Source organism: Rhizophagus irregularis, chromosome 18 (genome assembly GCF_026210795.1).
Source record: "Rhizophagus irregularis chromosome 18, complete sequence".
NCBI lineage: Eukaryota > Fungi > Glomeromycota > Glomeromycetes > Glomerales > Glomeraceae > Rhizophagus > Rhizophagus irregularis.
Genome location: NC_089446.1, coordinates 1 through 68,564, shown reverse-complemented (window position 1 = coordinate 68,564; position 68,564 = coordinate 1). Strand labels below are relative to the sequence as shown.

Genomic DNA, 68,564 nt, shown 5'->3' with positions numbered 1-68,564 from the left:
TATAGGGACATCTTTACTTTATCACAATTTTTTGATCATTTGTTGATCATTTATTCAATTTTATCACTTTGCTAAAAGTACTTTGGTTTAAAATCCTACATAATAATAATTTTACAAACAGCTTAACATTCATTTAAATTTACTGCATATTAAATTTTATCAAAAAAAATCCCTTTAAATAGTTCATAAAATTTTGCCAAATTTTGTCTATATGTGTATTTTAATAATATTCATAAACATTTGCTCAATGATAACTTTTTGATTACCTAAAATTCTACATGATTATTTTGGCTATTGATTCTTGAATACCTAAATAATATATTTTGAAAATTTTAAGTTTTGCCCGTAAATCTGTGGCTTTGCCTGAAGCTTCAAAGTCAAATTAGCAGATGATCGGCAAATATCAGCAAATATCTAATTATTGAAAATTTTAGTTTAATAACTTTGACAATATAATTTTTTTTGCCATAAAACTTTTGTAATATGTTTTTCATAAATTATACTGCTAAAAACAAGCATTTTATGGTTTTAACCGTAGCTTCAAAAATTAATGTGACATGATATATTATATGATCAACAAAATGATTGGCAAAGTGATAAAAGTAGAGCTCTGCACAGGTTGGGTCAAGTCAGATTACCTGGTTAACCTGAACCAAAATTTTTTTTCAGGTCAGGTCGGGTCGGGTAAACTGTTCTGATCCGATCCGATCCATTTGACCCGAAAGTATTTGGGTCACTTTGGGTAACTTGGGTTACCTGAAGTTTTATTATTAAATATTGTAAAAAACGTTTTATAACATTTTTTACTTTTTGTTTTTATATATAAAATGCTAAAACTATTTGTTTCGGCATTTTTCCTTTTGATTTTACATGTAAAAACGCCAGAATCATTAGTTCTGGCATTTTTCTTTTTAATTTTACATGTAAAAATGCTGAAACTGATAGTTTTGGCACTTTTTTTTCGATTTTACATGTAAAAATGCTGAAACTGATAGTTTTGGCATTTTTTTTTAATTTTACATGTAAAACCACTAGAATCATTAGTTCTAGCGTTTTTCTTTTTGATTTTACATGTAAAAACACCAAAATTGATAGTTTTGGCATTTTTTTTCGATTTTACATGTAAAAACGCTAGAATCATTAGTTCTGGCATTTTTCTTTTTGATTTTACATGTAAAAATGCCAGAATTATTAGTTTTGGCATTTTTCTTTTTGATTTTACATGTAAAAATGCCAAAACTGATAGTTTCAGCATTTTTTTCAATTTTACATGTAAAAATGCCAGAATCATTAGTTCCGACATTTTTCATTTGATTTTACATATAAAAACGCTGAAACTAATAGTTCTGGCATTTTTCTTTTGATTTTACATGTAAAAATGCTGAAACAGATAGTTTTGGCAGTTTTTTTTTTTATTTTACATGTAAAAATACCAGAATAATTTGTTCTGGCGTTCTTCCTTTTGATTTTACATGTAAAAATGCTAAAACTGATAGTTTCAGCATTTTTTTTTATTTTACATGTAAAAGTACTGGAATTATTAGTTCTGGCATTTTTCTTTTGATTTTACATGTAAAAATGCTAGAATAATTAGTTTTGGCATTTTTCTTTTTGATTTTACATGTAAAAATGCTGAAACAGATAGTTTTGTCATTTTTTTTTCAATTTTACATGTAAAAATGCCAGAATAATTAGTTCCAGCATTTTCTTTTTATTTTTACATGTAAAAATGCTGAAACTGATAGTTTCGGCATTTTTTTCAATTGTACATGTAAAAACGCTAGAATCATTATAAGTTTCGGCATTATTAAGGTTGCCTGCTTAAACCTCTCCAAAATTTTACGATTAGTTTCTCCAAGATTTTACTATAGTTTTCATATAGTTTCGGCAAAGTTTCACCATTTTGGCATTTCGACAACTTGCTAAAACCCTCTAGTTTCTCCAGCAACCTTAAGCGTTATTTAATTTATTTGACCCATCCAAATATATATTGGGTCAACAGGTCAGGTCGGCACCTTGTTCAGCACGATCCTGACCGTGTCAGGTCAAAGAATTTGATGACCTGACCTGAATATTTTGGGTTAACCTGTCAGGTCATCTGATCTGTCGGGTCAGATTGCAAAGCTCTAGATAAAAGCATGTCCGCTATACTGTTCTGCGTAAGGTTGCTTGTCTAAATCTCTTCAAAATCCTATAATTAGTTTCGTCAAAATTTTACTATAGATTTATTATAGTTTCGGCAGAGTTTTGACAGTTTCGGCATTTATAATAAGTTTTGGCAGTTTCGCCTTTCTCCAAAGTTTTGCCAGTTTTTTAATATAACTTTAATATAGTTTCAGCAGAATTTCGCTTTTCGGCGAAATGCCATCTTACCTAAATCTTTAGGTTTCGACAAGCAACCTTAATTCTGCGGCATATGCTTAAGATGATTGTGTATTTATTATATATTAATTTATTTATTTTTTTTTTAATTTATTTAATGAATTTTTATTTTATTTAGATGACAGCTTCATCTCAAATACCCTCAATATGTATTTTTGCCATGCTTTACACATCAATGCAATTTAGCTGTTAGAGAGATTTTTAAAGAATCTAGTATTTTGAAAAATGCATTTACTAATGCTGTAAAATTGTTTAATTATTTTAATCATCCTAATAATGTATATTTTATTGGAAAATTATGAAATATTCAATGAGAACTTTACTCAAAATATTATGCAATAATAAGACCCAGCGATACAAGATGGAATTCTTATTATGAATGTTATTTAAGTTTAATTCGAACTAAACAGACATTTAATTACAACACAATATTATGATCATTATATAGTATTATAATTACTACTAGTATTATAATTATTATATAGTGTTGTAATTATTTCTAATTATACAAATATGTATTATAATATATTAATTATTTCTTTTTATAATGAGGGTAAGTGAAATTTATTAATTTTAAATATTAAAAAATTAAATACTAATTTATTATTCTTTAATAGAATTTAGTTACTTGTTATGACTTATGAGCTTCCTAAAGAAACTTCATCAAGATCTACTGAATTATACCAGGACCCCGGACATTACATATACAACTCAGTGGCACCTTTTTCGCAGATTGACCTAAATTTTACAAAAAAAAAAATCAGTTTTTTGCGATTATCTCAGCATCCAGTGGTTTAATTTGTACGAACTTTTTTTTGTTTTGTAGCTCTCATTGAGCTCTATAAAATAAAAAAAATCTGTATAAATCAGATTACTGAATACTGAGATAATCGCAAAAAATGGAAAATAAAAAAAGAGCAAATTGGGTTTTTTTTGGCAAAAAGTCAGTTGTGAATTCTATAAAAGATGTCTGGAATCCTATTATACCTTCCAACTGATATCTGCCAAATAATTATGGGTGATTTATTTTGGTCCTATATTTTACAACTTGCAACATTGATGAAACCTTACTGTAGAGCACTTGATAAATTGCAAATAAATAAGGCTCGATTATATGATGTTGCTTTATCTTTTGAATATTTTATTAAATTTTGGGAGCAAAATACAGATCGATTCTTATCTGAAGGCATAATTTCACGTCTTAAAAAACGTTGGAATGACTGGAAACAATTTATACTACTACTTTCTCTTGTACTTCATCCCAAATATCGCCTTGACAAATTTAAGCCTGACTTAGAAACAATCAATTTTGTAACAATAGGAACTTGGCTTGATTATTATTATAAAGCTTAGACATCTGAAAAGCCAACAAAACTACTTGCACAATTTGAATTTTATCAAGTTAAAAAACCACTTTTTAATAATGAAACATATGAGCAATTTGGTGATGATGTTTTAGCATATTGGTATTATTGTTCTACAATGTGCAAGAAATTAGGATTTATAGCAACAAAAATTTTCAGTATTTGTGTAAACTCAGCCTCTGTAAAACGATTATTCTCATCTATGGAATTTTTGCACGCTTCTTGAAGAAACAAATTAAAAGCAATATTATTTTATTTTTTATATATTATTGATATTTACTAATTATTTTTTTTATTTATTTAGCATGAAAGAGTTGTAGCTATGGCTTAACTTCGAGCAGATATTCATCAGACTGAAAATGAAAAAAAAAGGAAATGTGAATCTGAAAAAATAAAGGTAAATATTGCGTTACCAATTATTGAATTAGGTGAACAAGAAACTGGTAATACAGAACAAAATGAAACTGAAAGAATACTTGAGGACTTACAAGAAACATCCAATTACATAATAAGTAACAACTGAACAAGATTGGACTGAACATCTGAATGAATGGAATGAGTTATTAATGGAAGAAGAAAGAGCACAAAATCTGAATGTTACAGAGGAATCATTAAATTGTAGTGATAATGATCTATTAAATTCATATATCCATCCTGCTATTAATACTGATGCAAAGTGAAACTTACGAGATCTTTTTATTAGAGAATTGAAAAGGCCAAAATTTATATCTGTATCTTCAAAATTTAATTAATTAAATATGTAATTAGTTTATTATAATTTTTTTTCATTCAATAATATAATATTATTAATAAATAATTATTAAATAATGGCTTAAAATTTAGTAATGCTAATATAAATTTGTAATTAACATTTATTTTATATAATATTTACCAGAATTAGTTATAATTTTAGCCTGAATTAATTTAATAATCACGTGATCTGTCTAAAACTTGTCCAATGAAAAAAGGTTTTAGTTTTGGACAGGTTTTGGATAGGATTTTGGCAGATATCCAAAACATCAAATTGTCCAATTGCCCAACACTGCATAAGGCACTTCACAAGAACCCTGGACATTACATATACAACTCAGTGGTAACTTTTTCACAGATTAACCTAAATTTCACAAAAAAATAAATCAGTTTTTTGCGATTATCTCAGCATCCAGTGGTCCAATTTGTACAAACTTTTTTTGTTTTGTAGGCTACCTCGGGTGAAATTTCTGCAAAATAAAAAAAATCTGCATGAATCGAATTACTGGATACTGAGATAATCGCAAAAAATGGAAAATAAAAAAAGAGCAAATTGGATTTTTTTTGGCAAAAAGTCAGTTGTAAGTTCTATAAGAGATATCCAGAGTTCTGCTTCACATGTATAATAGCATAAAAATTCATTGTGTATCATGGACTAGTCCCAAGCTTTGTATTTATTTTCATATGTATTAATAAATTTTTTTTCTTAGCAAATTTTAGTAAATTTGGTTTGCCTAAAATCATGTGTTTTATTTTATTTGAATGTTTGCATATAGTGTGTGAAAGGTCTTTTCAAAATGGGTATGACAAAAATATGTTATGTATAGAGACCTATGTATATCTGTATAGCGATCAATGTTTGATATATATGGTCATTTTTATCATACTGTAGAGTGGAGTGATGTATACTATAGGGTGATGTATAGGGGATAACGAAAACAAGTATGGTATGGATTATGGGATCCCATGTATATATATATGGTAGGTTATGTATGGTACTATATAGTATACTTTTCATACTTTTTTATTAAATTATAATATAGAAAAAATGTGCAGTCACATCAGAAAATATCGCCCTATTTACTATAGTAAATTACATATAAAAAATGAATATTGAGTTTTAAGATTAAAACAGCTCTTGCATTTTAACCTTCCCAAAATTCAAATATTGTTATTTTAAAGAATATTATATTGGCTTTATGGTGATATAAAATTTAGAAATAATTAATAAAAGAAATATAAATATATATGCAGCTCATTTTATATATAAATTTTATTTTTTGGATCTAAAATATATAAAAAAAAACTTTTTTACTTTATAAATAAAATAGCTCTTGCATTTTAACTTTTCCAAAATTCAAACATCAATATTTCAAAGAATATGGTATTGGCTTTAAAATGATATAAAATTTAGAAATGACTATTAAAAGAAAGTTGAATATGTATATAGCTTGAATTTTTCAATTTTTTATATGTTTTACTATAAAATTTGAATCAGGCGATACTTTCTGATACGACTGTATGTATATATAAAAAATAAAGCTTCATGTGACCATACATTATTAATTTATTATTGAATATCTTAGCCAATAGAAAATTTTTATTAAAAAATTGACGATTTTGAATTTTTTTTTGTGATTATATAAATGCAATTTATATTTCTTTATTATGAATGTATTATTATAAGTTTAACAAAAAACAATAATACTTTTTAACAATTTTTTTGATTTTCTAATTCTAATTCAGCTTTAGTTTCTATTAATCATGCTTTAGCCTCAGTTACTCATACTTTAACTTCACGTTTTCTTAACATAATTTCCTTTTTCTTTAAGTTCTAATTCAAGATTTTTTCTATGAAACTCTTTAAGTAATATATCTTCTCCATCGCCTAATAAAATATCTTCCCTTTTACAATTTTCATTTGAATTAATAGGTATAGGTGCTGTCAGAATTTTCTAATTATGACAATTCAGCATTTTGACATATGTTATAAATTATTCCGTAAATCATAATAAAATGCCGTAAATCATAAATGCTGTAATGCCATAATTTATTTTGATACTGTAATATCATTTTTTAATTTAACGCTATAATGCTGCAAATTTATATGCCATAAATGGGATGACTTTTTTTTTTCTTTTAGAAAAAAAAATTTTAGTAAAGTCTAATTTTCTTGTATTTCCCAAATTTTCTAGATCTTCTGCTAGTAAGTGTTAAAGTGTTTTTTGACATTTACTTTTAAGAAATGATATTAACTAACTTCATTTCTTTTAAAACAGTTCTTGTGAATTTCTTGTACTTCTGATAAATAAAGAAGGTTTTTTTGACATTTACTTTAGAAAGCAACATTAAATTCGCTTTTCTTTTTTCTTTTTTTTAGGAAAAGTTCTTGTAGACTTTTCTGGTAAACAGAGAGAGTTTATTTTGATATTTAATATTAAAGACAACACTAACTTCATTTTTTTTTCTTTCTTTTGGAACAGTTTCATGGATTTCATGGATTTCATTGTATGTAAAAGAGGATTTTTCTTTAGTATTTACTTTTAGAAATTTCATTCCTTTATTTTTTTTTAGGAACATCTCTTGCAGGTCTCCTGATTTTCTGGTAAGTGAAGATAGTTTTCTTCAATGTTTATTTTCAAAATGTTACTAACTTCATTTCTTTTTTATTTTTTTTTAAAAATGATTTTTGTTGACTTTCTGGACTTTCTGGTATATAACATTCAATTTACTTTTAAAAATATCATTAACTTACATTCTTTCTTTTAGAAATATTATTTAGTTATCTACTGGAATTGAATTAGCTTAGACAAATGGCTTAACCATTGATAACAAATGCGAGTTTATGATGGAATAAATCAAAAACTTTTAAAATTTTTATTTTATAAAATAATTATGAAAATTAAATATTTTGTGTTATATATAATAAATGTATAACATGAATTACGGGTTTGATAATTTTTTTTTTAACTTTAATAAATCTTACAAATTGCGTATTACGTCCTTGCTTTTTATATAATCTTTATGTCTGTAAAAATAAATTCAACAGGTTCAGATTCATTTGATAATCAAAATACCAGAGAAGTTAAAAGAAGTCATAAAGAATCACATGTCTGGAATCATAATTTTAAAGAGCTATAAAGTAGTGGGTATTATATAGCCAGATGTAATTACTGTAACTAAAACTGATTTAGAAAAAAACCAGAAATTTTGAAGTCATACCTAGCATTGTATTATAAAGAAGTTCTACTATCTACTAAAATGGAATATATGGAAATAATGGCAACTGGAACTACATCTACGAATAGAAAACAAAAATCAGATTCAGATTCATCAGCTGAACTTACTGTAAGTAAAAAGGATAAAATTAATCAAGTACTTTATATACAATTTTTTATTTGTTGTGGAATCCCATTTTCAACTGTTGGTCATCTTTATTTTATTGATTTTGTACAAACATATCCGCCGATTTGCAGAATTTGCCAATTATCAATTATGTAGTGCAGTACCGATTAAAATTGATCAAAACCCATTCCTACGTAAGAAAAAATGTTAAAAATATATAAAAAAAACTTTTAAGATCTCTCCCAAAATATTTACCTCTTTAATCTGAAACCAGTAAAAGGAGTTTCTAGAAAAAAAATGAAAAAAATATTATAAAGTTAGTTTATTAAAAAAAAAAAGAAAAACTTTACAAAAATCCAGAATATTTAATGATTTAACGAAAAAAAATTAACTGAAAAATAATTAATAATAAATATCAAATAGATTATATTAATCAATACATAATTTAATTTTGCTAAATTATTGTTATTAATATTTAAAGTTATTTCTTTATTGAAAGATTTTTGAATAATTTTGCTTTCTAAATAAATTTTTTTTATAAACTATAAAAAAAACAAAATAAAAAAACAGTTCCAAGTTGTGTCTAATGTAAAATAATTACTAATATACTTGCAAAAATCCTCAACTTACTTGATGTAAAAACTGGTTGAAAAGTTGATGGTGAAGTTGATGGGGAGTTTAATAAGCGAGTTTACAAAAGAAAAAAATTTTTTTACACTAGTCAAAATAAGGCAAATCGGCTAAAAATTGGATATCCGATTTTAGGTCGAATTACGGCTGAAATATGTCCGATTTTTACAAAAAAAATATATTCCGATTGTTATCCGATTAACTGCCAATCAGATGTACTTCGGAACTTAAATCGGACATAAATCAGAACTAAATCATACTAAATTTGGACAGTCAATAAGATGTACTTCAGAACTTAAATCGGACAAAAATCGGACTATTTTTTTTTGAATTTATTTCAATTTTTATTATCAAATTTATTAAATGTATTTATTAATTAAATGCTTAAAAACTTTATAATTATATTATTATTATTAGCATCTATCTAAATTACAAATAAATATTGCTAATTCAAAATTATAATAAAATAATAATAATAAAATAAACCATGATTCGTACTTACGAATCTTGGTTTTGGTTCATCCATTCGTCAGAAATCCACCCAAACCTATAAAAAAAAGAAAAGAACGGTTATTAGTAACTGTTCATTAATATTAATAAAAAAAATTTAACCAAGATTCGTATATACCTACGAATCTTAATTTTTTTCCGTTCTCCGGAACTTGAAAGTCCACCCGAACCTATAAAATAAAAGAAAGGAACGGTTAGTACTCGTTCCAAAATAATAAAAAATAAAAATAAAAAATAAACCAAGATTCGTACTTACTTACGAATCTTGGTTCCTTTTCTTCCGATCTTCAGAAGTCAACCCGAAACCTAAAAAATAAAAAAAAAGGAACGGTTAGTAAACCATTCCAAATAATAAAAAAAAAACAAAACTAAAACCAAGATTCGTATATACTTACGAATCTTGGTTCTTTTCCGTACTTCGGAATTCGAAAATCCACCCGATCCTAAAAAAAGAAAAGAACAGTTATTAGTAACCGTTCATTAATAATATTAAAAAAAAAAAGAAAAAAAAATCAAGATTCGTAATTAGTAGTTACTTACGAATCTTGATTTTCCGTTCTTCGGAATTTGGAAATCCACCCAATTCTAAAAAAAAAGAAAAGAACGGTTATTAGTAACCGTTCGTAATAATAATAATAAAAAAAATTAAACCAAGATTCGTATTTACTTACGAATTTTGGTTCCACTTTTTCCAAAGATCAGAAGCCCACCCGAACCTAAAAAAGAAAAGAATGGTTATTAGTAACCGTTCATTAATAAAATTAAACAAAACAAAAAAATTAAAACCAAGATTCATATATACTTACGAATCTTGGTTCTTTTCAGTTCTTCGGAATTCGTGAACCTAAAAAAAGAAAGAACGGTTATTAGTAACCATTCATTAATAAAATTAAAAAAAAAACAAAATTAAAACCATGATTCGTATATACTTATGAATCTTGGTTTTTTTTCATTCTTCGGAACTCGGAAGCCCCTCCTGAGACACCGAACCTATAAAAAATAAAAGAAAAAGAACGGTTAGTAATAACCGTTCCAAATATTAAAAAAAGAAAAAACTAAGATTCGTAGTATGGAATCTTAGTTTTTTTCCGTTCTTCGAAAACTCACCCAAATGGCCGAACCTATAAGAAAAAGAAAGGAACAGTTAGTAACCGTTCATATAATAGGAAAAAAAATAAAATAAAAAATAAACCAAGTTTCATACTCGTACTTACGAAACTTGGTTCTTTCCATTCTTCGGAACTCGAAAGTCAACCTGATCCTAAAATAATAAAGAAAAAAATGGTTATTAGTAACTGTTCGTTAATATTACAAAAAAAAAACAAAAAAAATTAAACCAAGATTCGTTTACTTACGAATCTTGGTTCTTTTCCATTCTTCGGAACTAGAAAGCCCGCCCGAAATCTATAAAAAGAAAGGAACAGTTAGTAACTGTTCTGAAATATTAAAAAAAATAAAAACCAAGATTTTTAAGAATCTTGGTTCTAAATCCCCTTCCCCTTCCCCTTTCCCTATTTTTTACCTTAAAGTCCGGTTTCATGTTAAAGCTGGCGTCCTTCTATGTGTCCTACAAAAAAAAATAATGAAAAGAAACATTAGTTCATTTCTTAAATTAACAAAACTTCACTTTCCCGTTTTTTACCTTAAAGTCCAGTTTCATGTTAAAGCTGGCGTCCTACAAAAAAAAACAATGAAAAGAAATTCGTTTCTTAAATTAAAAAAAAAAAAATTAAAAAAAAATATGTAAGTTTCGAAATGAAACTTACATTACTTCCAAGAAAAAGAGGCAGAAGAAAGGTGTGAGAAAAGGGGGAGAGCGAAAGGGAAGAAGCGAGGAAAGGACGAAAGAAAAAGGAAAGAACAATAGGGAAGGGAGGGGAAGGATGAAAGAACAGGGGAAAGTAGGAACGAAGTGAAGTGAAAGGAAGGGATGAAAGGGGAAAGTTTAAAAAAGATCCTTTTTTAAACTTTGATATGCGTAACACATGACGTTTAATTAGACTATTTGACCAATGTCTAATCGTAGATCATGGTCGAATTTTTAATTGAATATAGGCCGGCCTTTTTCGACTAGTGAAATCAGAAATTGGCTATGCCGAATGTCACCTGATATACAGACGATCGTCAATTATTAGCCGAAATTTAGCCAAAATAAGGACGATTTGCCTTATTTCCGATTTGCCTTATTTTGACTAGTGTTAATGCAACTTTTTGTTGAAGTAATTTCTTGATATCTGTCATTTGATTATGTAGTACAAGAGGACCCCAGACATCACATATATAACTCACATTTGAGTTTTAGCAAATTCAATCAAAATTAGGTTAAACTCATAATTTTAAATAGAAATGAGCAAATTGATTGAAAATTAATTAATAGTCATAATTATGAGTTTTAGCAAATTGTGTTGATTTTACAAAGTCATATTTTATATTTGAGCAAATTGAATTTAACTTATCCTTTTTTTTTTAACTTTTATTGATAATATTTTTAAAAATATTAGTTTTAGGGTCCGAGTTATATTTTGGCCAAAATTAAGTATAATGCAGGCCAAAATTAAGCATAATGCAGGCCAAAATTAAGCATAATGCAGGCCAAAAACTGTCCAATTAGTTTCGCAACATTTTTTTTATTTTCAGTTTTTTGCGATTATCTCGGCATCCGGTGATCCAATTCATGCAGATTTTTTTTAATTTGTAGAGCTCGATGAGGGCTACAAAACAAAAAAGTTCACATAAATTAGACCACTGGATGTCGAGATAATCATAAAAAACTTGATTTTTTTTTGAAATTTAGGCCAATTTGCTAAAAAGTTACACTCATATTTTGAGTTTTAGCAAATTAGTATAGATTTAAAATGTGATAATTTGATTTTTAGCAAATTAGGTCTATTTTAGTAGGAGCAAAAAGTGCTAAATTCATGCAGATCAGTTATGAGTTATATATGTGATGTCCGGGGTCCTAGTACAAGTGTGATCATTTTTGCAAAACTTAATTTACCTAATTTTTATTAAATTATTGTCAAATTCCTTAATTTAGATGAATTTTGTTAATTCTGCAGACCGGCAGATATGAGTCTTTATTTTGCCTATAATTATTCTAAAAGAATAGCTCTTTCAACAACTTTCTTAAATAAAGAAATTACTATAATTTTAAATAAAATTAAAGAAAAGCTCAAATATGAAAAAAATTTAACATTAGGTAATTTATTTTAAATTATTTCAAATTAAATAATAATATTATATATATATTAAATATTTTAATTCTGTTATAGTGGTTGATGGATGGTGTGATGAGTCTAGAGTTCCGAACAGGTTGACCAAATTCAGGTAACCTGACAGGTTGACCTGAATTTATCAGGTCAGGTTTAGCAATTGCAATTCAGCATCAGTTCAGGTTGTAACATCAATATAACCTGAATGACCTGTTGACCTGAAACTATGATTTTATATAGTATAAGTGATGGTATTATAATTCACTTTTTATATTGATTTTATATAATAAAAGTGAGTTGCGATATTAGGATTCACTTTTTATATTGATTTTATATAATAAAAGTGAGTTGCGATATTGGGATTCACTTTTTTATATTGATTTTATATATAAAAAGTGAATTGCGGTATCAGAATTCACTTTTTTATACTGATTTTATATATAAAAAGTGAATTGCGGTATCAGAATTCACTTTTTTATACTGATTTTATATATAAAAAGTGAATTGCGGTATCAGAATTCACTTTTTTATACTGATTTTATATATAAAAAGTGAATTGCGGTATCGGAATTCACTTTTTTATACTGATTTTATATATAAAAAGTGAATTGCGGTATCGGAATTCACTTTTTTATACTGATTTTATATAAAAAAAGTTAGTTGCGGTATTGCGATTCACCTTTTTGTACGATTTTAATATAAAAAAGTGAATCGCAATATTTTCAAAAAAAATGTTTTGCACCATTTTTTTTTGATATATTAATAAAAATCCTGAAAATTTTCAGGTTTCAGTTATAGTTGGGTGCCGAAACTCTTCATATGCTGAAACTTATTGACCATATACTGAAAATAGTTCAGCTTTTAGTTTATATAGTTGCCAAATCTGAAAACCTAAACCCATTGCTAATATCCTAAGCCATTTCCAAAATCCTAATTTTACTGAAAATTTAACCTAAATCTAGATTTAGTAATGGTCTAATAGTTTGGGATTTTGGCAATAGTTTCAGCAATTGCATATGTCGAAATGTTTCAGCACCTAACTAAGTTTCAGTTCAGGTCAGGTCAAACAGATAACCTGATATAACCTGGAGATGGTCTTAAAACATCAGTAAAAACAAGATGGTCTACTGCATGGGATTGTTTTGACTCAATTATCCATTTAGAAAATAATCTCAAAAATGTAAGTTAACAAATATTGATACATTTAATAATAAACTAAAAATTAATTAATTAATTATTAATTATAATTTAGGTTCTTGAAACTCAATCTGAAATTTTTATTAATGCAATTGCAATAAAAAATCTTCTTCAAAATCGCCAATTTTTTCAAAATGTTGAACAACTTTAAGCAATTCTTGCACCTGCTAAAAAAGCAATTCAAGCTGTTGAAGCTAATTCAAATAATATGGCGTTAATTTTTTTGGAATTAATTCAGATGGCAGTTGCAATTAAACAAATTTCAAATTATCTTGATCTGAATTTCAAAAAAAATTGTATTAATATATTTAATAAACATTAGGCACAGTTTGATATTAACATATATTTTGTTGCCTTTTTTCTTTACCCAAAATATATAGGGATAAAGTTGGTTCAATTTTACTTATTAATTATTATATATGATATATTTATTATTCATATTTTTCACATTAGATGAGAAATTTCAAGACAGTACATTCCGTCAAATGGCATTAACAGCTATGAAAATTTGGTCAAAATTTGGTGGTAATAAAGAAAATTGCAAAATTTTACTATCACAACTTTAGTCATATAGTGATGGTGAGCCACTTTATGATATGAAATATACTGTATAGCACTGCCTAAGGTACTCTCCTTTTCATGTACTCCCATAGTAATATATCTGGGTATTTTATTAGACAAAAAATAAAATTTTTTAATTTAAACCCAGGTATAATTCAATTTTTTAAATGGGGTAAATTAATATAGACCCAGGTATTTTATCTACTTAACCAATAATTTTCTTATTTATAAATACAGTCAAACCTTGATATAGCGAACCCTTGATATAATGAATTTTTCAGACAACTATAATAAATTTCCCTTGCTATAATGAATTAACCAATCAAATCTCTTAAAATCTTCATTATAACCTTATAGCGAAGTTGAAGTCTGGACCCTAGGATTCGTTATAATAAGGGTTGACTGTAAATGATAAACTGTATTACTTAATTTGTGTTACTTAATTTACCAATAATTGATAAACTGTATTACTAGGACCCTGGATATTACATATACAACTCAGTGGCAACTTTTTTGCAAATTGACCTAAATTTCACAAAAAAAAATCAGTTTTTTGCAATTATCTCGACATCCAGTGGTTCAATTTGTATGAATTTTTTTTTGTTTTGTAGCTCTCATCGAGCTCTACAAAATAAAAAAAATCTGCATGAATCAGATCACTAGATACCGAGATAATTACAAAAAACAGAAAATAAAAAAAAAGCAAATTGGGTCTTTTTTTGGCAAAAAGTCAGTTATGAGTTCTATAAGAGATGTCTGAGGTCCTGTATTATTTAAATCGTGTTACTTTTAACCAATAACTGAAGAGTTATTAAAATTTAAATCCGTCTTACCGATAAAAACAAATTTTTTTTTTTAAGATACTGTTATTTTAATATAATAATATACAAATTTCAGTAAGTCAAAAAAAACCTTCATTTTATTATATAATATATTATTATCACAACAGTATGCATAAAAATATTAGCTAAACTATTATTTCCAATCTTGAATTACAATTTGTTTTTCATTTTCTTTATAGTAATTTTCTTCTGTTTCACTTTCATTACTATCCTTTGATTCACTTTCAATACTATCGTCTGATTCATTTTCATCACTGTCTTCTATTTTATTTTCGTCATTTTCTTCTGATTCACTTTTATCATAATTTGAATCACTTTCTTCTGAATCATTTTCATTTCTCTCATCTTAAACTTTCCTTTCAGGATCTTCTCTTCTCACCTTATGTTCTAATCGATCAAAATCAAAAATTAAAGTATCTTCTGTCCTATTCATAGCATTCAAAACACCACAATACTTAAATGACTGTCTAATCATATTGATATCAATAGCATCCCAACCTTCCTTTATCCATCTTACTACAAGTGAGTAAAATGGTCTTTTAATTTTTCCACATGATATATAATTTTTAATAGCTTCACTCATCCAGTTGTTATAAATATTTCGTATCTAATTTTAAAAAAATTAAAGGTTAATTTAATAAATTATTTAATTACTTAAGTTATGGTAAAATAATTACCTTTGACTTAAAAGATCTATTTAGTGATACATCAAGTGGTTGCAGATGAGATGTTAGGTCATCTGGAATAACTGCCAAATCAGTTCTTTTTTTACGAATCGTTGCTTAACTGTATCAGTTTTGTATGCAGAAAAAGAATCTAACACCAAAAGGGACTTTGGATTGTTGCCTCAATTTGCGCGTTTTATCCAAATATTTTCCACCCATCAGAACATCTCATTTTCGTTTATCTAGCCTTCTGGATTGGTACAGATTATTACACCATTAGGAAACTCCTTTCGTGGAATTTTCTTAAGTTTAAAAATGATAGCTGATGGTAGTTTTGTCCTATCAACCATACAAACCAAAATAACTGTAAAATTTGAACGTTTGTGTTCAGTTGATAGAATCGAAACAGTTTTAATATCAGTTTGCTCAATCGTTATATTACTTAATAAGTTAAATGCCATCAGTGTTTCATCCATGTTTCCTATTAAAGCTAGTAGATAATCATATTCTTTTCTAAGATATAGAATATATAGGGTCTGCAATAGAAAGGTATGAAACTCAAAAAAAATTTTAATTTTAATTTATATGCTAATTATGTTTTTTTTACTGAAATAAATGCAAATTTAATATTAATTCAATTTTTGATATTTTTTGAGTTTTGTACCTTTCTATTGCAAAGATCCCATATGAAAGAAATTCATGCTGTTACTCTATATAGTCTTCCAGAAGTCGTTGAGCAACTGTCATCTTCCTTCTATTAACCAATTTATGGCAAGACATAAAACTATTAACCCACTTTTGAGAAAACCTGGCATTTTCTATACCTGGATATTCTGCTTGGTATGATACTTTTTTAGCTAAAGATTGTGCTTTAGCTTGAATCATATAATGAGTTACTGTTTTTAATTGATTCTGAGCTTCTTTAACCTATTCAATAAGCTCATTTTCAAGGTGTGGATACTTTGAACGTGTACCTGTATTTAGTCATTGAGTGTAAGGAGTCACATTTGAAAGTTTTTTTTATTTTTAACTCATTCATGAAGTTGTTTTGGCTTAATATCATATTTATTTGCTGTTAACTGTTTACTATGACCATTTTCGTGATACATAATTACCATTAGTTTCTCTTGTGCTGACTGATGCCTGTTCTTTCTTCCAGTAATTCTAGCATCCCTATAAAAAATATATATACGGTTAGTATACTGTATTTTCGTATTTTGCGAACAGTATATTTATAGTATTATTACCGTATAATTACAGTATTTTCACATACTGTATATATTCGGTATTCTGCACACCGTATCATATATACGGTTTGCATACAGTATATTTTTCCAGTTTCACCCGTATGTTTTATACTTGTAAACAGTAGAAAAACCGTATATTTTATACCAATAAACAGTATATTGTTTTATATTTTATATTGCGAACAGTATACTTTTCCAGGATAAACCGTATATTTTATACTGATAAACAGTACTTTTTTCCAGTTTAAACTGCATATTTTGTACTGATAAATAGTATATATTATTCAATTAAATCGTATATTTTATATTTGCAAACAGAATTTAAAATGCATTTATAATCAATAAAATTTTTATTAAATAATATTAAATATACAAATATTTTTTTATAAATAATATAAATAAAAAACTAGTATAAAATAATATACTATTTGTAAAAAAAATAATATTAGCAAAATATAAACAAAAAAAAAGAAATTTAATTAGTAATATTATCATTATTTTAAATATAAAAAAGGAATAATAAAAGGTTCGTAAAAAAAAGAAATTTAATTAGTAATATTATCATTATTTTAAATATAAAAAAGGAATAATAAAAGGTTAGTAAAAAAAAAGAAATTTAATTAGTAATATTATCATTATTTTAAATATAAAAAAGAAATAATAAAAAGTTAGTAATATTATTAATATATTAGTTAGATATAAAAAAGTAATAAAACGATAGTAGTAATGTTAGTAATATATTAAAAAAATTAAATAAAATACATAAAAGTAAAAAAAAATATAATTAATATATGTTAACATATAATATTAATATAAAAATAAAAACATAAAACGGTGTACATATAGTTGTTTAGTTAAAATTCACCATTACAATTCCAGAGAGATATTAGTGAAAGTAATTGTTAATTGATATACGTGCATATCACTTTTTGTATAACTAGTAGTTTGGTACAAATATATATATTATATATTATCAAAATAAGTTTTTTATTTAATTTTTATTATTATATGTTAAAATAATTTTGGTATTCATTTTTATTGTCTTTTTTTCTAAAAAAAGAAGAAGAGAAAAGAATATTTTTGAAAAAATAAACAAAAAATAAACAATAACGTGTTATTAATGCATGTGATCGGCGATCAGCTGAATTTTAATTGGTTAAATGTAGAAATGCGAAAATTAAAAAGCAGAAGTATTTTTTTTAAAATTTAAATCATACAAATTGTTTTTAAAGTTTAATTAGTAATTTAAAAGTTCTTTTTTTTTAATAAGAAAATTTGTAAAAATTTTTCTTAATACTGCTTAATTTTTAAATTAAAGCCTTAATACTAAATTAGCTAAATTAGAATTAAGAAAAATTTGTGAGAATTTTCTTTGATACTGCTTAATTTTTAAATTAAAGCTTTAATATTAAATTAGTTAAATTAGAATTAAGCAGTATTAAGAAAAATTCGCAAGAATTTTCCTTGATACTGCTTAATTTTTAAATTAAAGCCTTAATACTACTAAATTAGTTAAATTAGAATTAACATATGGACTGATTTATGGAATTAAGTTTTTATATTCAAAAAACTAACTTTATTAAGAAAATGCTAATACAATTTACATGAAAATGATAGATTCACACCGCTGATATAAATAAAATTGATTTGATTATATTATTTTTTGATTTTTTTAATAATATCATTAAAATTAAAAAATTTAAATATAATTGTCATGACAAAATATTGAATAACTTAACGTATATGTGTGCTAGACGAATGAATTTATATTCATTAGAAAGAGGTAATCAAGAGCTATCCATAAACCAAATATCACATAAATTGGATCACAAGTTGCTGAATAATTACGTTCAATATATTTATTTTTAACCTTTGACTTTGATCGTTAATATCTTCACATCTAGTAATTCGATTTGAATAATCTTTTTTCGTTCAGGTAGAGTAGATTCTGGGCTTTCATATGAATATAAATATATGTGTTTAGCATACATGTACGCCGAGATATTAACGATTTTGTTAATTGAATAAAACTCTGACACAAAAATTTTTAAAATTATAATTCTTACCAAAAGATGATCTTTACAGGTATTATTGGGCTCTTTTTACTTTACTTAACAAGTTTTTATTTGCCATTTCTGTTTTAAATTGAATAAATTAATAAAATCAATTTTAAAAAGTAATTAACAAGTAGAATAAAATTAGTATAGTAAAAAACAAAAAAAAACATCTCAAAAACTCTAAATCATAACTCACATTTTTATTTTGTATATATTTTTACTAAAAAAAAGAAGGAAATAAGGTTAAAAATAAATGAAAAAAGATTTTTCTTATTAATAAAAATTATTAATATTTGTTTTCTTACTTACTGATTAAAAAAAACCTGCTATATATGCCTATAAACTTTTCTAAGTCACCTAACAAAAATCTGATTGAAAAGTGATTGAAAAGTGATTGAAAAAGAAAGTAGTTGCCATTGTTATTTTTGAATAAACGTTAAAAAATTTTTTTTTATTTTTGATAGATTTAGATCATCTGATTATGTAACACATACAATTTAAGCTTGTGAAACATAATTCTTGTTAAAATGTGCAAATCTTTATGTTTGGCTAATTTCACGAATTGGCAGATATAAGCAGTATTAAGAAAAATTCGCAAGAATTTTCCTTGATACTGCTTAATTTTTAAATTAAAGTATTAATACTAAATTAGTTAAATTAGAATTAAGCACAATAAGTAGTATTAAGAAAAATTCGCAAGAATTTTCCTTGATACTACTTAATTTTTAAATTAAAGCCTTAATACTAAATTAGTTAAATTAGAATTAAGCAGTATTAAGAAAAATTCGCAAGAATTTTCCTTGATACTGCTTAATTTTTAAATTAAAGCCTTAATACTAAATTAGTTAAATTAGAATTAAGCAGTATTAAGAAAAATTCGCAAGAATTTTCCTTGATACTGCTTAATTTTTAAATTGAAACCTTAATACTAAATTAGTTAAATTAGAATTAAGCAGTATTAAGAAAAATTCGCAAGAATTTTCCTTGATACTGCTTAATTTTTAAATTAAAACCTTAATACTAAATTAGTTAAATTAGAATTAAGTAGTATTAAGAAAAAATTCATGAGAATTTTCCTTAATACTGCTTAATTTTTAAATTATAATTTATAAAAATGATTTATAATTGAGTTTTGAATTTAGTATTATCAATCGGACTTTGAACTTAAAAATTAAACAGTATTAACAAAAATTCTTGTGAATTTTTTAATAATTGTGATTTTACATCAGTGAGTTTTTGGGTAGTACATATTAGCAGATACTAGTATTGTTTGATGCTTTAAAGTGTAGAAAAACTTACTCTATCACACGTCAAATAAATAAAAATTGGCTGATTTTAGCTATATTTATCCGATTTGTGACTTTTTACAGCCGTATTACCAATTCTTAACCACATTTTTCAGTTTTTTCACTATACAAAAAAATTGTATATACATTATGAAATATATATTTTTATAAAAAATTATATTGTAATATTGAATTAAAATTTAAAAAATATTTTATTAAGCAATATTAAATAAAAAACTAATCTTAAATAATTAAATTTTAAACAAAATACATTAAGAATATAAATTTACTTGTAATTTAATGTAATACTCACAATTATAAAAAATTAATAACTCCACAAATATTAACTGTGCCTTCATTAAAATAAATATTCAAGTAGATTCTAAGCTGCTGAACAATTTTTAATTAATAAAAGAAGTCGATTTACTTTGGCTAAAGTGCTTAAAATACACTCTGAAGTAACAAAATAGAAAAAATAAAATTCGTAAATGAGTACCGTTGTGAAAATCGTGAATAACTCATCAAGTATTAACTGTACCTTCGTAAAAATTAATATCCAAGTAGATTTTGACCTGCTGAACAACTTTCAATTAATAAAAGAAGTCGATTTACTTTGACTAAAGTGCTCAAAATACGCTCTGAAGTGACAAAACGGAAAAAAATAAAATTCGTAAATGAGTACTGTTGTGAAAATCGTGAATAACTCATCAAGTATTAACTGTACCTTCGTAAAAATTAATATCCAAGTAGATTTTGACATGCTATACAACTTTCAATTAATAAAAGAAGTCGATTTACTTTGACTAAAGTGCTCAAAATACGCTCTGAAGTGACAAAACGGAAAAAAATAAAATTCGTAAATGAGTACTATTGTGAAAATCGTGAATAACTCATCAAGTATTAACTGTACCTTCGTGAAAATTAATATTCAAGTAGATTTTGACATGCTAAACAACTTTCAATTAATATAAGAAGTTGGTTTACTTTGGATAAAGTGCTCAAAATACGCTCTGAAGTGACAAAATAAAAAAAATAAAAGTCGTGAATGAGTACTGTTGTGAAAATTGTAAATAACTCATCAAGTATTAACTGTACCTTCGTGAAAATTAATATCCAAGTAGATTTTAACCTGCCGAACAACTTACAATTAATATAAGAAGTTGATTTACTTTGGCTAAAGATCTCAAAATACGTTCTGAAGGTAAAAAAATTTGTAACTTAATACTACTGTATAATATAAAAAATGTAAATAATTCCAAAAATATTAACTGTACTTTTATGATCTTAACAGTTTTAAACTTACTAAACTACTTTTAATTAAAAGAATAAGATTTACTTCAGCCAAAATGCTCAAACCATACTTTGAAATATATGTAAAAAAAATATAATATTTGTTTATATTTTAAATTATGAGTTATTTAATTTAAATGTATTTATATTTAAGAAAAAAAATATTTTAATTCTATTTTATAAAGTATTTAAAAAGTATTTTAGTAAAGTTTTTAAGGCAAAAAAATAATTATAACTGAAATAAAAAAAAAATCTAAGTTAATAAATAAATATTAAACCGTAATACATAATCACATGTTATATATTAAAATCGAAAAATCCTATTACAAATAACCAAAAATCGGCAATTTCATGTTAAAAATCAGAAATATTATATTAAAATCAAAAATATTTATTAAAATCGGAAATATTATATTAAAATTGCCAAAAAATCAGACAGCCATATTAAAAAGGGCAAAAATCTGATTTTTATTTATTTGACCTGTGTATATCTGTAGAAAATACGTTATAAACGTATGAATTTTAATATACTGTAGAATAATATGTATACCGTATCCTTTATTTACAATATTTTTGTGAACCGTATACAAAATACTGATATACAGTAGAAATGATATACGTTATAGACGTATGAATTTAATATACCGTATCACACAGTATGTTTACCGTATACTTTATTGTATTTTTTACTAAGCACATTTTGCGAACAGTATACATTATACTGATATGCCGTATGTAAAAATGCAAACTGTATCAAAAATACGTATATACAGTATAAAAACCGTATACATATTTTTTATAGGGCATGATAAGCTTTAAAGTTTTCATAGACCATCTTTTTAGAAATATAAGTTTAGTACAATATTTAAAAGAAATTTCAAAATTTTTTATAGTAAGAAAATTGTTAAAAAGTAAAACACGATAATAAAGTGTTAAAAAATTTAAGCGCGTCTGTGTAATTTTACATTATTTTATTCAATATGAATAGCTAATAAAAGTATTTATGTCTCTTAATATTTCCAAATCAGTTATTAATGAATGCGATATTATAATAAAAAGGAAAATTTAAATGATTTCATCATGAAATATGGAATTGCAAAATTAAATTAGCATGAGGATGAATGTAAAATTAATTTAAAAAATGATAAAAGTTTGCATATTTCTCTTTACAGTAATTTATAAATTCATTAGTGTAATAAAAGAAAGTTTAAATGCAATATTCAGTTTTGGTGAATTTCATCATAAAATATAATGTTGACAAATTTAAATTTACATAATTAATATGAGAACGAGTGTAAAATTAATCTAAAAAAATATTTAAAAAGATGGATCTTGAGATCGGCTGTGTATAGTAATACAATATCCCCCCTACACCTCATAAAATACCTATGGGTATAATTTAATTTTTAAATTGCTGAAATTGATATAGACCCAGGGTATTTTAGGCAGTGCTATACGGTACTAATAATTATTATACACCTGAACTTTGGTAGTCAACATGTCAACAGCCAAATAATTATATTCAAAAATTAGCTTTAAAGTTATTTGCTATTACTTCTTATCAAGCTGCATGTAAACAAGCCTTTTCAGTATTAAATTGGATGATAGCATATAGGAAAGCGGAGAATAAGGTGTTATATAATTTTTAATAATAATAATAATATAATTAATAATATTAATAATTTTATCTTTTTTAGATTAGATATTGATCGACTTCAATTTATGGTCCAGATGCATTTATACTATATCACTAGAGTTTCGATCCGTAGCGGTTTTATCCGGTTTTTATCTGGATACCGGCTCGGTTAATTTAGGCCGGGGCCACCAAAATTAATAAAAATTTATGGAATAATATTATTTTAATTCTGGCTGAAATTATAGTCCACTCAAAGCCGAAATTTGTATCCTTTTTTAATCATAATCCCACGTTAAAATATTTGAGGTTTTATCCGGATCGAAACACTATATATCACAAATGCAAAAACAGAGTTAAAATTTTCTAGTAGTAATTTAAGTAAAAATGAACTTGAAACTGCATTACAAACAAGAAATTACTGCGACTATAGTTAATAACAATGATTTTTTTATTGATGATAATGATGATGATACTGTTTTAGATGATGAAAATATTAATTTAAATGAAAATAATGATTTGATTATGGAAAATATTATAAAATTAGATAAATTTAATAAACTAAATGGGGATAATTCAAATTCAGATATTTTGAATCAACAACCTGATGAATCTGTAAATTATGAGAATTCAAATATTGATTTTAAAGCGATATTTGATGAGGAATCAGAAACAGATCAGTATGCAGTATGGTTTGAATATAAATGCATATATAATTAAGAAGATAAATTTTATTAGTTCTTATTTATCAATCCAAATATATATATTATTAATTTTTTTTATAATAAAGATTTATTTGGAAATTAATAAATAATTTATATTGACTAATTTTAATATTTATATTATATTCAACATGCAAAAATATTTTTTTTTTTATCTATCAGCTATTTAATATATTTCTAAATATAAATTAAAGAAATGCAAACATGTAAACATATATTATTTACTTTTCTTTTTTTTAGCATTTGAACTATACATAAACATATTTTTTCTTTTTCTTTACTATTTTTTGATTATGTCTAAAGTCAACCTACTTATTCTTTCAGATATTAAAACAATATTTGATGATAAAATAATATTTGAAAATGAATTTCTAAAATTATTAGTAAATGACCAGGTATTTTTATTGTTATCACATTTTTTTGATAAATTTAAATAATTTCTAAAACTAACAGATGTTTAATAAAAATGCCATTATTTATTTAGCCTTTCCTATTGAATATCCAAAAATTTCACTACAAAAAGTAGCTATAATTTTCAATGTTTTAGGTTGGTTAAACCTGATGGCATATTTTAATAATATAAATATTTGTAATTATTTTAAATAAATAACTTTTAAGTATTAAAAATCTTATTTATTTTAATATACAATTAGTTTTATATTCTAATAATTCTATTTATGGGTTAGAAGAATCTATTACAATTAAAGATTATCCTTTTTTTTGAAATATCTGTAAAAAAAAATATATGAAAGTACTAAGAAATCAAGAATTGTTCTTTTGCTGATGCTGACTTTTTTAAAGAGTAATATAATGAAGTTAATATGGAATTTAAGGTTTTTATTAAATTAAATCAATATCATAAGAAAAATAATAAAAGAACTAAAACATATATGTAAGTTTGCAATTGTTTGATTATTTACCAATTTATTTATTTATTATTATTAATAAATAATTCTTTAAATATTAAATTTTTCTTGCTGCTCAGTCATTAATTTGTAAATATAAAACTAACAATCAACTTTGTAATGGTCAGGCAAAATTAAGAAAAATAGTTAAAAACACAGTGTTACTAGCATCTGCCACATACTAATAAATACAACTTTATTTACTCATTACACTTGGTTTAGATTTTATTTTTTATAATTCAAAATTTCAAACTGTGATAATTTCTCTTTATATATTTTATTCATTAATATTTTATAACATTATTTTATTTCATTTCTTTATTTCAAATATTAAATTTTATTAATTTTCAAATATTTTTCAATATAAAACTATATTGATAACTTTCTATTAACAACTAATATAATTATTAATTTTTCTTTTTCTTTTCCTAAATCTCCATTAATATTCTTAATTCCAATACGAAAATTGGTAAAATTTAACTAAGGCCAAAACTTCTCTTGGTATTATATTATTTTATTGATACAATGATAATCTATTTATAATTAAATTAATAATAATTAATCTAATAATATTAATATAAATAATTATAAATAATTAAATTATAAATAAATATTACTATAAATAATTATTATACAATTATAATGTTATATCTTCTAATTATCTTGATTAAACATTCTTTTTTCAGTTAAATATTTAAGTAGTATAAAAATACCAGTTTTGGCTCAATAGGTAAAATACTTATTTTATATCATTATATATTTATATATTTTTTCCTACTTACTTATTTTATATTATTATATATTTACAGTATTCCATTTATATACTATTAACCTATACCAAAAAACTGTCTAAATCATCTAATATCATTCTAAAATACCACATAAAAATCTCTCAGAAAAATGCCAATTTCACCAAATTGCCCAATTTATTATGATAAAGTATATTTTCATACTCAAAAAACCCTTTATACCATGTGAGAAAGTAAAAAAAAACATATTTGCAAAATAAACTCCTATAGCCTTTCAGAGGGTATTTGCCAATAACAAAATTAACCTTTCCAAAAAATGCCTCCAAAAGGAGTAAAAGGTAAATATAATCATAAAATTTAATATTCAAAATTAAGTTAAATTCAGAAATTAAATCACTCAATAATAAGTTAATTGCTGATTCGCCACTTAGCGATATAAAATGATCAGCAATCTATAATTAATCTTGTCAGACATTTTTATATTAAATACTATTGCTTTTAAATGGTATTTGCACAAGTTTGAAAATGTTTTATTGTAATATAAATGCCCTAAAAATACATTAAAAAAGGTGTTACATTACTTAGGTATAGTTTTATAAAACTGGTAATACTAAAACATTGCCAAAAAAAAAAAAAATTTTTTAATTTCTTTTCTTTTTAGTTAATCTAAGCAAGAATTATACATGCCACCCAAATTATTTTGGATTGCCGTAATTATAAGTAAAATCCAAATTCAATTATGGCATCCCAAATTATTTTGGCACTTTACATAGTAAATTATATATAAACCGAATGAATTATGGCATCCCAAATTATAATTATGGCATCCCAAAATAATTTGAGCAGCATGTATAGCAAGAATATACCATATATTATATAATAGTACAAAAAAACCTTGTAAAATTTGCATAATTCATGAATAATTAGTGTAAAATTACCTAAAATATGAGCTGGAATGGTGACTTCCTCCAAAGTAAACTCTTTAAATTTTATAGCAAACAAAAAAAAATTTTTTTTTGTGACATATTTACGTTTTGCATTATTGATTGGTAAAGTATGGTTACATTAAGCATGACTTATGTAGGACAAAATCGGAGTTGAAATATGCTGATTGACGTTATTCATATAAGAACTTGTGACAGATCTACTAATCAATTTTGTATCGTTGAGTGGCGGATTGGCAATTAAGTATTCTTTAATTAAATTTTTAAGATTCACACCTTTTGATAGTTTTGAAATGTGGAATATTATATTTAACAACAAAACAATGAAATTTAAAAATAATAATAATAGTTATCTTAATAATTTTAGAAACTTAATGAAAACTGTTTGTTTTCATAAAACAAAGGACATGAAATTCAATAGACATCCTATAGTACTATGTCTTCCTTCCATTAATTTCTATATTCATAAAATTAAGATGAATGAAAAAAAGATTTATGATAAAATGTTTAGCATTCCTCAACAATGTGCCAGAAACCCCAAACCTATCTTCTAACCTTTCTCAAATGCTACTACAATCTACAAGGTTAGAGTCAACTGCAATGTATTCAAGGGTCTGTCAAATTGGTAGACCATCTTATGGTAGTTAATACCCTGCTGATATCATTATAACCCCCAAGGGCTACCTAGGTACCAAGATGCTATAGGACCCATATTTGAAGTATTTTGCAACAGCACCCCTTACACCAAACCACCAGATTAGATGATTCGCCATACCTACCAATGATCTCATATATCACCTCACCATCGGTAAGCATCTTTCCAGCTTCCCTTATAGGTATGGGATCTTCAACGCAGTTGGTGGCTGCACACGCAGTAATATATGGATCAAACCTGCGTCGTCAGATCAATAGGAAGTGTAGACACCTTAGAGTCCTTAGACCATTACACTAGGGGTGCAAAAATTTGCATATACAGTAACAGTCATCGGAAATGTCACATGTAGATCATTTTTCATTGTATAAAACTGTGTATAATTATTGCGTAATAGTATCACGCTGAAGCTGTAAAAAACACTTCGTAGTTCGTATCAATAAAATAAAAAAATACATAACCATTAAAAAAAAAATGCCAAAATGGTCATTAAGTTCTGACTTTTCTTTTAACCATAATCCTTCTTCAGTGTGGTCTTACGGCTCAAAGCCTGCTGGCTATCACGTAACCGGAATGTTCAGCTTATTTACACACTTAGATCTGGATCCATATAAACATGAAGTAGTCGCCTGGTTTGGGAAGGATTCCAGTTGGGGACCTCACGCTCTAGGTGTTTATTATAACACAAAACCAACAAATGTTTCCTTAGGCTCTGATACAGAATTTATTGCTAACGGTGTGGCCATGCATCCAGACTACAATGGTAGTTTCTCTGTGGTGAGATTCGCTGCACCAAAGGATGGAAATTATGTCCTAGACGTAATTTTTACACATATTGAAAATTGTGCACAACATTCTGGAGTTTATATAATATATAATAACGTAACGCTTTGGGAAATAGACCTAAACGGTCCCAATGATTCAAAATCGTTCAAAACAATTGATAGTGGGATTCCTATAAGAGCAAATGAGCATATCGATTTCATTATAGGCGTAGGTCTAGATAATAGTTTCGTTTGCGATATGACTCTTGCTCAATTGGATATTCATTTGTTAGAAAATCAAACAGAATTTCCCATAATTGCTGGATCAATCGGATTCGGATTTATACTAGGTATTATTATTAGTGCTATTTTGTTTCATATCTATTACCGATATCGTGAGAATAGACGAAATGTTAATGTCGGTTATCAGGCTATCAACTAAGTGCGAATTGCGAGTTTAAGATGATTTCTTTTCTATTTATTTTATCTTTTAAAAAATTATACATTTTATTAAAAATTGTTAATTGATCTGTATTATAGTTTAATGTAAATTTCCAAATGTATGCATACGGTTATAAAATAAAGCATTTATACTAAATTACGTGTAAAAAATGTGTGATCATGCGTTTTCGCTTAAGCCTACATTATTCTGATAGTTTGGTATATCTTATTTACCTCAATGTTAATTGACCAATCAGATCAACTAAAGGTTAGCAATATAATGATAATTTATAAACAGGGATATAATATACAATTGAAAAAGACAATCAGGGATATTCAAATATTCGATGATGGTCGTATTATCTTTGCAACAAACCTAATCGCAGTCTTAGAGCGTGATCATATGACTACATTATTCTATTAATAATTGCAGAAGCCAAATTAAAAATATTGAAGCAGAAACTTTGAAGCATGGGAACACCAGGACACCGGATAATTATAGTTGAGGTCATATCCGACTATGTTTTAAACTTTATACATTATTTATATTATAATTTTATAAAATAGAAAAAATTTATTTCTCACCCCCCCTGAATTTAATATAATATAAAAATGACCTAGCTGAAATAAATATAAACAACGCGAACGCAGCAGTCACGTGTACGGTGACGGTTAGGCATCACACCTTCCCGAGGTGGTGTGGTAAAGATCATTCCCGAAAAATTATGTAACATTAATTCGCCTTTAAACCGTATTAATCATTTTTTACTGATAAATTTACTTTTTTGTCTATTACGTCTAATTTCCTTAGACTTCTCTGAAACTTTTTCTCGCTTTTACAGAATCGACATGCAACTTTCACTTAATTGTTTGATTTCAGAACAATCTCCGGATGATATTTTCAATGTGCTTATTGGCGAATATTTCACCAACAATGAAAATATCAGGGCCAATCTTAATAATATGACCGTTGCAAACTTTAAAAACACTCTTTTTGACCAAAAAGAAATTAAAGAAGCTAAAATAACCAAAATGAATATTTGAAAGTCGAACTCGAGTCTTATGAAGTTAATGAACTTTTTTACCGAAGATATTATAAATCATGAAAAGAGTAAGAAGATGGAACTTAAGTTGAATTCCAATGAATATTATAATGACAAAGACAAAAAACCTAAGATCGAGTGCCTTCATATCTTTATAGTCCTTACCTCCACTGGCTCCACTGGCTCCACTGGTAAGTGTTTCCCGATGGTTTACCTCTCGAACAAGAATCATTTCAAATAATATCGAATATCCAAATTTACTCATTTATTTCTATTATGCAGGACTTTCATTAAAATCAACTGCTGATGCAATAAGCGAAGCTGAAAGACTATTTTGATTTATATTCTCAGGACCTAGAAAACGTTGCAAAAAACGCGTACGAACCGTATTCATATTTTGAGGCACTAGAAAAAATTGTTACAAAAAATTCATTGATGAAAAGATTCCGGTTGTCAACAAAGAACCTAATTTGTTTATGTATAATCTTCCTGATCAGAATGAAAAAGGAAATGAAAATCTAGAAAACAGTAACAAAACTGTTATTCTGGGAACCACTGGTTGTGGCAAAACTCGCTTATGTTTTGAAGCTTTAAGCCAGAATTATGGCCTATACTTAGTTGCTTCACCATATAGTGTTGGCTCTGTTGACTTCCCAAAGAAGCAGAAAGCATTGCGGAGCGGGCAGTAATGAGTTGCATTGTTGGACGCCTGCTCTTGCTTAAACATCTCTTTAAGGTAGCTGGACAACATAACACTATAATGGTGCCTAAATCTTGGCTAATCCTTCAGCTCAGTCACTTCATCATTAGAGAGCTATATTTAATATTTCGAGATGGGGAAGGTCTTGTGAAACTATTTTGATGGATATTAGAAACGAATTTACGAAGTTCTTTCCAATTGTATATGATGAGGCTCAATTTCACACCACTTACTTACCACAAACATTCCCCTCTGTACATTATTATAAAGATAGGTCAAGACCGTTTTTCTCCGTAGTGGTTCGGTGTTTATCAAATTTAAGTAATTCATTTGCAGGAGCATTCGTTTGCATAACTGGATCTGGCCTATCATTATTGCGAGCAAAAGATAAAATATCTGGAGGAATCACAGTAAGTTAATTCTGCCGTCCCAGTGACTTGGAATAACTTAATTGATTTTTCTATTATCTATAGTGTTCCAACCTTTAATCATTTTGGTTGAATTGATATCTCTGATAAATTACTCGAACTGGTGACGAGAATATTTCCTCTAGAAGAAAAACATGCTTTACGTCTCCTCCTCTTCGAAAAAATCACGTACGCACTTCGGTTTATCGAGGTATCTACCGACTAGAAGTACTGCATTACGTGCGATTAAATGGTTAAAGGTAATGTCTCATGACGATTTGCTGAATTAATCCTTTTCAGTTCTTACAATTAGTTTCTTAACAGGGTCGCTATCGTTGGTCGTGGACATGGATACATTTTCTCATTAAGTCTGAGAATTTCGATCCTGAAAAACAGCTAAAAGAGCTCATTACTAAATTACAACCAGTGCTGATAGTTTACCAAGAAATATTTACACGGGGTTTGAAAATTAGCAAAAACATCCTTCCGAGCGACCTCCTTATGTTAAAAATGTTTCCACATTGGAATTAATAAAAAGAGCCATTATTTTATATTCTATGACAGGAAGACCAATAACGTTTACCAGTACAGTTGAGATGGATATTATGAATTTGGGTTTCGCCCACATCAAAAACATTCAACAATTTTCAAGCATCATTGACGAGCCTCTTGTAATTTAAGCTACTTTGAAAGCCGTTCGAATGACATTTGGTTCCAGATGATGTCACAATTCAATTTAGTGTGTTGTAAATTTTTTGCGCAAGTGTCTCTTTGAAAGCAATAAGTCTTTATCTGAAAGTAAAATGTTTGATGTAAAAGTGAAAATAGGAGATAAGGAGAGAATTAATAAATTCGGGTACCTTCCTGACGATTTTAATAGACCACCTTGGCTGTTACCAAATGGTGTTAAATGTATGGGCCGGACAGCTGTAGAAACTCGAAATGGGAGAAAACCGTGAAAGTTCCTGAAAATTTTTGCCCAATATGTATCCCACCAAATACGGCGGGACCCGATATTTTGGTTGCATTTCACTTTCCGATAGCAGATGAAGTGCCGTTGTATGAAGATGATGACATTAAGGTTGGTTGCTGTAAGTAACGATTATTATATATCGAATTACAACCTTTAGTGGTTGTAATATTATAAACGTAAGTTGTAAATTGGCTGTAAATACTACGCTATTGTGGTTAGCTAAAAGATGGTAATTTTGATTTACAACCATTATACTTTTGGACTTACAACTATTTACGGAGACCAACACTAGATGACATGTCGTTGGATGAAAGAGATGATATGCCGTTAGATGATATGCTGTTGGATGAAGAAGATTATAATGAGGAAGACCGGAAATCCTATATTCTTAACGTTCAGGCCAAGTTAAGAAAAACTTACGTATTAAAACAATCATTTAAAACTGTTGAACCAGATCAGATGTTTACAGATAAGAATTATAATTCTAATCCTCCTGGAGCTAATTCTGAGTTACATAAAATCTACAAAGAGCAGAACTGGATTGATCGTAATATAAAGATGATTGTTATTTATTCTTGTAATTCCTAAGAGAAAAAGTCAATACCAGAAAACACTTGGATCAAAAAGTAAATCAGCGATACCAAGAGTAATTATTGACATGGAGAATGCAAGCATATTACCAAGAGTGGATTAAAGATTGGGATTGTAGTGATATTGAGGATGAATAATTTAGCATTAATGTAAATAATGAGAAAGCAAAAAATTTGTATCTAATGAAATAATGCATTAATAAAGTTTCAGTCACATTTTTAGGCCCATGATTTTTTATAAAATATACATTATGGTAACACAGGTGACATATTATATAGGTGACAAATAGAGATCAGTTAGGCATCACACCTTTCCGAATTCCCTGGATGGTAAATGGTAATTATTGACATATAACAAGTTTAAAAAAATATATTTCATGCGTACACTCCCACACCAAAAGTTTAGGACCACCCAATAAATTTAAAAAAATGGGTTTCTTTAACCAATATTTTTTTTTTTTTTTTCTCTTTGTAAAGGTGCGATCATGTTTATTGATAATTATGTTAAAGTAATACAATATATTTACAAAAGTAAAATAAAATAAAGTATTCTAAATAATTGATTTTAAACATTATCAATATACTGCCCCTTCCGAAGGAAAAGACCGTCCTGTCACCTTGAGATTAAAGGTGACTCATCATGATAAATCTAAAAATTTGACCAATGATCTCCCCATATAAACTGTATTTTTCTTTCTAATTAATGTTAGTTACACGTAAATACTGTCAGGTGTAGAATGATACAAGGGAAAAATATAAGGTTAGTTCTATCTAAAAGATAAAAAGAAAAAGTAAAATATTGCACAAAACACCCTTTAAGAGCATGCTCTTAATAACTAATTCTAACTAACTAGAAACGGTTATTACGATTATCATGTTTAGAACTTTAGATTGATGTTTTACTTCTTTACTAAGCTTTTCCAATGTATAATGATTCGTTATACCACTGATCTATTAAATTCATGTCGTATTCGATATCATCTCTGCTGCATTTATATCTATAATCTGCAGCTTCTGTAAACGTTAATTTACAATTAATAAATATATGATACATCATATCATAATCTTCCTTTGTTGCAACCCTTTTTTTGGCAGTGTATCTTCTTTAAACGCTTGTATTATAGCGAAGTCATCTTCATCAAAAGTATGATTGAGAAAGATATCTTCTGTCAACTCATTATATGCACAATGACTATTCACTTCACTATATAAAAGTGCAAGATTACTCATGATGTGATGGTCTAGAATTAGTAATTACTTCACCATTATTAAGAAACATCTACTTTTCCATGTTATTTTTCAGGCCTCTAATTCTGCATTTAGTGAATAACTCCATTTTTTTAGTCTCAGAGGTCAATTCTGTTTCTTTATAATCTCTATAAATCACGCAGTAATTAACCAATTACTTACACTTAGCACTAGGTCGTTCATAAGACTTTCTACCTTCAAAGGCTAGTTATTTCGTATAACTAATACCTTTCTGAGCTGAAAAAATCTGTTTCGTTAGCTTGTGAGATTTCTCTTTAAAAATTGTTTTATCTAATGGAATCTTAGGTGGCTTTTGTATTACCTCCTTCTTATGCTTCCAACATACTTTTCTGTTTTGTGAATAAAGTTGCCTGCCGAAACTCTACAGGCCATTGTCGAAATATTGAAACTAAAACCTGTTAAAATGCCAAAATGCCAAAATAGTTTCGACATGTCGAAATTGTCAAAACCTAAAAATATTACGTTTCACATAATAACTTGGCATCTAATGATTGTAGAAAGATGTACCATAGCTCGTTGGAATTGTCTCATAATGACAAGTCGAATGGTGGTTAAATTATCTTTTTACTTTGCTAAAGTTTTTACGGCCAAGTCTCCCTCTACTTCTTATGAAGCATCATCAGACAAGTATTCTATCATTCCCAAGGGGTAACCATATCACTGAGTACTTATTTTTCCTCAAACAAACAGCACCATATATGAGGATATCTTCCATCGGGCCACATTTAAGGCTTATCTGAAGCTGGGAATACACCTAAATTATCTTTTTACAATCACTAGATGCCAAGATATTAAGCAAAACGTCAAAAATCAGCATTTTGTATTTTACGATACTGCACCGTTTGACATTTCACTTAATAATTTGGCATTCAATGATCGTAGAAAGATGCACTATAGCTCATTGGAATCATCTCATAATAACGAGTCGAATGGTGGTTAGATCATTTTACTATGATTACTGGATGCCGAGATATTGTGCAAAACGTCAAAAATCGGCATTTTGTATTTTGCGATATTGCGCCATTTGATGTTTCATATAATAACTCAGCATCCAATGATCATAGAAAGATGCATCATAGCACCATAGCTCGTTGGAATCATCTCATAATGATAAGTCGAATGGTGGTTAGACGTCTTTCTACGATTACTGGATGCTGAGATATTTAACGAAACGTTAAAAATCAGCATTTTATATTTTGTGATATTGCGCCATTTGACGTTTCACCTATTATTTCAGCATCCAGTGATCGTAAAAAGATGATTTAACCACCATTCAACTTGTCATTATGAGATGATTCCAACGAGCTATGGTGCATCATTCTACTATGCAAGCAGTCCTATGACTTTATCTTTTATTTATATTTTAAAATCGAAAATTTACAAAAGGATCGAACAATATTACAAAAATAAGAAAATAAAAATAATAAAAAATAAAAAGAGTAGCTTCACGACTCATACAAGTAAAGAAATCTAAACTAAAATAAAGTTAAAGAAGGAAAACTAAACTATTACAGAATCGCATATTTCAACTTTACTCGAAAACCAGTATGAGTTAACTATCCAACATCTTAAAATCCAGTCCATTACTAGAGAGAAATCCTAAGGGGTTGAACTGTTAAGCGGCGCAGAAAATCCAAGTGCGAAATCTAAGATCCACCTCGAATTATTGAAGAGGATATCCAGGAAAACCAGGAATCCTGAGAGACTGTCGCCAAAGAAGAGCTAAAAGTGGTAAGAGGAGATGAAGGAGAAAGAGAGGAAGAAGAAGAGTGATAATTTGCGAAATCAGAATTTTGTGAATTCAGCCATAGATGAAAGAATACATTACGAGGCATCCAAATATCCCAATATAATTGTTCGTGAAGATTAGATAAATGTGAAGTTAAAACTTCAAAAATTTTCTTTTTAGGAAAATGTTTACAAAGATATTGCACTAAATCAACAGGAAAAAGTCCGTGTGTTAGCCAAAGACAAGACGGCGAAGGTGTAGAAAAATCCCAACAGTCAAGAGTGGAAAATTCCAGTAGAAAATGATCTGAAAGAGAAGCAAGTTCAGAGAAACTAGTAATACAAGCATTATGAAAAGAAAGTATAAGTTTGTAATAAATCGATCTAGAGCTGGTATCAGGAATAATGTAGGGACAAGTCCAAAGATGATTTATGTCTTCAGGAGCTGAATGGCGAAGAGAATATAACCAATCGGAAGGATAAAGGGAAGGTTTGCGTTTCTGAAGGGCAGTTAAAGTAGGTAACATATCCAATAAAATTTTAAGTCAGAACGCAAGAAGTCCTTTTTGTCCATTGTGATGTGTAGTAAAAACTTTTGAATGAGATAACCAAAAGAGAATACCCTCCCAGTCAAAATATTTGACTGGAGCAAGATGAGAGAAGCAAGAAAGGGAACAGAAATTTAAAAAATTCCTGGCCTCATAAATAGATTTAAAAAAGTGGCGAATATTTTCATCAACCGGAAAAGAGTCATATAAAATGATACATGGAGCAAAAAAGTGGCAAATATTTTCATTAACCAGAAGAGAGTCATATAAAATGATACATAGAGCATTTAACAGGGCCATTGGAGTCATTGTCAGTTGAGGTGAGTGAAAAGCTTCTTTGGCCAAAAAGTCCACTTGTATATTGTACATATCATCAGTATGTGCGGAGACTTTCTGGAGAGTAATTGACAAATGTTTGTTATGAATTTGGTGTCTAATAGAAAGCCAAAGTAAATGGTTAGGTTGACGCAAAAGCTTAGGCAAGAAAGATGTCTCAACAAATTGATTCCAAATTGAAATCAAGGAAGCACAATCAATGTTAACAACAGAGGAGATAGGGTCTTAAGCGCTGACTGGAGGGTAAATGTTTCAGAACGTAGGGCAGAAGGGTAAGTTGATGGAATAACATCTGAAGAAGATTCTAAAATAAGATTATCATCATCGAGGGCGAGCCAAGCAGAGGACATAAAGGGAGATTTTCCAGAAATCGAATCAAGAAAGGATCCATCGGTATATAAATTGCATGTTGAACAAGGAAGGACAATTGGGATATCATCTATGTCATCCAAAGATGGGGGAGTAATGTTGCTACTTGAAGGAGAATTAAAATAAACCATGGCTAAAAAAGAAGTATAAGCTAAGGAAGTTAACAATTTAATAGGTCATCCTGTGGCAAAAACTTTGGCATTCTTGGTAGGATAGGCGATAGTATCAATCAATTGAATCTGGAGAAAACAATGTTCACTAGTACAACGTCATTTAATAGCAGAAAGTGTTGCATATTTAGGAATATGGTGGGAACATCCAGAACAAGGGCGAAATGAGGTAGAATCAGGGCCAGCGGTGGGAAGCCAATAAGATATTATAGCTAGTCATTTTTTTGAATACGTTATGCATACACGACCAACAAGTAAAGTTTGGGTAGTGCGATCCTAAGAAAGGATCCATAATGGGCGATATTGTCCATCAGGAACTGTATTGTCTAATAAGAGAGGAAAAACTATCACAAAAGAAGGATTAATAATAAATGAAGAAGAAAAAAGAGAAATGAAATTAAAAGAAGACAAAATATTATCAGACAAAAATGTAAACCAAGCAGGAATCCGTCCTTTTTTTCCCACAATTCCCAAATATCAAAGATCAGGCCATGGTAGAAGAAATTTTCTACAGGGTGATGAGAGTTGTGCTAATAAAAAAGATTAAGATTCTTCTACAGTCTCCAACTAGTTTGAAATAAACGTTGTGGGATAATAGATCGGAGAGGTTTAGCCAGACGTAGATCTCGCTTCAGAGGTCGGAAGGAGAGAGACCACGTGATATTCAATCAAGAAAAGAAGAATAAAGAATTAAATAAGGAATGGGAACGGAGAGAAAGAATCTGGGACCAGGGTATCAGGTCGATAGCAGAAGGACAACTTTCAACACCCATATATCCTTGAAGATAAGAAATGGCATAATTGGCAAAATCCTGAAAATCAGGGTGAGTAAAAATCTTTTGCCAAGAAGCAACATGGAAAGACAAAAAATGACAAAAGGTATGTTGAATAGAAAAGGGTATTTTCAAATATAAAAGTGCCAAAGGAGTAGTAGAGGCCAAACCAGCTTTCCTCTTAATAATCGAAAGCATCAGAGAAATAATAGATTGGATGATGGATTCAGAAAATAAAGAAGTTTGTAAATGAAATTCCAATCGCGGAAGAAGGATAGCATTATACAAATAAGCAACATGTTGAGCCAATAATTTTTTAGGTGCAAGAAGAGCAGCCATATCTTTGACCATAGAACGAGCTTGTTTAAGCACAAATTGCGAAGAAGCAGAAAGCGAAAACCAAACTTCAAGGAATCGAAAGGAAGTATTAAGAGTTAAAGAAGTGAGAGTAAATGTATTATCATCAATTAAAGGAGAAGGGGAAAGTCCAAAGAAAATCACAGAAGATGGATTAGAAGAGGAAAGTAAAACATATTTAGCAGAATTGGCTTGAACATTATTAAGAGTATAAAATTCTGCGGTAATAGATAATCGGTCTTCAATGCCAGATTTTGAAGACGCTATTAAAGTAGAGTCATCCATAAATGTGAGGTGTGACACTGGTAATGAATGTTGTTCAAATTCCATAGGTGAACCGTCCTGAAGAGCAGAAGATTTCAAAAAGAAAGGATCTGACGCCTCTTGATTTAGCACGGTGAGCAAAGGATCTAAATAGACCACCCATAAAAGAGGGGAAATGATTTCTCCTTGGTCAATACCAACACGTACTCTATACCTAGGAGTATCACTATAACAAGTAATAATTTTATTGTTTCGTCTAGTAAATAGATTAAGTATAAAGCGCACTAAAAGCACAGGAAATTGTAATCTCTTTAGAGCTAATTTAAGCATATTAAGATCCATAGAATCAAAATCCTGAGAAACGATCTACAGTTCTTGGTCATCAGAAGATTCGTATTTGTGTTGATGGATAATAGCATCCAACATTTTGATAGGCACATCCGTAGATCTACCAGGCAATCCAGCAAAATTATGTCCTTAGAGAATTTTGTTGTCAGCAAGCAAACGAGAAAGGCGATTAGTAACTACCTTAACAATATATTTGCGAACAGTTTCTAAAAGTGTAATAGGATGAGTATTTTTAAGTTGAGCATTAAAGTCATGAGGTTTGGAGATAGAATAAACAACAGCTTCACGCCAATCAGCAGGAATATCACCACGCAAAAGATAGGAGTTGGCAAGGAGAAGGGAAAATTCCAAAGCGTCTCCGGATAGATGTTTTAACATTTCATAAGAATCCTTAGAAGGACTGGAGGCTTTGTTGTTAGGCATGAAAGAGATGACTTGTAACTATTCTTGCAATGAAATCGGGAATAAGACAGGGTCGTATAATGAGGCAGATATGTCAAAGAGAGGGTATATGCCTTTTGCCAACGAGGAGGGAAGGAATTCCTGGAAGTGTATTATGTTAAGGGTGGGGAAACCACTGACTGGAAATGTGCAACAGTGGCTTGTTTAATATCAGACAGATCTGTAAGGAAGGTAGATTTTGAATCCAAAACAACCAGAACCCGATCAAGAATAATTGAATGTTTTTCAACAGAAAGAGCTGAATCGATAAAAGTGCCAAGGGAGGATGAAAAATAATCATCACGTAGAGCAGTGTAATATTCGTTTGAATCAGAAGCATGTTGTGCGAATCAAACAGATAAATAAGCCGAAACTAAGGATTTCTGAAACCGTAAAAAGGATTTAAAGGCGGACAATAGTGAAGTTGCATAAATGGGATTACATAATCCAAAATTAAATTAGCAAGGTCTTTTAAACGCCTAGGTAAAGCTAATAACATTTGCAATAATTGAGTAGGACGACTAGGCCTAGTTGTGGTAAGACGAAATAAAAGCTTGTCCAAAAATTTATTAACAGCAATAAGTTTGGTGAGATCAGGAGGGTAAGAGTGACGGTAGGTATTTGAAACATTCTTTTTCGGAAGATGTTTGATGGCAGCACCAAGGATAATACGTTTCAAAGTGTGCCAAAGTTTATCTAAAGAAAGTCTGGAGAAATCAAATTCCATATAGGGACCACTAATATTAATATTCAGTTGAAGGCGGGAAGAGACATCAGAAGAAAATGCCGTCCAATGGGCTTTAGTAGTAGAGTTGTAAGTGAAAACAACTCGTCCTTCCTTCTTTTGTTTAAGATGAGATTTTGCAAGAACAGCTAAACAGGTACTGAAATCAAAGACAGTGATAAGAGTATGATGGTCTGTAAATGGGCGATCAGAAATTTCTGGACAGGGAACAACTTGAGAAAAGAGGCCAGGAGCAGGAAATCCAGGAGAAGACCAAATATAGTCCAAACAGGAAGCACCGCTATCATAAAAATATGTATTATCAGGAATAAGGATGGGTTCGCAAATGATTTTCAAATTTCGCAATATTGCAGATTTTGGAGTTGAATTGCGGTTAGTAGCCCGCAATTCCACAATTCTAATTGCTGCCCATAACTGTTAGTTTCGTACATTTATAAAAATGCTGGAACTATAGGTTCTGGCATTTTATTTTGATTTTTTTTACATAAAAATGCCAGAACTATGGGTTCTGGCGTTTTATTTTGATTTTTTTTTACATAAAAATACCAAAACTATGAGTTCTGGCGTTTTCTTTTGATTTTTTTTACATAAAAATGCCAGTACTATGGTTCTGGTATTTTCTTTTGATTTTTTTTACATAAAAACGCTGGAACTATGAGTTTTGGCGTTTTCTTTTAATTTTTTTACATAAAAATGCCAGTACTATGATTCTGGCGTTTTCTTTTGATTTTTTTCACATAAAAATGCTGGAACTATAGTTCTGGCGTTTTCTTTTAATTTTTTTACATAAAAATGCCAGTATTATTATTCCGGCATTTTCTTTTGATTTTTTTCACATAAAAATGCTGGTACTATAGTTCCAGCATTTTCTTTTGATTTTTTTTACATAAAAACGCCGGTACTATGGTTCTAGCATTTTTTTTTGATTTTTTTTTACATAAAAACGTCAGAACTATAGTTCTGGCATTTTCTTTTGATTTTTTTCATATTAAAATTGCCGGTACTATGATTCTGGCGTTTTTTTGCAGTTATAATAAGAGAAAATGCTGTTTCTGGCAGTTTTTCCAAATTACTGATCCATTTTTTTCTAAAAAAATAAAATCATTTTTTTTTAAATTTTGTTAATGAAAAATAATTTTTTTTTATGATTAATAATAAGAGGAAATATATTTTTTAGTAGTTAAATTAAAAAATTATATTTCATTAAAAAAAAAATCAGTTTTTTTTGCGGACATTCCACAAATCTGCAACTATTCCGCAATCCCACAAATATTCTGCAATTGAATTGCAATACTTTGGATATTTGCAGATTTGTGGAATATTTGCGGGATTGCGGATAATTGCAGATTTGTGGATCTGCAGATTTTAAATTTAAAAATTCGCAATGTTCTGCAATACCGTAAATCACAATTATTCCGCAATTACATATTTGCGACACCATCTTTAATCAGAAATAGAATTAGAAGAGGAATAGGTATTGATGATCAATAAAATAATGAGAAGTAAGTAGACGTAATAATTTAAAGTGTCGAAGGGGATAAGAAGAATGAGCAATTTCGTCTATGTTAAAATCGTCCAAAACAATAACATGATAATTATTGGAACGAGCAAAATCAAGTTAAAAAGTAAGTTTGGCGAGAAGATTAGCAAAAATATTATAGTGAACATAACCAGAAGGAGGATTGTATAAAGAAATTAAAGAAATTTTTGTTTGGTGAAAAAACAGATCTATCTTAAGCAAACGACCTTCCCAAGAATCAATCATTTGAACATGTTTATGAAGAGGATTGCTAAGCAAAATGCCAACACCATCATGAGGTCGAGGAGAAGAAGAACAGGCCCAATAGCACCAAAAATTATATTGAGAATGTTCAATTTTAAAAATATGTTTAGCACTAGCAGAAGAAAGCCGGGTATCATTTAAAGATAAAATTCCAAAAGAAGAGTGAAGAAAGAAATTAAGTAAATGTTATTGTCAAACCGGGGAACATAGACCATTAACATTAATCTGACCAAATTTAATAAGAGGAGAATGGTAAGGAGAAAAATTATGTTTTTTGTTATCCATCATTACTACACTATGATAAAAAACGTAAGTAGTAAAGGGAATAATTAAGATTTAAGAATTAATGATAGTTCACGTTATCGCGAGCAGCCAAGAATTGTTGTTGTTGAGCTATGCCTTGTTGGACCGTTTTAGTGAGTTCAGTAACTGTAGCGGTAAGAAAAGAAGGCGGTCGTGTAGTGATGTGGCTGGACCAGGGATCAAACTCATTTGAGGAGGGAGAGGAATATGTGATTGAGCAATAAAGTTAGGACCATGTTGTGGTGAAACAGAAAAGCTAAAATCCATGAGGTTATCACTAAGATGTCTAGGATCAGAAGGTTTATCATTATTATCCCATCCTTGATCTATAGATTCTGTCTCAAGAGGAAGGGGAACATGAGGTTGTGAGGATCTCAGGATAGGAGGAGAAGAATACTGATCTTCTAACCATTTAACTCGATTTTGAAGTTGGGCAAATTCTGTGGTAAGATGAGTAATCTCTTCAAGTATGACAGTAATTTGCTTAGTGATGTATTGCCAATCCATTAAAGGACATTGCAGCTATGTCGTGATCCAAATCAGACTGAGAAGGGTGTTGAGAACAATGATGATTATTATGTTGAGAGCGTGAGCATAAAGATCTGAAACGAGACTAGGATCGGGAAGGAGCTCTCCTACCAGTAATGTCAGCATAAGATCTTTGTTGAGAGTTGGCAGAGTACGCAAAATGATTATGACGTTTAGCAGGATGGGAAGGAGGTAAATGTTTGTTATATAATTCACGCAATTTATCATTGCTAGATCATGGACGGGAAGGACGTTGAGGAGCTTGTGATGAAGCACATTTATCCGGATTACAACCAGGACAACCACAACGGTTACAAAGAGAGGAACATTGGAAGGTTCATGCCAAGTAAGGCTAATAGATTTGAGAGCGCAAGTGATCCCCATGGCCGATTCTTTAGTGGCAGCTGAAAAAAAGTGCATATAGGTGTATAGCTTGGGATTGTAAGAATTATAATAGAAAGGAATGTTAACGCTTTTAGCGAAAACTTCTTTAGCAATTTCAGAAAGGTTAGCGGCAATGGAACCGCAGAGGAGGCCAGCAAGAAGTGCAACATGGGCACGTCTGATGGCGCGTTGGTCAGGTGAATGAGAAGCAGGGCAGACGCATAAGCAATGTCCAGTACAAAGAACAGCCCACGTGGTTTCAAATTGATCTATAGATGTGGCGGAATCGAAAACTATATACGCAGTGTGATAAAGTTTTGAATAAAGCTCCTAACAATTTGGGCTAAACCGGAGAACTGATCCAAAACTGGCTCAAAATTCAGTTCGGTTCGATTCGGGTATTAGAACTGAAAAACTGGCGGTTCGGTTCAGTTTAATCCGATTTTTTATAAAAATGCGAAAAATCGAATAGCTGGCCGTCTAGTAATCGTACAAAGTCGAGCCATATATTATTGGATTCGTCTCGACGAGACGCATCGAATGGTGGTAAGATCGTGTCTCTAGCATCGATAGATCACACGTTAACCCATGCTAAATGATTTATCAATAATTGGAATTATCAAGCTATCTATTGATGCTAGAGATATGATCTTAGCATCATTCGACACAACTCAGTGAAACAAATCCAATGAATATAAATTCGTCTGTGTACGACCACTGGATGGCAAATAATGTCAAGTTTCGCATTTTTTTTAAAATTTTTGAGCGTTAAAAATCAAAAATTCCGATACATGAATTTATTCGTCGTCCAATGGTCATACAAGTATGAATTAGGACTTATTGGATTTGTCTCGATGAGACGAGTTGAATGATGGTAAGATCATGTCTCTAGCATCGATAGATAGCTTGCTAATGCCAATTTTTTATAAGTCATTTAGTGTGAATTAACTTACGATCTATTAATGCTAGAGATATGATCTCACTACCATTCGACTTGTCTTATCGAGACGAATCCAATGAGTCCTAATTTGTATTTGCACGATCATTGGATGACGAATAAACTCATGTATCGGAATTTTTAATTTTTAACATTCGAAAATTTTAAAAAAATGCAAAACTTGATATTATTCGCCATCCAGTGGTTATATACGGACAAATTTATATTCATTGGATTCATCTCACTGAGATGCGTCGAATGATGCTAAGATCATGTCTTTAGCATCGATAGATAGCTTGATAATTCCAATTATTTATAAATCATTTAGCATGAATTAACATGTGATCTATTGGTGCTAGAGACATAATCTTACCACCATTTGACGCGTCTCGTCAAGACAAATCCAATTATATATAGCTAGACTTAGATGGATGGCTATTCAATTTTTCGCATTTTTATAAAAATCAGATTAAACCAAACTGAACCGCCGGTTTTTCGGTTCAGTTCTTACAGATTTTGGCTCTAATCTGAACCATCTATAATCTGGACCAAACTGACCTGTTTGGAGCTTTAGTTTCGAAAGACACATTCGGCAGTGGGTAACAATACTATAACGGGAGAAAGTGCCCCTTAATTGTGCATCGGTGATAAAGAGGGGGATATCAGTAACTACCAGGGTACGAAGCTGCTCATCTACTTTTTTAGCAGATGAATTATGTTCGTGAAACTGTAGATTATGCAGGGAGGTGATGGGCGCAACGATAGCTTTTTCCATATCGGGTTTGGAATGAAAGTAGACAACGATAATTTTATTATCGCCTGATCCTTGAGTGGTGGCCTTGCTACTATAAGAGGAAAAAGAGGAGAATTCTCGGTCAGTCATGTTGCAAGCTTCACAATTGGTTTTGAAGTGGGTCTAAAATCCTTTAATAGTAGAGGGCGTAGCTGCAGCATAAAAGCGAAGGAGGGAAGATTGTATAGCAGCGGTAGATGCGTCAGGAGATGCAGCGCGTTCAGGTTCAGGAGGCAAAATATCTACAGATTTTTCTTTGTCTGCAGAGTTAGAGGGAAAGTGTTGGGAGTCATCAAGGGAAGTACCAGAGTCAGAAGCTGAAGGGGACGTGTTGGTATTAACAGGAGGAGGAGACGAAATTGAAGCAGTATCCTGAGAAGCAGGAGGAGTCAAAATATTATCCTGGTCCATAATGGGTTCAGAAGAAACCTGTGTGCGTTTAGCTGAGTTGTCGGTCAAAGGTAGAGCTTCGAATGGGTCGGGTCGGGTCGGGTAATTGACTTGACCCGACCCAAGGCAAGTCATGAATTTGGTGACCTGACCCGAATATCACAGGTCAGTTCGGATACCCAACCCGACTCATTGACCCGATATATTTTGGGTGAAAAAAACGTTTCGGCACTTTTTATTACGCCAAAACGTCTTTTTTTTTGTTTCTTCTAATGAAAAACGTCGGACCCGACGTTTTTAAATTAAAGAAACAATTTTTTTTTGTTTCTTTTAATAAAAAACGTCAGGTTCGAGGTTTTTTAATTAAAGAAACGTTTTCTTTTATTTCTTTTAATGAAAAACGTCAAACCTGACATTTTTTAATTAAAGAAACATCTTTTTTTGTTTCTTTTAATGAAAAAACGTCAAACCCGACGTTTTTAATTTAAGAAACATTTTTTTTTTGTTTCTTTTAATGAAAAAACGTCAAACCCGATGTTTTTTAATTTAAGAAACATTTTTTTTGTTTCTTTTAATGAAAAAACGTCAAACCCGACATTTTTTAATTTAAGAAACATTTTTTTTTGTTTCTTTTAATAAAAAACGTCAGGTTAGACGTTTTTTAATTAAAGAAACATTTTTTTTTGTTTCTTTTAATGAAAAAACGTCAAACCAGACGTTTTTTAATTTAAGAAACATTTTTTTTGTTTCTTTTAATGAAAAAACGTCAAACCCGACATTTTTTAATTTAAGAAACATTTTTTTTTGTTTCTTTTAATAAAAAATGTCAGGTTAGACATTTTTTAATTAAAGAAACATTTTTTTTTGTTTCTTTTAATGAAAAAACGTCAAACCCGACGTTTTTTAATTAAAGAAACTTTTTTTTTGTTTCTTTTAATGAAAAAATGTCAAACCTGACGTTTTTTAATTTAAGAAACATTTTTTTTGTTTCTTTTAATGAAAAAATGTCAAACCCGACGTTTTTTAATTAAAGAAACTTTTTTTTTGTTTCTTTTAATGAAAAAACGTCAAACCCGACGTTTTTTAATTAAAGAAACATTTTTTTTTGTTTCTTTTAATAAAAAACGTCAGGTTAGACATTTTTTAATTAAAGAAATGATTTTTTTTTGTTTCTTTTAATAAAAAACGTCGGGTTCGACGTTTTTTAATAAAGAAACATTTTTTTTTTGTTTCTTTAATCGAACCCGATGTTTTTAATAAAAAAAGACGTTTTTGTAATTATTTTTAATGAAAAAACGTCAGATTCAGGTCAGTTTGGCATTTTTTATATATATAAAATGCTGAAACGTCTTATTTTTGACCGAAATATGTCGGGTCAATGGGTCGGGTCAGGTACCCGACTGTGACTGACCCGACCTGAGGTCAGGTCATTAAATCTGCTACCCGACCTGAATTTTTCGGGTCAACCCGTCGGGTTACCCGATCTGTCGGGTCAAATTCGGAGCTCTAGTCAAAGGTTGCGAAGTAGAAACTGTAGTAGAAGGAGAAAGACCTTGACCTTGAACGCCGCCAGAAGGAGGGCTCTAGGCAGGACGTTTTGAAGCAGAAGAACCAGAAGCTTTATTATTTCGTTTACTAGTTATAGCTAAAAGTAGAAGGAAGAACTAGAAAATATGTAATAGTTAGTAGTAATGCGAAGTATATAATAAAAATACTTCAAAAATTTTTTTTTATTTTTTGTAACAATATGGTCGTGAAGGCAACAGGAGAAAGTTTTTTTAGATCATGGTGCATCATTCTACGATCATTGGATGCTGAGTTATTAAGTGAAATGTCAAACGGCGCAGTATCGCAAAATACAAAAATGCTGATTTTTGACATTTCGCTTAATATCTTGGCATCTAGTGATCATAAAAAGATGATTTAAAGGGTTGATCACCCTTTTTCAGTGGTAAGTGACTAAGACCCTCATTAAGCCTGAGTATGGTGAGGTTGCAAGTTCAATTCTGCCAATCACGGAAATTAAACGAATTTTACTGCAAATGCTACAACTAATAGCGTGAAGGTACAGAGATTAGTGTAGTTGGACTGCATCATGGTGAATTAGTGTGTACAGTTAGGCTGCACATTTCAACTAAGGGTCATGGTATTCTTCTAACGTTCCCTATGAGGCCATTGTCACTACTATACCTTGGCGAGAACTTCCTGTCCGGATGGTCACTTCACGATACCGCTTGGGATCAGTAATGGCTAGATGGTCATCCTAGATGGTAAAGCTGAGGGTAAGGTTGCTTGTCTAAACCTCTTCAAAATCCTACGATTAGTTTTGTCAAAATTTTACTATAGATTTATTATAGTTTCGGCAGAGTTTTGGCAGTTTCAGCATTTATAATAAGTTTTGGCAGTTTCACCTTTCTCCAAAGTTTCACCAGTTTTTTAATATAACTTTAATATAGTTTCGGCAGAATTTCACTTTTTGGCGAAACGCCATCTTGCCTAAACCCCTAGGTTTCGGCAAGCAACCTTAACTGAGGGTGCAATATCTTAGTGGTAGTTAGACCTTCTGTTAGGTCTTAGACCAACCAAGGTGTTCATGCACAGAACAGGTAGCATGGTTATGGGGTTCGATTCCCTACTCTTTGAGTCCTGGTTGGTGATCCCTGGTGGTTGACATCCACCATAAGGGGTGATCCTGGACAGATGCCTGCTACTTTCTGTCTGAGTGGTCACTACAAAGTATACCACTTGGGGTAAACAACTGTACTATCGGTACTAGGTAATCGCGGGCTGTAGTGGCCTTTGAGTACCTAAAATGGTGGTATAGAAGGGTACTAGATGGTTGATGTTACCTGTCAAAAGTCCTCCATGAAAGTAGGTGCTCTCTAAAGGTCGTAAAATAAATTGAGTACCAGTATCATACAATGGGTTTAAGGACGAGTAGGCAGTGTATTTTTAGCTTCAGATCAGCCTTAAATGTAGCCCGATGGGGATGTCTTCAATAGTGGTGCTGTTACCTGAGGAATTAAGTACTCGGTATAATAGTTGCCCATGGAGATGATAGGATTAAGGTTGCTTGCCGAAACCTAGAGGTTTAGGCAAGATGGCATTTCACCGAAAAGCGAAATTCTGCCGAAACTATATTAAAGTTGTATTAAAAAACTGGCGAAACTTTGGAGAAAGGCGAAACTGCCAAAACTTATTATAAATGCCGAAACTGCCAAAACTCTGCCAAAACTATAATAAATCTATAGTAAAATTTTGACGAAACTAATCGTAGGATTTTTAAGAGGTTTAGACAAGCAACCTTAGATAGGATACTAGTCCAATGATGCTTCATAAGAAGTAGAGGGAGACTTGGCCGTAAAAACTCTAGTAAAGTAAAAAGATGGTTTAACCACCATTCGACTTGTCATTATGAGATGATTCCAACGAGCTATGGTGCATTTTTCTACGATCATTGGATACCAAGTTATTATGTGAAATGTCAAACGGCGCAGTATCGCAAAATATAAAATGCCAATTTTTGACGTTTCACTCAATATCTCGGCATCCAGTGATCATAGAAAGATGATCTAATTACCATTTGACTCGTCATTATAAAACGATTCCAACAAGTTATGGTGCATCTTTCTACGATTATTGGATGCCGAGTTATTATGTGAAACTAGTGCTCTACATGAGCCAGCTCGAGTCGAGCTACAGTCTGGCTTGGCTCGGCTTGAAGATCTGTGCCAAGCCAAGCCTGAAATGAGCCGAGCCACAAAAAATCTTGGCTCAGCTCAGTTCGAGCCAAGCTGAGCCATGAAAATCCTGGCTTGGCCAAGCTGGGCTCGAGCTGGCTCGAGCTTTATCATAAAAACGTTTTCGCAACGTTTTTACTTTAAATAATTAAAAAAAACATTGTGAAACATTTTTTACTTTTATATTTATATAAAACGCCGAAACTATTTATTTCGGCATTTTTCCTTTTGATTTTACATGTAAAAATGCCGAAACTGATAGTTTCGGTGTTTTTTTTTCGATTTTACATGTAATAACACCGGAATAATTGGTTCTGGTGTATTTCCTTTTGATTTTACATGTAAAAACGCCAAAACTGATAGTTTCGGCGTTTTTTTTTTGATTTTACATGTAAAAATGCCGAAACTGATAGTTTCAGCGTTTTTTTTTGATTTTACATGTAAAAATGCCGAAACTGATAGTTTCAGCGTTTTTTTTTTTGATTTTACATGTAAAAGCGCCGGAATAATTGGTTTTGGCGTATTTCCTTTTGGTTTTACATGTAAAACTGCTGAAACTGATAGTTTCGGCGTTTTTCTTTTGATTTTACATGTAAAAACGCTGAAACTGATAGTTTCGGCATTTTTTTCGATTTTACATGTAAAAGCGCTAGAATAATTAGTTCTGGCGTATTTCTTTTTGGTTTTACATGTAAAAATGCTGAAACTGATAGTTTCAGCGTATTTCTTTTAATTTTACATGTAAAAACGCTGAAATGGATAGTTTCGGCGTTTTTTTTCAATTTTACATGTAAAAACACCGGAATCATTAGTTCCGGTATTTTTCTTTTTGATTTTACATGTAAAAATGCCAAAACTGATAGTTTTGGCGTTTTTTTTTTGATTTTACATGTAAAAGCGCCGGAATAATTGGTTCTGGCGTATTTCCTTTTGGTTTTACATGTAAAACCGCTGAAACTGATAGTTTCGGCGTTTTTCTTTTGATTTTACATGTAAAAATGCTGAAACTGATAGTTTCGGCATTTTTATCGATTTTACATGTAAAAACGCCGGAATCATTAGTTCCGGTATTTTTCTTTTTGATTTTACATGTAAAAATGCCGAAACTGATAGTTTCAGCATTTTTTTTTCGATTTTACATGTAAAAACGCCAGAATCATTAGTTCCAGTGTTTTTTTTTCAATTTTACATGTAAAAACGCCGGAATCATTAGTTCCAGTGTTTTTTTTTCAATTTTACATGTAAAAACTTAAATAAACATTTTCGCAACGTTCTTTAATAAACAATGAAAAAAGTTGCGAAAACATTTTGTTTATGCATGCATTATTATATAAAAACGTTTCGCAACATTTTTTGTATAATAGCTCATTTGGCTCGTGAGCCAGCTCGAGCTTTTGAGCCAAGTCTGTTACAGGCCTCGAGCTTTTTGAGTTGAGCCTAATAACTGGCTCGAGCTCTTCCAAGCTGGCTCGTGAGCCACCAAGCCAATTTAATCGTGGCTTGCAGCTCCGAAACTTGAAAAAGCTTGAGCCAGCTCGTAGCCAGCTTGGCTTGTGTAGAGCACTATGTGAAACGTAATATTTTTAGGTTTCGACAATTTTGATATGTCAAAACTATTTCAGCATTTTGACAAATCAGAGAGCCAATGTCAAAATGTCAAAATAGTTTTGACAATTTCAACATGCTGAAACTCCCTAATTTCGGCAGGCAACTTTAATCCAAAAGCGCTCCTGTTTTTTGAGACTTCGTTAATCCACTTGACTAAAGGTTTTAATAAAAAAGTTCAGTTTTTTTACATGTTTTTAATAAACTGATTTTTTAAACATTCGTATAATTTTTTTTTTTACAAAACTTTTAGGTCGAAAAAGTTTTTATTTAAAAAAAAAATTTACTTTTTTTTTGGCTAGTAAAAAAAAAAGATTATCATCCGATCTGATCTGATTAAATCAATTGTGTAATATATCACGAGAGTAATGTTTTAACTTATAAGTATAATAACAGTATGAAAATGAAGGGATGTTCTGTGTAGTAATTTCAATTATCTCTTCTAATCCTTTTGAATTAAAAAAATTCTGCAATGTAATATTAAAAATCGTCATCACTCCAAAAAATCCATTTTCCATGACGTGACATTTTTTGGCAAAAAAAATAATTTTTTCATTCTCTTTATAAAAAATGGCTACTAATAAACGTAAAGGAGGTCGTCCATAAAATGAAATATGGAAGCATTATACACAAGGTGAGCGTGATTCAGAAGACACACAAGTAGAACATGTAATTTTTGTGGAAAAACTTATAGCAGAGGTGATGTATCTACATTATAGAGTCATATTGCAAACCATTGCCCAAACGTTCCACCTCACTTAATTCGAAAGTATCAAAAAGTATTTGAAAAGAAAGCGGACAATAGTAAAAAAAGAAAATTTTCTAATCAAATATCTTTATATGATTATCATGATACTGATAAACCACTTCCTCAAGGAAGAATTGACAAAATAAACAGAGCCTTGTTAAAGTTCTTTATATGTTGCAGAATATCTTTTCGTATGGTAGAATCTCCATTTTTCATAGATTTTATCAATGAACTTAACGTTGCATATGACCATTCATCTCGTGATCTATTGGCCAATTGCTTATTTGAAGATAAATTAGGTGATATCAATTCTAAAATTTGTAAAGAATTGCAAATATCGGATAATTTAATGTTAGGTATTTTATCTAAAAAAAAAAAATATTGGTGAAAATTTGTTGACATATTTAATTTATATTTAATTTTTAATATTAACTTTAGACGGTTGGTCATTCCCTAACTATTGATCTATATAGAACTTTACTATATTAACTTTAAATCAAAAAGAATATATATATCAACTTTTCAATTTATCCAGTGATTCGCATACGGGAGAATATATTGCAGAAAAGATTGAAGATGTTATCAATCGGGTTGAAGTATCAAAATTCTCAGCTATTGTCAGTAACAATGGTTCTAATGTTCAAAAAGTTCATGAATTAATTGAAAAAAAATTTTCAAACATAATGAACGTTCGATGTATGTCATATTACATAAATTTAATGTCATGTGACATAGTTCAACATCTATTCACTGATAAGCTTCTGAAAAAAGTGAATATTTTAGCAATATTCTTTAGAAATAATGCTAGAGCAAGTAAGAATTTAAACTTAAATGTAATAATTTTATTTTAATAACTTGCTAAATTGAAATTTTTTTTTTTACAAAAAAAAAAATTTAGGTGCTAAGTTCCGTGAACTTTTAAACACAATGAATATTAAAGGCGATGTAATCGTGCCTTACTGTAAAACAAGATGGATGACTGCTTATAAAAGCATTGACGATGTTTTGAAAGTAAAAGTCATTCTAGAAAATGTAAATTAAACTAATTTTAATTATTCAAAACAATTTTTCTACACGTCCAATATTTAATATAATTAATAATTTTTTTATAGATGGCAGCTAATCATTCAGATTTATTAACAAATGATTAAAGCTCCGAACAGGTCGGTTTGGTCTGGATTATAGACGGTTCGGATTAGAGCTGAAATCCGTAAGAACCGAACTGAAAAACTGGCGGTTCGGTTCAGTTTAATCCGATTTTTATAAAAATAAGAAAAATCGAATAGCCGGCTATCTAGTGATCGTATAAATTCGGGCCATATATCATTGGATTCGTCTCGACGAGACGCGTCGAATGGCAGTAAGATCATGTCTCTAGCATCGATAGATCACACGTTAACCCATGCTAAATGATTTATCAATAATTGGAATTATCAAGCTATCTATCGGTGCTAGAGACATGATCTTAGCACCATTCGACGCGTCTCAGTGAGACGAATCCAATGAATATAAATTTGTTCGTGTACGACTACTGGATGGCGAATTATATCAAGTTTCGCATTTTTTTAAAATTTTTGAGCGTTAAAAATTAAAAATTCCGATACACGAATTTATTCGTCGTCCAATGGTCGTACAAATATGAATTAAAACTCATTGGATTCGTCTCAATGAGACGATTCGAATGGTGGTGAGATCATGTCTCTAGCATCAATAGATCGTAAGTTAATTCACGCTAAATGATTTATAAAAAATTGGCATTAGCAAGCTATCTATCGATGCTAGAGACGTGATCTTACCACCATTCGACTCGTCTCATTGAGATGAGTCGAATGAGTTCTAATTCATATTTGTATGACCATTGGACGACGAATAAATTCATGTATCAGAATTTTTAATTTTTAACGCTCGAAAATTTTAAAAAAATGCGAAACTTGATATTATTCACCATCCAGTAGTCGTACACGAACGAATTTATATTCATTGGATTCGTCTCACTGAGACGCGTCGAATGGTGCTAAGATCATGTCTCTAGCACCGATAGATAGCTTGCTAATTCCAATTATTTATAAATCATTTAGCGTGGGTTAACGTGTGATCTATCGATGCTAGAGACATGATCTTACCACCATTCGACGCGTTTCGTCGAGATAAATCCAATGATATATGGCTTGACTTTGTACGATCACTAGATGGCCAGCTTTCGATTTTTTGCATTTTTATAAAAAATTGGATTAAACTGAACCGAACCGCCGGTTTTTCAGTTCTAATACCCGAACCGAACCGAACCGAATTTTGAGCCAGTTTTGGATCGGTTCCCCGGTTTAGCCTGAACTGTTCAGAGCTTTACAAATGATAAAATCAAACCCATCATTTGTTCATAGAAGTTTTTTAACGAGTTGAAGATTCTTGGATTCGTTCTAAATCCATTGTATAAGGCTGTATTTAAGGTTGCTTGCCGAAATCTAGGGGTTTAGGCAAGATGGCGTTTCACCGAAAAGTGAAATTCTGCCAAAACTATATTAAAGTTATATTAAAAAACTGGTGAAACTTTGGAGAAAGACGAAACTGCCAAAACTTATTATAAATGCCGAAACTGCCGAAACTATAATAAATCTATAGTAAAATTTTGATAAAACTAATCGTAGGATTTTGAAGAGATTTAGACAAGCAACCTTAGCTGTGTCAACGTTAGAAAGGAGAGAAGCTGATTTAAGCGATTGTTACTTAGAATTAGCTCATATTTTTCTTGCAATAAAGAAATTACCACAACAATCTTATACAGAATTTTGGAATTATTGTGTTGAAAAAATTAATACACGTTTCAATGAATTTGATGATAATGATTACTTGCTGACATTCTTTTTAAACCCTCTTTTTTGAAGTATTGATTTATTTATTATTATACTTATTATTATTTTACCTTACTAAATTAAATATATTTAATCAGCTGAATCCTTAAAATGCGGAATTTAAATGCGAATAGTTAGATATGCTGGAGAAACAGCACAAAAATTAGGAATGGATTTAGTTAAGGCTCGCATTCTTTGCTCTCATTTAGGCTAAACCAATTTAATTATCTGTTTTACATTTCCCTCTTCCCAAGATTTTCCTAAAGTCAATCAAAAAAAAAAATATCACGTGATTTATATGATATTCATTGATCTTTAATGTAATACCTTAAATTTTTTTCTTGCATATTAAAAATGCAAACACGTCAAACAATTATGCAAGTATATGTTTTAAATATAACACAACATTGCTTTAAACAAAGAACTCACATGTTTTTATAGTAGTTCAAATAAATGAGGGTACTAAAATTTTAACTGGATCCCTTGCGAAAGAAGTTGAAGAAAATGACCTATTTTCAACTTTATTTGATTCATTAACTCCTGGAAATTACTTACACTATAATGTACGTGTTGAGGTTAGAAATAAGGATACAGGACCTTGGATTACAGTGCACGAAGGATTAGAAAGTAAACTATTATTAATGAAAATGTTAGAATTTACAAAGCTTAAATATGTTATCCTTCCATCTGATATTGCTGTATCATCACCATCACATATACGATTTCCTAATGCTTTTACAAGACTGATGGAATTCAAACTTCAACTCCCAGTACAAAAACGCGAAAATACACATAATATATTGTTATATAATCATATTATTCAACTTTTACAAAATAAAAATGTTGGATGGATTGGTGATGATCATCTTACTTACGGAACATGATTTGTTGAACGTATAACTAAGGCTGTTTGGTATATTGATCCACATTTGGAAAAATTGTGTTTAAGAGGGTGTCATCTTCCTTCATTATTTAATTCTCTTTCAGTGTATCAGCAAAATGGTGCTTACAATGAATACTATCAACAAATGAAGAAAAAAAAACCACAACTTACACGTTTAGAACTATTTCAATTAGCTAATTCTATAGAGATTTCTTTAACTGAACCATGGGTATCCGAAGCTTTTTGGCAAGAAGTTATATCAAACATTTTTGAATTTACTTCAATGTTAAAAAAATATACTGAAAATCTCAAAACTACTAATGATAATATGAAACGTATTCATAAAAGTGGAAATCCAGTACGTGAACCATCCTCCAACTGTAATATTCATCTTATTTCCAAAAATGATGAAGAAATCGATGAGAGATATTTTGAACTAGATTCTGATCTCAAGAATAATGAATTATTTGATTTTGTTGATCTTGATCAATATGCACCAAACGATCCTATAAAAAAGCACAATTTTATTCGAGATATTCAGTTGTCTGTACCTGCAGGATTATATAGGTTGGTTTTAATTTATTAACTCTATTTTTTATAAGAAATTATTTATTGAAATATTTGAATTTTATATTTCAGATATCCTCACGGTAATTATCTTGGAACACTTAACTTTATATGGAGAGCGCCTGATATTGAAGAAGCTAGTGAATATTATAAAACTCTTAAGGCACAGATGATTACCCGTATAAATGATATAATACCAATATACTGTACTAGACAAATGAAAAAAAATGTATTTCAAAAGGCAAGTTGTAGTAGTATTATTGCACGATGTACTTTTTAGTTAAAAACTGATCAAAATTTTATATTTAGTATTCACTAGTTCGTCATCTCTCAAAATCAGTATTAAGAATGTTATATCATGATTTAACTGGTGATGCTTCATTAGCAAATGATCAAATTGGTAAAGAAATAGAAGAAAGACTATGTCTTATGATATCATTAGAAGACCCTTCTATAATAGTTGATCTAAGAACGAATAATGGATTTAAAGGATTAAAATTTGATATATTCTGGGATGAGCTTGATGGATATTTTAATGAAGTAATTATAATTATATTTTGTATTATACAGTTTAATGATCAATATAGGACCCCGGATATCTAATATAAAGGTTATAATGGACTTTTGGTTAAAAACACCCCTTTTTGCTGAAACTCAAAAAATCGTTTATTGTAAATATCTCAGCATCCAGTAATTCAATTTTAATGAACTTTTTTATTTTGTAGCCCTCATTTAGCTCTACAATTTAAAAAAAGTTCATCAAAATTGGACCACTGGATGCCGAGATATTTACAAAAAACGATTTTTTGAGCCCCTGAAAAATGGGCCAATCTGCCGAAAGTGTGACTTATGACCTGTTTTGGAGATATCCGGGGTCCTATCAATATTAATATTAAATTTATATATTTCTAGCATAATAATACAGTTGTTAATGAGCGTCGAACAAATACTATTTTATATATTCCATATGCTATATCTATTCGAGAGTTACGAAATAAAATTATTACTCGCTTAAATACAAAATATCAAGGACCACCTCTGCCATACGATGTTGCAGTCCCATCAGAAGAATAGATAAGATTGAATTTTGCACCATCTAATGCATATACTACCAAAGCTATGCATTATACAGGATGTTTTAATGTAAAATATAAAGTGCAATCCTGATTATTAAGTATGAACATGAATTTAGTATCAAATATCAAGATTATGCATGTTTTATCTCGGCAGATAATAAACATAAGGTGCCTATTAGAGAAGATGTGCCTATATCTACGGGTGTTCGTAATAAAAAAACTTTGGCATTAGCTGAAGGGGAAATTTCTGCATCTGATCATAACTTTACCAAATTATCATTAACGCCATCTGTTACATTATTTATTGATATACCAAATAATATATCTGAATCTTTCTATGATAGAAAAGTATATGTATGTTATAAAGACACAGTATTTCAGCAAAGTAGTGCTTTAAGACATTCAACAGAATTTTTTAATCTTGTGAAACATCAATATCAAAATCGACCCTTTCCTACAATTTTATCACTCTATACTGATGGAGGTCCCGATCACAAATGTACCTTTGGATCTGTTCAAGTAGCTTTAATATGTTTATTTTTAGCAGGTGATTTTGATATGTTAATTGCAGTTAGAACAGCTCCACATTACAGTTGGTGTAATCCTGCAGAAAGGTTATAAGTATTATTAATTATGGATTACAAGGTGTTACTATAGAGAGAGAAAAAATGACCAAAGAACTTGAGAATGAGTTTGAGAATTTAAATACATTAGAAGATATACGTGAAAGATCAAAAGATAATTCAAACCTAAAAACGGAATTGGAAAAATGCATTATAACAGTTCAAGAATTACTTTGTGAGCGTACAGAACATTTAAATATGAAAAATGAAGCATTTGAAACTGAGAATCCTGCATCTGACTTGGAAATTAATGAAATGTTTGAGGTAAATATTTTTATTGTTATTAAAGGTATCTATTTTATCTTAATAATTTTTAATATTGATTTTTTGAAGAATATACTGCGAATTGATTTCACAATAACCAAAAATGAAACTACTCAACAACAATTGCGTAAATACAAGCCTCTAGTGGAATTTATTGAAACTCATTGTCAAGAAAGGGCATATTCCTTTCAGGTGATAAAGATTACTTGTAATAAGAATTTTATTTAAATGCCAATTATTTATAAAATCATTTTTTATTTATTTTTTATTTAGATTAAGAAATGTAATCAAACTACTTGCAGCATATGTTACTCTATTAGAATGCCCATTGATATCTTCCAAAGCTTACATTTTTTGCCTGACCCAGTACCATCACGAGGTATTACTGATAATTTTTATAAATACGATATAGAATCATATTAACAAAAATAATCATTTTTGAATAGATAATCCTGATCATTATGAATCATTTGTGAATTTATATGGTAAATCTACAACAGAAAAATTTTGTCCTTCCCTAATCAGTCTGGTGTCTAAAACTGAGCCAGCACCAAGTAATATTCTTGTTTCTGCTAAAATTAGAGATTATATAAAATGTAATTTTTGTGGAAAAATGCGATACCTATATAGTGGTTTACGATTAACAGAACAAGAAATGCAAGATTTAAATTTTGCATTACAAACTTACACTTATTCATGTAGATCACTAATTTTTCCCGAAGATCATAGTTTAGCCTAAAAGATTTTTGTTCGAGTTCAAATTTCTTGTGATTCTCCTATTGAATTTCTATATTATTCTTCAAAGAAAGTAGGAAATATTCCGATTTGCTATTGGTGTGGCACAGATAAGGATTTTGTAACTGTACCCCATGCCAATTATTACAGGAAAAGTTTAAATTAGTATATCCTTTATGTAATACATGTAATGAAAGTGGAAAAACATTTTATAAACGGTTGGAAAAGAAAGTTAATGGAAAAAGACAAAAAACTAGCCATAATTCTAATTAAAATATTCAATTTTGTAATTAATTTTTTGTAATAAAAATTTTGATTTGCGCGTGACTTATATGTAAGTCACGGGATTTTTTCAAAAAAATTTTTTATTGAACCCCCCCTCCCCTAAATTCTCATAAATAACATAATGTAAAACAGATAATTAAATTGGTCCAGCCTTATTAAAATATAAAAATAAAGAAAGTCCTTTTGATCAACTATATACAGAGAGAATAGATAATCTGATTAAGTGGTGGTCAAGTATAGAATTAGAACTACTATACTTACAGCAATTTGCGATTTATTTATTTTTGATCTGTCCTAACAGTGCCAGCTATGAACGTGGATTTTCCATTTGTGGTTAGCTTTCAAATAAAAGACATCTCAAACTTGATGTAGAGCGATTAGAATCTATGTTAAAATTAATAACATATTATAGATCAAATGCATCTTACGAACTAGCTTTTTATGGAAGAGGAATTAAAAAAAATTCGCAGAAATTTAGTGATAGTGAATTAAATAATATTATAAATGAAACCTTAGCAGAACGGTCAGAGTTTGAAGATGATGATGATGAAACTGCACCAGAAGGGGATCAAGATGTACAAAGAACAACCGATAGACACATAATTCCAAGTCATAAAGTAATGGCGTAGATTGAAAATACATTAGAACTGTTTAACTTAAAGATTTTAAATGGATTGGAAAATTTTGGATTTCCAGAAGAAGAAGAAAATGAAGAAACTAATAGTAATATAGATGGAAATAATCAAAATGGTAATAAAGTAGTGGGAAGAAGAATATTAAATTATAATGTTGATGATTTAGTAAAAGAATTTGAATAATAATTATATTATTAGTAGTAAATAGTAATAATAGTAATAATAATAATGATAATCGTTAAATATAATATAATATTAATAATAATAATATTTAATAATTAGTTAGTATTTAGTAATAATAATAAATTCATATATGTTTTTTTCATTTTATAATTAGTAATATAAATATACTACATTCGAAATAATAATTTTTTTTATATAAATATGATTATTTTATTAGATATAATTATATAAACATATTACATTCGAAATAATATTTATTTTTTTATATAAATATGGTTAGTTTATTAGTGAATTTAGTTTTGACAATTTCAATATGTCAAAACCATTTCGGCAATTTCGTACAGTTTTGGCAATTTTGACATGTTGAAACTAGTTTCGACATTTCGATAATTTTGACATATTTTAATTTTGGCATTTTAATATTAGCCCATTGAGTTTTAGCAGGCAACTTTATGTGCAATGCATCTTATAAGCAAAATATGGGAATACTTATCTGCAACTTGCCGTTTAGTTGCTATCATTGCTGATTCTGCATCTGTAATGATAGCAGAAAATTTTTTGGGACCAACCTTTTCTAAAACTTTCACCATTTTTTTAGCATTAAAATTTGCTGTATATGAAAAACTTGACATGTCTTCTAAAAAGTAAATGTATTGTTTTCGTTCAGGAGTCATTATAACAAATGCATAAATTGAATGTTTTAACGGACTTGCCTAACCATCAACACCTTTAATAAATAAAAAATCTTAATATTAAACAAAATTAATTCAAACTCAAAACATTAATAGAATACTTACATCATAATGTAAGGTTTTTGGCCTTCGCCAATTTCTTTTCAATTTTTAAAGTAATATTTGCAAGTTCACCATCTAAATGAGTAGTCGCAAAAGCAGTTCGCTTAGATAGGTTATATCCACTATTTAAAGATTTAGTAAAATCTTTAAAGTATAGAGAATCAGCTGCTACAAAAGGTATTCCTGAACAAACAAACCATCGGGTAAGTGCTTTATCAGCTCGATTACTCTTTACTTCATCAATTTTATCAATATCATAATAAATTTCTAAAGTTGATTGATTATCAGATATTTTTCATTTTCTACTTGATATAGATGAAGTTTTTGAAGATTCACACTCATTATCAATTTTCCGGAGAAAATTTAATTGAACATTTTTAGGCACATATCCTTTACATTTCATTGCAAGATGGCTCTTCATTTCATTTGCTTTTCCCAAGACCATGAAGAATGACAAAAATTACATATGACTCCCTTATGCTTTCCTTTTCCATTATTAATTTTCATAAAATATTGCCAAACATCTTTTTTAGGTCAAATGCCTTCCAAGATTTGGTGATTGTGTTTCTTTGTTAAGTGGTAAGTTAATTTCACTTGAACCTTCACTATTACTACTATTTGAATCCTATATACTTCTTTTTCAAAAAGTATCATAAGGCTTCAATACGTCCTGTCGCTCGTTATATTAATCACCAATAAGGTATGCGCTTTTTGTTGTGTAAAATAACAGATAGTCACCTGAATTTATAATTCAAAAATTTTATTTTGGTTATTTTTGAAATGAGAATTCATGGAAAAATTCCATATAAAGTAATTTTAGGTTTGTCCATTTGTGATTTGTCCATCAGATTGGGATTTGTCCATATTTGGGATATGACTATCCAAACTAGGTTTTTCCAGTTTTTTCACCATGGAATTTTACTAAAAGCTACTGGAAAATCCCATTTGTCCTGGTATTTCCTTTAGACAAATCCCAAACTTATGGGTTTAAACAGGATCGCGCTACTTATAATAAGGGTTACCGTAGAAAATTGGTTTTTACTAATAGTTTTTACCTTATTTTTTTCTTAAATTTTATTGGTTAATTGGCTAAAAAGAAAAAAAATCATAACGATGTAACATAAAATTTCCTTTTATAGTAGGATCGCAAAATTTTATATATGATTTTTACGTAGAGCACGAGGTGACCTATCTTTATAAGTAAGCAGGATCCTGTTTGGACGGCAAGTATAGGTTGGCTGTGTTTTATTAAATTTAACAACGTACTAAATAATGGAAGGTACATGCATTAAATACAACAGCCGCTAAAACAACTAATATTACTAGCTATTAGAAGAATCCACGTTAAGACCCCAGATACCCCAGATAAATATAAATTTATTGTATGAAATATTGTATATGAAAATAACGGTAATTTCCCAAACATGCTACCAATATGTTTCTTTAACAAAAAATATTTACTATATTACTAAAAATACAAAATCTAAAATCTGTGTTTAAGGAAGAAATAGACAGCCAATATTTCTAAAGAATAAAGAAAAAAAATTGTCAATTTTAACGGAAGAAACTAAAGGAAAACCTCAGACATTCACAATAAACCTTTTTCTAAAAAAAAAAATAGTAAAATAAAATATATTAATTTTCGTTAAAGAAAAGAGTACCATTATGAATCTACCTAAGAAAAGTAAGAAATCCTTTCAAAATCTACAATAGAACTGCGAAGTTGTTAGTGTTATTATTGACGCGGTACGGTGGTATTTTACATAAACTAGTAGCCACCTTCAAGCCACTATTCTCACTGGGAAAATCAACCAACAAAAAATCGTATAGTTTTCCGAAAAATTCGGAAAATCTTTCTGAAAAATACATGATTATGATTAAGAATAGGATTGGAATATGATTAACTTTGGAAAGAGACTTGACAAAATAAGAGGAGATGTTATTAATAATGGGGATTTATTTTGACGGTATTTATTATGAGGTAATCACATGCAAATAGTACATTTTTTTTAATATCACATCAGATGATATTATCATATTCGCTCATATGAATAATTTGAAATCAAAAATTAAAATTGACATAGACGACAGTAATGATGAACAGGAAACTACAAGTGAAAATAATTCAAAAGCAAAAAAAAACAAATAAAACTAAAATTGATATTGATAGCAGTAATGAAGAGCAAGAAATTATAAAGCTAGAAATTGAAGAACGCAAAATGAAATTAGCTGAAAGGCAAACAATAGATCGTAAAGCCTAAGCAGAAATTGAAAAATTAGAGTTAGAAATCTTAATTTACGTAAAGAAACTTAATATGTAATTAGTATATTGAATATTAAAATTTATTAATAATAAAAGGTTTATTTTTGCAAATTCTGATTTTAAAAAAATTACGATTAAGTGTGATAATTTATACACGTATAATAAAATATGTAATCTATACGTAGTATAGTGTACGATGTTTTTAATATTTAAACATGTCATGTATAGATATAAACCAACTGTTTTGGAAACACCGATATTATAAAATACATTATTATATAAATTACTTAATATTCAATACTATTGTAAAAACAGTTACTATGCTATCTAAATAGGACCCTGAAAAAAAATTTACTATTACTAGCTGTACGCAGTACTATTGACTATGATCAGTACATATTTGTACAACTTCTAACCCCCAAAATTTTTACAAAATATGCATTTTAATCCTTTAACTTCAAGTCAGTTTTTAAAATTTTAATTGCTCTTTTATTAGTTGTATCAGATTTTCTCTGTCTTCGTCTTGCTTTACATTACGAACATCTTCTTGTCTATTTAAATAATCCTTTTCATACCTGCAGTTTAATTTGATTTCTTTTCCACATATACATACTACTTTTTTTGCATTAACAATATGAGTAACGTATTTATGTTAGCCAATCACTCTTTACCATATTTAGCCAATAAAACATTATATATGCAATACGGAAAAGATTTTTTTGAAAAAAAAAATTTTAAGTTGACCGTTAAATAAAATTAAATTATTTCTTATTTCCAAAAATGTACCAAAAATAAGCAAATTCAATATTTTACCATTCTAAAATCAAATCAAAATTACGCAATATCAAATTTTAACCTTATTAAAATTTTTTGATGATTGTACGCATTTCCAAATTCTAACATATTGATAATTACTAAGATGACAACGTATTTTCAACTCCTACCTATATTATTATTATTTGGGATCCTATCTAAATAATCAATTACTACAAAGTATAATGAGTAAGCAAGCAATCCAATTTAAATTTCTCTTCATTAAATACGCCATCTTCCATAATATCATAATCAGTATTTGACATCCCAAAATCAATTAAGTAAACGTCATTATTACGATTATCGAGCAATATATTATCTGCACGAATATCATTGTGAAGAACACCTCTATCATGAATTGCATTTTAGCGCAAGCATACCCTTAACCTTTTGCCCTTTTGTAATATATTTATAAAAACTTAAAGGTTTACGCCAAAAGAGAGTTGTACCGATAACATAACACTACCATTTTCAAAGTAGCCGCTAACACTCTTAAGTTTGGAATGTATATCTCCTGAAAGGTCATTAAGTAGTTGATATATCTTGACCTCGTTCTGCATTTCTTTCAAGACATATGATCGGGGATTTCCACAGATCGGTATTTAGCGAATTGTGTTGTTGCGAAATTCACATAGAAGTGTCTTTCCACTTCGTCCCTGGCCTAACAAATCCTTAAATTTGAAATCTGTAAAGTAAAAATTCTGAATAGAAGATGAATCAGATGACTTCTTTTTTGAAGCTGATTTCCTTATATTTCTTGTTACGCGTTTACCATTATTTTTCGTCATAAGACTGATGTTCTATTATTTTCGTCAGCATGGGAATCCATATGATGCATAATTCCTTGGTGACATATGCATATGCCTTAAGAACAGGTGGCGAATGCGACTCTAACGGAAGAACTTCTGATATCAAAGTCTCGCTCTGTTTTCTTCATTATCACCCGGTCGGCACAAAAACCAGTGACTATCATAAGTTGAAAGTATACCGAACTTAACTTGATTCACTACCATATAACTATAAATTTGTTTAATTACACTTTGTGCCTTTTTATTGTGTTTATAAAATTCTATAAATGACCCAATATATTCTAAAATATGTTTCCTTTTAACCTCAATTGGCATAGTACTTGAAGCGCCATGAAGGAGAAATAAATCTGAATCTAGGGGTTTTGGTTGGTTCTCTTGAAAAATACGTAATTTCTCAAAAGTTTATTTAATACTTCACAAATATTTGTTTCAAAAGCGGTTTGAATGCTCATTTCATTATACATCTGTGAATAATTGATAAATATTGGCCTATTATATTTTGATTAAATCTCAAATTTAAAATTATTCACTTTCTCAAAAAAGCCTTTAGGAAGAAGGCTCCACTAGTTTATGATCGCCTGGAATATCTGGATTTGTACTACTATTCCTGCAAAACAAAATTTGAATGAAAATGTAAGAGGTGGTGGAATATATGTTAATGCTTCTTCCAGGGCGAAGGGAACTGGAAACAAAAAAGTGTTAATATTATGAGGGAAAATGGCAAATAATTACAGACTGTCACAGAACACGCTTACGTAATTTTATGATAACGTGAATATGTCTTTCAAGAGGCGAAGTAGGCCAGTATTCTTTTATATAATTTAATGCTGACAACTTATCGCCATTAAATCCAAGTTCGAGATTCTCGAATTGATCAGATCTGATCCGTGCCCTTAATTTCCAAAAACTTTCCCACAAACTGAGGCTTTAATTTGCATCTACGCAGCCAAATTCATTTTGTTTTTTTTCTTAATAACATTCTTGAGCTCGCTAACAGATTCGTTACTACTTATTGTAACAGAAAAAGCGTCTTTAAATGTGTTTCCTTTGATAAGGCAGAATAATGTAATAGACTGTAATGGCTTTTATAGTAATTTTTGCAAAATGTTATTGGGCAAGTGCGGTAGGTGAGGATAAGAGTAAAAAAAGAGAAAAATATCCACCTGTATATCAGATAAACTGTCTAACTTATATTCACGATTACGTGCCTTTATGTAATATTTCTACAACTTTCTACAACGTGCTTTTGATATACTGATCGCTGTACGTGTAATACTTCTACAACTTTCTACAGCTTACTGCTAACCGCTGTATATGTAATACTTTTACAACTTTTCTACAACTTTCTATAACGCATATGGGCAGATTTAACATAACAGTATACGTCCTATAATAAATAATATGCAATCACGCCCTATGGATTTGATTGGTTTTTAAAACAATTATATTAAGTAATTTAAGTAGTAATTTAAAAGTAATTACATTTTGATAAAATCTAGAATGTAAAAAAAAACATGTGTATAAATTTTTTTGCTTTAAAGTTCATACGCGTTTCATTTTATAATGCCATCTATATTACTTATTTTCTTTATTCTGCCAATATTCCTAAAATTTTTTCATCTAAAACTCACCTTACATTCGTAAAGAACGCTTTTATCCAAATAATAAAAAAATCCTCAACTTATGATGCTTAACTCTCCATCTTTATATGATATTCACCACTTTAAACAATCATTTGTAATGCAGTTAAAGGCGCGCTTACAATTTCATAAAAGTGAGCATGGCAAAAACTTTAAAAATGGAGCCTTTTTCCGAAGAAGCTTCGTTGTTTTGATTATAATAAATATACTTGTGTCCAAAATTATTTTAGTATTACGGAAATACATAATTACGTAATTCTGTAATTATTAAGTAATTCATTAGAAAAACTCCATATTCTGTAATTAATTTTGGACTCTATAATTAATTTCGTATTACGAAAATATTTGGCCAGAAGTAGCCTTAATTTTTGCCGATTTATATATACAAACTTTAATAAATAATAACTTGGCACTCCGGTGATCTGTTTTGGATGATCTTACTACCATTTGATTCGTCTCGATAAGGCGATTCTAATGGTAGTAAAATCATATTAAATCCATCATTCGCTAGATCGCGCTCCGATACCAATAACTTTTAAATATTTATAGCGTAATAGCTCCCGTCAATTTCAATGCTAGAAAGATGATCTTACGCATTAGAATCGTCTCGTGTGACGAATCGAATGGTGGTAAGATATCGAAATCTGATTACTAGATCCTGAGATATGCGCAATTTCGCACTATTATGCAAATTTCAGAATTTTGGAATACGTAATTAATTTCGTAACATGTAATTATGTAATTAATTACGATTTCGTAATTTCAGATTTTGGATTTGCCAATTGAATTTCGGAAACAACTATAATAATGAACTAAGCTTTTCAATAATGACAAAGAATGTATCTTTTGTAAGTTCGAAGGTGGTCGAAGATATGAACGATTGGATATTCTTTTTGATAATAAAAACTGGAGTAGCAAAAAGCGACGGATGGTACGTATGCGCATATTTTGATGCGAGAATGCACAATAAACTATGATGTTGCTTTCTGTTGGAAAGAACGTGTGTATAAAGATTAATATGCAGTTACGTTGTGGTTTAATGCGCTTTGAATTTAATGTTGATGTAAGAGATTTTGTAGAAGGTAATTGAAAATCTTTATTTATGTATATAATAAGTTAGAAAATTTAGAAATGTAAAAAAATAGAGAATTTTAGAAATTTGAAATAAAAGTTAATTAAAATTGTACAAATAATACAAGATTATTTTTTTATTTACATTATTCATTATTTCGCATCATTTTATAAATTCATCAGTATTAACAAGAATACGCTGATTTTTATCTTTAAAGCTATTAGGCTTTAATTTCCACTGTTTTTTGTGTATATTTAATTGGAAGTATTATGTATACGATAGAATAATTGCCGGCACTTTACATAATAGAGAATATATTGAATTATGGATTTTGATTCTAACCACCGTTGTTATCGCTCAAAAAATAATCGTACCTTAAGTAAGAGTATAATAATTAATATTATAATCTGAAGTTGCGAAATTAGATAAAAATTGGTTTAAAATGCTTACGCATTTGATGGTTTTTTTCTATGCGATGTTAAAAAAATGCCGCCGTAATACCATTCCTTTTGTTTTAGATATCGCATAAATTGACGTACGTACTGAGCAAATACATGCCTTTTTGTTGATTAGCATCGTTTAGATTACCAATAGTAGGACGACAAAAATCACAAATCGTTGCTTTGCATCGAAGCTTCAAATTAGTCGAATTTATAAATACGGTATTTATAGATTTTTGATGCATTATTTTATAAAGATGATAAAATTCATACCAGGTGCTCAATATCTTGTCATTTGTAGCTTGTCATCCATCGAAAAAGTTGTTTTATCTGAAAATCTTTCAATATCTTTTCTATCGAATTTCATAAAAAATGTCGTGCCTATTTTTCATTTTCGTAGTAGAAGGGTAAAATTTAAAGGCGAATACGCAATCTTTTTATTTATGCAATTATCGATGTTTGTGTATCGTTGCAAATCTTTTTTTTAGTAAGTTTATAAAATAGACATTGAAAAAGTACGTTACAGAAATTTGCAATATAAGATGCAATTCATTTATAATTCAAGTTATTTTGATCAACTTAACTTTGAAAAAGTATTGTATTTTATATCCCTTATAATAAATTTTAATTATTAAATTTATTATGTTAAATAAAAATAGGATTACAAATAATTACTATTAATAAAACTTATAAGTAAAATTTAAATATTGAAGTAAAAATATATTTTATGATATAATTCTGTTAATATTAAAGTTAAAATTTGATTTTACTATTATTAGAATATCGTTATCAAGATTAATTGAAACTAATATAAAATTTTAATAAAATTGAATTATTGGTTGTGTTAAAAATAGGGTATTTTTTTAAAAATTTTAATATAAATTTTATGCAAATTTAAATGTGAGTTGTAAAGCATTTTTGTATTTTTTTTTGTATTTTTTTTGTTCTTTTTTTTTGGTTAGGGTTAGGGTTAGGGTTTAGGGTTAGGGTTAGGGTTAGGGTTAGGGTTAGGGTTAGGGTTAGGGTTAGGGTTAGGGTTAGGGTTAGGGTTAGGGAGTTAGGGGTTGGTTGGGTTAGGGTTAGGGTTAGGGTTAGGGTTAGGGTTAGGGTTAGGGTTAGGGTTAGGGTTAGGGTTAGGGTTAGGGTTAGGGTTAGGGTTAGGGTTAGGGTTAGGGTTAGGGTTAGGGTTAGGGTTAGGGTTAGGGTTAGGGTTAGGAGTTAGGGTTAGGGTTAGGGTTAGGGTTAGGGTTAGGGTTAGGGTTAGGGTTAGGGTTAGGGTTAGGGTTAGGGTTAGGGTTAGGGTTAGGGTTAGGGTTAGGGTTAGGGTTAGGGTTAGGGTTAGGGTTAGGGTTAGGGTTAGGGTTAGGGTTAGGGTTAGGGTTAGGGTTAGGGTTAGGGTTGGGTTAGGGTTAGGGTTAGGGTTAGGGTTAGGGTTAGGGTTAGGGTTAGGGTTAGGGTTAGGGTTAGGGTTAGGGTTAGGGTTAGGGTTAGGGTTAGGGTTAGGGTTAGGGTTAGGGTTAGGAGTTTAGGGTTAGGGTTAGGGTTAGGGTTAGGGTTAGGGTTAGGGTTAGGGTTAGGGTTAGGGTTAGGGTTAGGGTTAGGGTTAGGGTTAGGGTTAGGGTTAGGGTTAGGGTTAGGGTTAGGGTTAGGGTTAGGGTTAGGGTTAGGGTTAGGGTTAGGGTTAGGGTTAGGGTTAGGGTTAGGGTTAGGGTTAGGGTTAGGGTTAGGGTTAGGGTTAGGGTTAGGGTTAGGGTTAGGGTTAGGGTTAGGGGTTAGGGTTAGGGTTAGGGTTAGGGTTAGGGTTAGGGTTAGGGTTAGGGTTAGGAGTTAGGGTTAGGGTTAGGGTTAGGGTTAGGGTTAGGGTTAGGGTTAGGGTTAGGGTTAGGGTTAGGGTTAGGGTTAGGGTTAGGGTTAGGGTTAGGGTTAGGGTAGGGTTAGGGTTAGGGTTAGGGTTAGGGTTAGGGTTAGGGTTAGGGTTAGGGTTAGGGTTAGGGTTAGGAGGGTTAGGGTTGCAGGGTTAGGGTTAGGGTTAGGGTTAGGGTTAGGGTTAGGGTTAGGGTTAGGGTTAGGGTTAGGGTTAGGGTTAGGGTTAGGGTTAGGGTTAGGGTTAGGGTTAGGGTTAGGGTTAGGGTTAGGGTTAGGGTTAGGGTTAGGGTTAGGGTTAGGGTTAGGGTTAGGGTTAGGGTTAGGGTTAGGGTTAGGGTTTAGGGTTA

The 68,564-nt window shown here is 29.5% G+C and overlaps 9 protein-coding genes across 9 annotated transcripts; 8 read left to right on the top strand and 1 right to left on the bottom strand.

Annotated features, from left to right (window-relative positions):
• Positions 1 to 7,757: 7,757 nt before the first annotated feature.
• OCT59_009673 (uncharacterized protein) lies at positions 7,758 to 7,997 on the top strand (the record flags this gene model as incomplete). The annotated part of the gene is made up of 1 exon (XM_066132519.1): positions 7,758 to 7,997. The coding sequence occupies one exon, from the start codon at positions 7,758 to 7,760 to the stop codon at positions 7,995 to 7,997; it is 240 nt and encodes a 79-aa protein (XP_066000158.1).
• Positions 7,998 to 20,430: 12,433 nt separating this feature from the next.
• Positions 20,431 to 21,407, bottom strand: OCT59_009672 (uncharacterized protein; the record flags this gene model as incomplete). Its single annotated transcript, XM_066132517.1, has 7 exons — positions 20,431 to 20,501; positions 20,587 to 20,620; positions 20,667 to 20,686; positions 20,773 to 20,809; positions 21,033 to 21,058; positions 21,144 to 21,177; positions 21,405 to 21,407. 7 exons carry the CDS (start codon positions 21,405 to 21,407, stop codon positions 20,431 to 20,433), a joined length of 225 nt encoding a protein of 74 aa, XP_066000157.1.
• A 1,951-nt stretch (positions 21,408 to 23,358) lies between these two features.
• Positions 23,359 to 23,691, top strand: OCT59_009671 (uncharacterized protein; the record flags this gene model as incomplete). The annotated part of the gene is made up of 1 exon (XM_025328409.1): positions 23,359 to 23,691. The coding sequence occupies one exon, from the start codon at positions 23,359 to 23,361 to the stop codon at positions 23,689 to 23,691; it is 333 nt and encodes a 110-aa protein (XP_025166832.1).
• A 3,651-nt stretch (positions 23,692 to 27,342) lies between these two features.
• On the top strand, positions 27,343 to 28,310 carry OCT59_009670 (uncharacterized protein). The gene has a single exon (XM_025322196.2). The coding sequence runs from the start codon at positions 27,418 to 27,420 to the stop codon at positions 28,147 to 28,149; it is 732 nt and encodes a 243-aa protein (XP_025166833.1). The 5' UTR covers positions 27,343 to 27,417; the 3' UTR covers positions 28,150 to 28,310.
• A 687-nt stretch (positions 28,311 to 28,997) lies between these two features.
• Positions 28,998 to 29,529, top strand: OCT59_009669 (uncharacterized protein; the record flags this gene model as incomplete). The annotated part of the gene is made up of 4 exons (XM_066132516.1): positions 28,998 to 29,054; positions 29,196 to 29,259; positions 29,350 to 29,382; positions 29,474 to 29,529. 4 exons carry the CDS (start codon positions 28,998 to 29,000, stop codon positions 29,527 to 29,529), a joined length of 210 nt encoding a protein of 69 aa, XP_066000156.1.
• A 138-nt stretch (positions 29,530 to 29,667) lies between these two features.
• OCT59_009668 (uncharacterized protein) lies at positions 29,668 to 30,379 on the top strand (the record flags this gene model as incomplete). Its single annotated transcript, XM_066132515.1, has 3 exons — positions 29,668 to 29,876; positions 30,064 to 30,301; positions 30,365 to 30,379. 3 exons carry the CDS (start codon positions 29,668 to 29,670, stop codon positions 30,377 to 30,379), a joined length of 462 nt encoding a protein of 153 aa, XP_066000155.1.
• Positions 30,380 to 30,453: 74 nt separating this feature from the next.
• Positions 30,454 to 31,859, top strand: OCT59_009667 (uncharacterized protein; the record flags this gene model as incomplete). The annotated part of the gene is made up of 6 exons (XM_066132514.1): positions 30,454 to 30,558; positions 30,623 to 30,758; positions 31,017 to 31,037; positions 31,118 to 31,210; positions 31,342 to 31,379; positions 31,491 to 31,859. 6 exons carry the CDS (start codon positions 30,454 to 30,456, stop codon positions 31,857 to 31,859), a joined length of 762 nt encoding a protein of 253 aa, XP_066000154.1.
• Positions 31,860 to 53,393: 21,534 nt separating this feature from the next.
• On the top strand, positions 53,394 to 54,738 carry OCT59_009666 (uncharacterized protein; the record flags this gene model as incomplete). Its single annotated transcript, XM_066132513.1, has 3 exons — positions 53,394 to 53,447; positions 53,692 to 54,039; positions 54,175 to 54,738. 3 exons carry the CDS (start codon positions 53,394 to 53,396, stop codon positions 54,736 to 54,738), a joined length of 966 nt encoding a protein of 321 aa, XP_066000153.1.
• Positions 54,739 to 61,250: 6,512 nt separating this feature from the next.
• OCT59_009665 (uncharacterized protein) lies at positions 61,251 to 61,575 on the top strand (the record flags this gene model as incomplete). Its single annotated transcript, XM_066132512.1, has 2 exons — positions 61,251 to 61,295; positions 61,399 to 61,575. 2 exons carry the CDS (start codon positions 61,251 to 61,253, stop codon positions 61,573 to 61,575), a joined length of 222 nt encoding a protein of 73 aa, XP_066000152.1.
• Between the last annotated feature and the right edge of the window lie 6,989 nt (positions 61,576 to 68,564).

Bases quoted from the DNA above. Each gene is read 5' to 3' on its own strand.
- OCT59_009670 (XM_025322196.2), top strand. From the start codon at position 27,418: ATGCCAAAATGGTCATTAAGTTCTGACTTTTCTTTTAACCATAATCCT.